We start from the raw sequence: 72,089 nt of genomic DNA, 5'->3' as shown, positions 1-72,089 counted from the left end.
GATAATTAAATCTTCTGTTTGATGTGTTGTTCGTTGGACTGCAGTCGTCCAGGAGACAAACTCATCTGAGGTTTTATGAACACTGTAAAGAAAAACTATGATAAGCATCTAAATCAGAAGGTACAGGCCAATAAAGTTTTTTTTTCTTTTAAGACTTCTTGCCTATTCAAATGCTCCATTTTGATGTAAGTGTGTGTCAGAGTCATGGCGAGTGCCAAACAGGGAGCCTGACGGACTCAGAGGGTATTATAATGCATGAGGTGTTGGAGATATAAGCCAGACAGAACATACTATAAGGCGGCTCGTTAGAGCAGACAGCCTTTTCATGCCTGAAATGACTTTTGTCTGTGACATATGATTGCATGTGCAAAGCTACAAAGCTTCTGTTCTTTGATTTAGCAGAATTACAGGATAAAGGGAAAAAAAAAAGTAGTCTCTTGAGAAAATGAAAACAAAACGAGATTAAAAAAAGATCGTTCCTAAATGCCAAACTTTTATTATGCCAATACAACACAATTATATTTGAATACTTGATAAGGCTTAACACAAAGTTTTATATTGAAGTCATGACTGAACTTAAACTTTTTCACAAGATTTTTTCATCCCAGAATAACAACTCAGTCCCAGTGAGTCTGAGTGGCTTTCACAGAGGAAAAGGGGAACCCCACAGAGATGATTCAGACTGACTGCTCCGGCCATTGGAGACACAACACACATTCCCATGATTCCACAGCACAGACACACGGCCCACAGTTTAGGACAGCCAACTGGGTCTTCATGTTCTGTAGCAAACAAGACAAATCGAGCCTGGAGCTGTAATAACAGCCCAGGACATCTCTGGTGAACGTATTGAAAAACAGAAGATGAGGGTAAACGTGGTTCAGTCCAGCATGAAGGGAGACATCTGTTGTATTGTCCTTGACCCCCCGAGGATCAGACGAGACCAAAGTGGAGGGGAAGGACAGATAGAAATCAGACACATAACAGGACCCCCATGTGAGGAGGCAGGTTAGCTGGTCAACATGAGCCCGCAGCGTCAAAAAGTTCCCTTGCTTTGACTCTGATGGAAAGATTACCAAAGACGGACACACGGGATAATTGAGAAAACTTCATTATACCTCTAAGCCAGTTCAACCAGCCAGCAGGACATTTTGGAGAGCAAGTTGCAGTTTGTCCCGCTCACTGTGGGGCCAATCGGAAATGAAAGAGAGCAGATCTGCACAGAGGATGCTATGCGCGCACAATAAAGATAACTATCCTCACTATCAGCACATGGATCGGATGAGCCAAATAGCTGCCAGACACCCGCAGCCAGTCAGCAATCATGCGCAATGGAAACTGTAATGTGCAATTTGCCTTATAAGTCGATTGGAGTGGCATTCATGGGAGAGTCAGAAGGGAAAACAGAGAGATGCTCAGAGCCGAATGAATGTAGGAGAGACCAAAACAATGAAGGAAAAAAAAAGACAATCATTTGATGCAGTGAAGAAGATGGTGATATCAAAGCCCTCATCCAGAAGTTTAACTCTTGTTGATTCATTTCAAGTTCGACTATTATCGGGACTGTCTTCACCTGCACATTGTGTTCTGATGTGTTCAACGTTTCTACATCATCATCGGTATACTGAATTTATAGTTTTAAAACCTACTCTTTAAACTACTTAACATGGAGGCCATTCAAATGTAAATGTGAAAGCTCTTAGTAATGTACACCAAAAGAGTTTTTTTGTTGTTTTAAATTAAAATGCAAATTTAATAGCTTAATAGGAGGTGGCGTTAAGATGAACAATAATATAAAGTGACAATGTTCTGCTCCACTAGACTTATAAATAGCAACCTAGGTTTGCTTTTGTTCTTTTCACTCATTGAAACCATGCATTTTACTGTTAATTTCTGAGTACCTGGCTGTGTTTGAGCATATTAAAGAGTACCAATACCTTAATAGACTCTAGTTATCCTCGGAAAGGCTTGACATTAGCTAAATGAAATACCTTGAAGAACCATAAACTCAAACAAAAGCGAAGAGAAGTCAAATGAACTTTGAACAAATTAAATAACAAGCAAAACTTTCAACCAATGCTCAAAGTAAAATACCCCAAGGGAAGTTTTCACTTGATTAGAGTCAACGAGAGAGAAAACGAGTCACACTTATTTTAACAGTGATTTGTTTTCAATTAAACATATAGAGTCTGATTGACCAAGATTCTTTATATAGCATGTTAAACTGTATGAATTTGCATGTGCTTTAGGGTTGCTCAAATATAAATAACATGAGTGCAAAAAGAAGCATTCAAATGAGTTGTCTACAAAACAATATAGCTTCTGTGTTCATTTGCTGGTCATCATAGAGAGACCGAATGAAGTTAGGGATTTTGGTCTGAACTTTACGAAAATTATTGAATAAATCAAATAATGACAGCCTAGAAATCTGAATTTGGCAAGAAAAAATGCAACATGAGGGATGTCTTAGTTCAAGGTAAAACACAGAAAATACCTGAGAGAAAAAATCTGCAAGATGTTTTATAAAAGCTGAAGAAGTAACTCCCCTCATAGGAACCGTAGCATATCTTCTGGAAGCTGAGTCGGTTTGCACCACCTTTTGAAAACACATTCATAAACAATGCATTCGCCCATCTTTATATGTGTAATCCTTCAGATCCATGAAGTACACAGTGTAAAGGTTACTCACCCAAAGTGTTCAGTTCACCTCAGTCCTGAAGCACTCCGTCCTTAAATAGCACTTGGTAGGAAAAGGAAGATGAAGGTCTCTCCTCCCTCGTAGCCACTGTTGTAATTTGTGTGTCCTCCACTTCACTCTCCTTGGAGCTGATGATTTCCATCAAGGTGTTAGCTCTCCGTTAGCACTGTAGCTCATCAAGTCCAGTCTATTGGCCCACACATGGTCAAGTGGCTAGTTGAGGTGGGGGCATGCAGTGGCTTCTACAGTATCAGGGCAAATCACATCAAACATCAATATAACTCATATCCATCCATCCATCCATCCATCCATCCATCCATCCATCCATCCATCCATACATACATACATACATACATACATACATACATACATACAACCAAATTGTGGCTTTTATTTTAACACTGTAACTCTTGCTGGTCCAGGTATTTGGACCAGTGGCCATTCAATAGAAAGCTTATTTCACAAACCTGTACTCCATGCAGTGTGACATGTTGGTGTTCACAGTTTTTCAATGTTTTTACAGAACTTAAAAGTTTCTTAATTATTATTTTAATGACTCACATGTACGTGACTCTGTGACTTTGTCGCCTGTGGCTGTGCCTGTGCTGCAATATTTTCAGCAAGAGCTTGCACAAGAACGTCTTTATGTCCCTGCATACTTTTGATGTTGTGATAAACTTTCAAGGAAATTATGTAAGTCTGAGCAACTGGAACAAAATACCACTTAACTTAAACAACCTTTGATGTTACATTTAGCCTCATCATTACATTTTCATATAATGTCTATATAGTGAAATACATTACCAGTGAGTTATTTTACACATTAATTATAGTGAACAAAGTAGCACAGGGGGTTTCATGACTTAAAAAAAGAAAGCTCCCATGTATTATGGGAATATCCTGGAATTTTTGATTTCTAGAGAAAGGTGGCTATACCCTTTTAGGTCTAATTGGAAGGGCACTACCATTTGATCCTGTGGTACATCTACTAAATAATCAATCTCATCATTCCCTCAATGAGAAGTTGGGGGTCAGAATTATGAAAAATACAATTGTAAAGGCATTTGTTATGGCAGATTAAAATTTTTCATTGTTCTAAAATTAAAAACAAATGATTACAAAGATTGTACAGTGTCTGTCATTTTTTTTTAAACTAATTTCACGACAATGTTTGTGAATATTTTCTAAATGTATTGGATATTGAATGTAATAAAAAATGAGGGTATGATTCCAGTAACTTTGGACTCTGGCTGTATTTATATCTCTGCTTACTGTGCTTCAAATGTTTTCAAAACCAGAGTAGTAGTAGTAGTAGTAGTAGTAGTAACAACAACAGTATTTGGTACTCAGATCACTAGGATTTGATAAGTGTGGGTTCTGTGAGGTATTCGCCATAATGCTTTCAAAATATGTAGGTGGCCCAGACTGTCGAGGATGTTGTATGCATGTATGTGTGTTTGTATGTATAATGAAGGGAAGGGCTTGTACACTATAAAAAAAAAAGTATCTGCTTTGACCACGTCCCTGATGGTTGAGGTTTCTGTGTTTTATGTTTTGGAGCTGTGAAACTTCAGAAACAAACATGTATGACGATTTCTAGCATGTTTTACGCATTTTGATATGAAACATGTGAGACTAGTTGTAACTAAAGCTATCATCTGGAACATTAAATTAACAAAGTCTGTTTAATTCGGGATGTAGCTTGTTCATAACACGTCTTTTTTAGGTGAGGGGTGTTTTTTTTGTGCCCAAACTTTTCCCGACAACAAACAACTTTCGGGTGACGTGTTTTTTTGCAGTGCATCCGCTTTACGCACACGTGCTCTGAAATTTGATTCGAGTTTAAAAGGACCCACGAGCAGCAACAAGTCACAGAGCAGCGTGTTTCTCCTCGAGAGAATCAGGTAGAGCCATATACGGACCGGAGAGGCACACCACAGCCCCTCTGGCACTGGATCTGCAAGGGCGCACAGAGGGGCAGTGCCATGCACACTCTTGACAGTGTGCAGTTCCTGAGTGCGGAGAACCGGTCTCTTGATTTCAGTCTCACTAATGACTCAATGATGGGGACTCCTGGAAACAGTAGCTGCAACCCGAACGGGTCCGACCCTTTTGCGCGCAACGATGATGTGGCCCAAATCGAGATCATGGTCCTGAGCATCACCTTCGTGGTCGCTGTGATCGGGAATGTCAGCGTCCTGTTGGCCATGTACAACACCAAGAAGAAGATGTCGCGGATGCACCTTTTCATCAAACACCTCAGCCTGGCTGACCTGGTGGTGGCTTTCTTCCAGGTGCTGCCGCAGCTCTGCTGGGACGTCACTTTCCGCTTCTACGGTCCGGACTTTCTTTGCAGAATAGTGAAGCACCTCCAGGTGATGGGGATGTTTGCGTCCACCTACATGATGGTGATGATGACTCTGGACCGTTACATCGCCATCTGCCACCCGCTGAAAACGCTCCAACAGCCCACCCAGCGTTCGTACATCATGATCGTCTCCACGTGGACGTGCAGCCTGGTGCTCAGCACTCCGCAGTATTTCATCTTCTCTCTGAGCGAGATCAAGAACGGCTCAAAGGTCTACGACTGCTGGGCGCACTTCATCGAGCCGTGGGGCACCAAGGCGTACATCACCTGGATAACTGTGGGCATCTTTCTCGTGCCCGTGATCATTCTCATGATGTGCTACGGCTTCATCTGCCATAGCATATGGAAGAATATCAAGTACAAGAAACGGAAAATGACGGTCGGTGCAGCGAACAAGAATGGCTTGATCGGAAAGAATTCAGTCAGCAGCGTAACAAATATATCAAGAGCCAAACTGAGGACGGTCAAAATGACTTTTGTCATCGTTTTGGCGTACATCGTTTGCTGGGCACCGTTCTTCGTTGTGCAGATGTGGTCTGTGTGGGATGAAAACTCCCATTATGCTGGTAAGTGCTGAAAAAAATTACTTTAATCTTTATTGAATTTCATACTCTGAGACGCTCAAAAAGCTCGGTCGAACAAATAAACAAATGTAATTAATGGCTCGGCACAGTGTGTCCAATTGCGCACAGACTTTACGCACGAACTCAGACAGTTTGCAGAACCACCAAATTTGCATAATTACAATCATTGAATAAAAGTGATGAAAATAACGAATAAAACTCACAAAAGATGATACTTTTACCTATTCCAAGTAATCCAAAGCCATTTCATTGCGATTTCGTTGTGGAGTTTATCTATATGAGGACTTTACATTAAAAAAAAATTCTTTTTTAAATATTGTTTATCAAAAATGTATCTTCCTCTTTAGTGAAAGACAACCACTTTGCTAATAAGAGCAGGGCAAGGGCAATGTCAACATACCAAGCAAACATAACCTCACCACCATCAGGGAAATCATATGAAACAATTTAAAAAAGAAAGTTGTTTTCCAGACTTCCCTTCCTGAATGCATTCATTTACATATTTTCTCCTGTTCAAGGATTAAAAACTCCACATTTGAAGACCATAAGGTATTAAGTTAGACAGGCATTTGAGCAGCCCAGCCTGTGCCAGATGTTGAGCAGATTAATCACCCTTTTCCTCTTTCCTCCCTCTGTTCTCCAGATTCTGAGAACACAGCAGTGACTCTGTCTGCGCTCCTTGCCAGTCTCAACAGCTGCTGTAACCCATGGATATACATGATCTTCAGTGGACACCTCCTCCAGGATTTTGTGCACTGCTTCTCATGCTGGCACAAGATGAACACTGACTTCAGGAAGGAGGACTCAGACAGCAGCATCCGCAGGACAACGCTGCTGACCAAGATGCCCAACCGGAGCCCAACGGGCAGCACTGGAAACTGGAGAGAATTGGACTCGCCCAAAACCTCCATTCAGGCAGAGTGAAGCCACATCTGGCAAAGACATTAAAATGCAAAGCCAGCTCATCTTACCTTTGGCTGACAAGAACTAAACTGTCTCCCAAATATAACAATAATAGAGAAAATCACGTTTTTTGCTAATAAAATACAAAGCTAATTAAAAAAAAACAAAAACAATATGGGCACATATGTGGATTTCTGGAGGGTTGCATAAGCATTAAGACATTGATGCGTAAGCATCAAAACATTGAGAAAGTTATTCATGAAGATTTAAATATGTGACAACCCCCAAGCAGCCCAGCTTCAGTAAAGTTCTTTTTTTTTGTATACTCACAGCATTATTTCTTTGCTTTTATGAAAGAGCACTTTTTCCAGGAAAAAACTTTTTAATCGTGGTTTTGTCTCCCTGCAGAGCAGCTGAGTGTTTACAAAGATAAATCTCAGGTAGCCACCAGAAATTGTCGGTGGTAGGTAGTGAAAACAAGTCCCCTCTACAACATGTCTTAAAGTAACCAGAGCCAGCACCTCATCCTTTCTGTTCCACTCTCCATTTTGTTGTTTGTCTTACAGTCAAATGTTTGTGGCTTATGTTGCATTTCAATTCCATGTTTTCCTTTGACTTAACACACACACACGCCGAGTCAAATAATTGGGCCCTTGCATGCATCCACATTTATTCTAATTTGTTCAAGGACTTTGTTGCATGGTGTGACAGGCGGTCTTTGGTGTAATGGCTTTAATTTCTGCTCAGCGATGGTGAATGCAATCTCCTCCAATATAATGAGACATGTACACACAGATGGCCAGTCGTGAATGGGTGTGGGGTGGGGGTGGGGTTGGTTGTGGGGGGGGGGGCTTTGATGAAGTGAGACTGACCAGCGTTGGATGAGGATATCTACCTTCCCACAGACTGTTCCTGTGGCTTGTATGAAGAGTTCGGGGGGAGAAACGCGTGCATACCACACAAGGTACGTCACCACTCTTCCTGATTTTCCCGACATCCTGCACCATCGGGGGCTTCGTGTTTTGGCTTCATTTCGGCCCCAAACAAAGCTATTTCCTGCACATTAACCGTGATGGGAAGCACTATAATGGTTGTAAGACACCATACTAACACGTGCTTTGTATCTAAACTGTATATAAATACTGTACATTTTGTGTAAATACATGTGTGTACTGTGCACCTATGCATGTACCAATGCAGAGTATATATGTATTTGTATATACAATGCACTCAAATATCTGTAAATACGAGTAATATATGTAAATCTTGTCAAGTTTTATTTGTCTGTAATGGCTTGTGCACATCTAAAAATCCAAATTTATGTTGAAATACACTTCTTAATGTCATGAGAACCTGTCTTGTTTGGTCTCTTGTTTTCACAATCTCAACACGAAGGATGTCATTTCTTAAAGTTCATGTAGGCTTGTTGCTGCACTACAACAGTGTGTGTGTGTGTGTGTGTGTGTGTGTATGTGTGCGTGCGTGTGTGCTTATGAGGACGTGTTGTTTTTGTTGAAAGTTGAGCAATTTTTGGACTTACATGTTCAGCCAATTTAACCACTCAAAACCTGCCAAACGTGGAAATTACACAACTGTGTGACCTTTGTTTGAAAATAGTGTGAGGAGGATATTCTGTTGGTGGGAGGTTTCTTGTCAACCACTCGCCTTTTCCCGCAAGCCTTAAAGTTAATGGCAGGATAGCTTAATGGTCTCTCACAACAAAGACGTGCCAATATTGCTTTTACCTTAGTAAGCTATAATTCTTCACAATAAAGGGAACATTCAGCAGAATTAGCAAACCAAATAATTGACTGCTGGCCGGTGTTTGGTAGAGCAAGTTTTTGGAAAATCTGTGGATTTGTTCAGTTCCCAAAACAAAGAACATTTGAAAAGATGTGCTTGCTATGGCGGTCTCAAATTCAGAGAAACTGCAATAAAGCTCAATATGACATTCAGGTATTTGGTCGATCCAGGTGAGACATGATTCTTTCAGAGGAAAACATATTTCAATTTAAATGTTTTTTTTATTTGTTTCATTTTTGTGTTCAACCCACAATTGTGACCCCTTCTACACATCCAGAACACATAAAAGTATAAACTGCAGTCCATCTAAAATCTTATTTTAACTCATAAATGAAATAACTCTCTACAGTTACTTAAACCACTCATCCTCCAACTTTTGCTTTTCCACTGCTGCTCAACATGAAATCAACAAGAATTAATTATTGTATATAAACTACATCACCTACCCTTTGGAAAGTCAGGATGTGCGTTAAGAGATACAAGTGGCTTCTCAAAATGCAGACATGCCAATAACTCATTGCTCTTAAAAAGCTGTGAATACGTTGAAAGTTTTTCCAACATTGGCAACTTAAAATATTGACTGAGTATAACTTACTGGTCCAGGTTTTAAAGATCTGTGGATCTGTTTAGTTTCCCATAACCCAGAGGACATTATTATTATTTTCCATTTATGTTTTTCTGTAATGATGAAGCTGATAATTCACAACTCACAGCTTCATCTCACTTCACGTGTCTCCCCACTATTCCATCAGGAAATTAAAAAGTTTGGCAATTCTTTGATTCGACTTTTAGCTTGGAGTGCATGTTATTCGACTAAAAAATGAAAAGTTCAAAAGACCTGACAAGAGAACCTCCACAGATAATAAATTAACATGTTATATCTCATTTACTTAATGAGACATTAAGTAAATGAACATTCAGGCAACAACAGATAAGAAATCAATATCTCTCCACTTTTAAAAGGTAACATATCATCTAAAATAATGTTTATAGCGATCTAGCCACAATATTCCTAATATTCCACAGAAGCGATGCCTGTCCTGGGGTTAGTTTGTTGCTCTAGAGGAAACTTAGTGTTTCTATCTGCATGTACATATCACAGGTAAGGTTTTTCTTATCATCTGAACTAAACTGCAGACGCACACATCTGAGTCAAATCAAACAGCCTAAATCTGACGTCTTGACAGCAGATTATCACATATTTATATAACTTGCATTTCAGCTTTCCATTGGAAATCCAGTGTTTACCTTCAATTACTTTTATTTGACTATTTAAAATGGATGATAATAAACTTGTTTATGGGTTTCTGTTGAAAATCACGTTGTACCTGATGCAGCAATGTGGGCGACATCATCTACATAAATAACAGTGACCTCATTGTATTATTATCTTATTTCAACATCTCTAATACCCTGAAAAGTGATTGCCTTATTGGCTGCTTGTCATAAGTATATTATCTGTAAAGGCCAATATAGCTGTTAATATCGACTGTTTGTTTGAGCAGAGCCACAGGCACTAATTTATATATGTGGAAATATGGGTCAAGACCTGCTGCACAGCGAGTCGATGGGCACGTACACGACGAAGAGGAGACTGAAACGAGCCTCTCTTTTTAACACGTTATGGGAAGCGAATTACTGTAGCACACAGCATCAGTGCCCATCATACCTACAGCGTCAGTGGTGTAGGTATGATGGGCATGTTCAGCACTTTAAGTCTTGCATGCACTCTTGGTCTCATGAGATAAGCCTGTCAAGAAGTAGCGTGCCTCTGTTAAGCTGGGCATGTTATTATGATCTGATCATGGTCATCAGTCACAGTCTGGAGTCTAGACTGCTGAACAAATACTTCAAGAGGGTAATGATTGAGGAAGTTTGAAGACTCCAGCTGGCCTAGCCAGAAAGCAGGAAGATCTCATTTTGAGGATTATGAAAGTAGATGCATCACCGTAACCATCTTTCTTTTTTTGGGGGGGTTTGTTTGCCTGTTTAGTGTTGGATTTGGAGAGACACGTATCGTTCATTCAGTACATGTCTGTCCATGTGAAGGAGAAAAAGAAAAGGCACAAACACTCCATGACAAACTATCATTCATCACATAGATCATTAGATTCCTCTGCTCCTGGAGAACTTGAAAGAAATCCATCACAAAATCAATTTCACCATATTAGGCTTGTCATTCATACGGTACATAGTGAACTACTTCTGAAGATAATTGGATCTGACAGAGGCCTGTGAGAAGCAACAGCAACAACGGATCCCATATCCTTTGTGTGTTTTGTCGATACCTCGGGCAAAGCAGCGGTGGTGATGTCAGCGAGGGGCTTGAGCGAAAGCCGATTCAGCTGCGAAGTGTTGCGGCGCATGAATATGAAAGGTACTTGTTCACTGGATCACGTCAAAAGAATCGTTTCACATGTACTTCCCTCATACATCTCGCAGGCATGAAACGGGATTTCCAGCGTCAGTTTGCAGTTTCTTAGCGAACCCCGGAGCTTCTCATTCGACAAGACAAAACAAAGAAAGAAAACAAGAAAAAAATGAACTTTTTTTTTTAAAAATTAGAAGAAGGAATGCTTAATGGTGTGTTCACGGATGTATTCTTTAGCCAAGAAAAACACAACGGCCGTCTATTGTGTGGGACTAATTCCAAGAAGATACATACTTCCTTTCTGAGGAGGTAAACAACTTCCAGTGTGTGTGTTTCTCCGGGGTCGTGTTTTTTTTCTTAATATCTGGACAATCGCGTGCACAGCTGGCTTCCCTCCACCTGACACCCTGGCCTTTTCTCGGCCCTGTGCAGAAACTGTTATTGTCAGATAAATGTAAACATAACAGGCTGGAGAGAGAAGTCAAACATGTACTGTATGTACGAAGTTGCTATTCTGATAGGAATGTACATTTTTAAGAAACTGGTGGTGTGCTCATTATTATTTTTTGCTGAATTAGACCAGCGTGGGTCGCGGTGAGACAGGGAATTTATTTGAATTCATGCTCCTCTGTCAGCGCTCTGATCAGATGAAAAACATGAAATGAGGCTCACTCAACCTTGCCATGTATCTGTGTCCATTTGTTTCAGGCTCCTTCCTCCTGCCCCATTGTTTCACTTCTGTCGTCCTTGAATGTAACACACATTTCTATTTACTATTGTGTTGTTTAATCACCCCCAGGGGTCACTTCGTGCACACAAACAGCCAGTGAAAAAAAAACAACAAAAAAAAAACTGCAAACACACAAAATGTAGAGTAGGAGTAAACATGTGCAGCACCGCTGGCTGAATAAAGCTAAACTGTGGACAGAAGAGGAATCACTAATAAATAAAATATATCAGCTTAAAGAGTGTCACATTATCAGATTTGCCTGAACAAGAGCTCCATACTGTTTCTATGAACTGTTTTCAGTCTCAACTGTCAGTATATTTCTTGGATCAGCCCACTTTCTATAAGTTATCGTTTCCCAGTAGTGAAGGGCTTAATTCCTGCTATTTGTTTTTTCATGGAAGTCCTTGAAAGACGGAGCAGCGAAAGCTGGAATCCGAATCCAAATGATAAGCATAAAATGAGATTAGCGTAAGGGTAGCTTCTTGTTGTGCTAATAAATAATGAAATTAAATGAAAACAGTGGTGGCCCGGAGTTCAGAGTACAAGCTTGTAAGTATGCCGGTTCAAATCCCCATGCTGACAGGTCACCGCCGGGGCCCTCTGATGAAAACCCCTAGATCACTCAGGAAGGTCATCTGGAGTAAAGAAATTAGGATAAATCAAACATGATCTGCTCTGGAATGCGCCGAAAAACAGATGGAATAAAAACAGATGCCACATAGTGAAACAACAAAAATATGTTTTAGGTTACGTTCACATAATTTATGGAAGATGAATAATTGACTCTGAATTGAAACAACATGCTCAGATATTTCGCCACAACAAATAAAGCATTTCCTCTGTAGTACAACTACTGCTACAATGCAGAAATTCTTGAAGTAAGATCACAGAAGTGAGAATTATTACATAAATGTGATGTTAAGAAATTGCATATGAGTGAATACAGCTTGATAAAACATCTGCAATCAAAGCAAACTGCCTCAGACAAACAAGAACGCATGTAAAATCACAGAGGGCTAACAAATAGAGATATAAAGCTGAATTCCTATTGGCAACAAAAATGAGGCGGGAACAGATTGTAGCTGAGTACGAATAAAATCGCATTGAAAAAAAGTAATAATTTAAGAATAATAACAAAAAATGCTAATTAATTCCAGATGACGTGAGTTTCTGAAATTTATCACTTATACCCCTGCAAATGACTCATCCCCGTATCGTTACCATGCATGATATGTGCTAACCCTGCTTGTTTACAGCCCCAGGGTGCAGCTAATGTTTCTACTGCACCAGGTAAGGTCGGGTCGTGCCGGCTGTCAGAAGATGTCGTAGTCAACAAAGTGCGACAGCCCCGGCACAGAAGTTGTCCTCAAGGCAGACGCTGAAGGGTTGTTAGTTGTGTCAAAAACAATCATGTAATGTGTTTCTCAGTGCCGGCTTAACTGGTACATAATCGTGTGCCGTTTTTTTCATTTGTTGCATGAAAACTGTTTCCCAAGATATCCGTTGGTGATAAACTTAAGGAAATGATTACTCAAGGCTTTGATTAAACATAACAATGGGGCACAGCATGTAGGTGACAACGTCTACTGTTTTATTTCCCCCGAATGAATTCAGAGTTTGATCTTTTTCTGCAAACATCCGTGACAAAACCGGTTACGGACAGAAAAAAAAAAGAAAAAAGAATGAAAAAGTCGGATGTCCACACCTGCAAAACAAACAGGTCCAGAGGGTGTGAATGTATCAATTGTCAGTTTGAGAGAGTGTCAGGAATGATTGCACACCTCCTGTGGGGGACTTCACCAGGGGCACACTGACTTCTTGAGGGACTATGACCTTTCCTCTATGAACTAAACCTCCCATGCTATTTATGATGTGTCACTGGAACTATGAAAACCAAAAACATGGCACGTATTCAGGTTCTGAGAATCCCGGAGAATTCTTGGAGATGTTTGGTTTTCAGTGTTTTTAAAGGAATTTCGTAAGCTTGTATTTCAGTTGACTGTCCTGGTGCACAGCTGTATTGTGTTCACAAACTGAATATTATTGATTTTAATCTCACCACACAATGCAAAAGTGTTGCAGTGTTCACATGATAACATTTGATTAAATTTATTAAATAAGAGTTCATTTGTTAAAGATGGATTTCCTACAACGGAGGAGTGACTCAGAACATTAGGACGAGTGCTGTCCAACACAAGGGTTAAGTGGTTTTGTACTGCTGATTGTTGAAGAGATTATATTGAATATAATAAACAATGTTGTATAACCTCTGAAAAACTTCTCTCAGGCTTACGGATATTTGATGATACTGATGATTTATAGAGGTTTTTTTTTTTTGTTTGTTTGTTTTGAAACTGAATTTTGTTTCTATGCAGAGTTGACATATACTTTGAATATATTAACATTGTAAGAAAACTTGGATTGAAGTCTGAGGGTATCAATAAAGTAACTCACTAAACCGTTGCAGGTACACTCATATTCACACATGTGGGTAATATAAAAACACAAATCAACATCACACTCAGCCAGACAGAGAACACAGGCACACGGGCACAGGGAGAAAAGGCCCCCAAGGGAGTGCTAACCAAAATACCAGCAGGTGGACCACTATGCAATCTGTACCACAAAATATGGCGGCAGGTAAAGAGCTGAAAAATCTCATTACTGGGCAGAGTTTTACTCCACATATAAACTGTCCTTAAGATCAACGTCTCCCATCTGAGAAGTAAGTTATTCATTTTCTTTCTCTGTATGCTTTAAGCCAACTGTTTGTAGATTTTGCGTGTTAACCTCGCACACACAACCTCACAGCTTTCAGCATCTTTTGCACACGATGTCTCAGTCCCATTTCCCAAAGAGCAGGAAAGGTCACATCCTTTGTACTGGTTAATCAAACGGGCGCTCTGATGCAGCACAGCGGGACACGATATAAGGATGGCCTACAGATGACAGACTTGCTGTGAGAATGTACAAACCGTGTGGGAATCAAAGGCGGTGAGATGAGAAGATGCTGGACATGGTATGGAACCTTTCCTCCAGCCGCCGTTCGGCATGGAAAAAAACACCAGCATGTGCAGGGAAAGAAAACATGCATTCGAAATTCCTGCGTCTTCATGCAAAATACACAGCAATGTGTTTAAGTTGTGATAATAAAATCGCGGTGGAGAATTCTTTTCACGCAAAAATGAGCTTTACGATTGGAGATACAAGTGAGTGACACAGAAGCAGCCACCTGGACACAGGAGACACGAGAGCTCCGTCTTTATGGCCGAGTTGTTGCCTGGAAACCAATGATGGGTTAAATTATCTGCGTTGGCAAAGATTAATGAAGTGTCAGCGTCATAAATTACGCCGCTCATGCACGCAGGTCAGAAGAATCATGACCCCGTCTAAGTTTGACAGACTTGTTTGTGAGCTTCTATGTCGCCGCTGAAGACAGATGAGGTTCTGCTGTTCAACATTCCCGTTATCTCCCGATGCCTTCAAAGAAATCTCGTCAGGATTCCTCAGGTTTAGAGAGAGCACTGCACATTTTATTTTTTTTCAGAAATTTAAAACAGACTCCAAGAGTGGCTGAGTCTTACAAAAAGTTTCCATGTACTGGAGCAAACCGGGACGGCTGAATAATTTGAATCTGATTTCACCACAAGGAAATAGTGATTTGAAATTCCTTTATTTTGGAAAAGCAACATATTGGCTCACTTTTAGGACCTCTGGGAGAAATATTTGAGACAAATCCTTTTGCCATGGCCTATTTGTTTGCTTTTTCTGAGCTCTTTCAACCATATCACATAGTTTAGGCACTTTCATTGTTTCTGAAAACCATTATCGTCAATGTCAAGGATGAACTGTTAAGATTAAGTACAGTCGTGTATACAGTCCACATTGAATTGCATTGTGGGAATCCTTGAATGGAAACTTATTCTGAAAGCATGAATGTGCTCTTGTACGTATTTCCTTCCTCCCCCAAACATTTCCAGAGGTTTTGTGTGGGTGTGGGTATGTGGTTTTGTGTTTGTTGTGATATTGCTTCTAGGCTAATTTCATGACATGGTACTGCCACCACCTGTCGATCAATTTTTTTTTTACAAGAATTTACCAATATGTTCATCATCATTTTGCTCCATAGAAGGATGTGCAATGTAAAAATCCCTCCATAGTCCCCATACATAAATGTAATGTTTCAGGAAGGTCGTGATTTTTAATGTTGTTGGTCTTGGGGCTGCACTTCATTCACCTCTAGTCAGGTGGGATCGGATCGGATCAAACCTTCTGCAACCCGGAGTGAAATCTTATGATGACACCACGGTAATAGAACTTGGGGTAATTTAGCCTGTTAAAAGATGGATCCACCAGAAAGGAAATAAATAAATTAAGAGAACAGATGGAATCGCCAGTAATTAAAATCACGAGTTTTGAACATTTCTATGAGAAACAGGAGATTGTCAAATACCATGAGCAAGAGATTAAAATCCTCTGAAACACACTAATAGAACTTTACATCTATCATTACGTGCTTTTAGTGGTCTCACTTCCATATTTGCACAAACTGTGTGCTTCTCCGAAGTATGGACAGGCCCTCATAAAACCCCACATTCACAATTACAAACGTCAGGGGGAAAAGTGTTGCTTACAACAACGTGTGAAAGGCAGTAACAGACAGGCTCTCTCTGAGGAGCAGCTAAGGACCCCCCACATCATCCTCTGACAGCACAGATGAGAAAGGAATACAGGCCCGTCCACAACCATTAATCACTCATAATCACAGTTAAACAGGCGGAGACTCCGCTGCTGGTGGTTTGTGGGCTGATGTGATATTCCCACAACGCCTCACACAGAAAATTCACAACATATAGGTTTGGTATTTCCTCCAGAAAATCACAACAAGGCAACACAATACACGTGCTGAGTTTCTGCCACCCCCCCCCCCCCCCCCCCCCAAAAAAAAAACAAAAAAAGGTCAGAGGAGAAAAAAATTTCAGGAAATATTTCCAGCACGTTGGCAGCATCTGCTGGCTGGAGTTTAATAGTACATGTATAGAAAGCAAAACATAGGAATCAAAACATTGAAATGAATAAATAAATAAATAAATAAATAAATAAATAAATAAATAAATAAATAAATAAATAATGTATGTGTGGCTTTTTATTACTATAAATTTTTCTTAGATTGCTAAAACTGAATAGAAAATCTGAAGAAAAAAAAAGTAGAACACAGGTAGAATTCAGGATGGAGATCTCAAACTCATCAATAATTGAGTGATCAAAATAATATACAATTGAGGTGGAAAAAAATAACAAAAAACATTTTAAAAATAAGAGAGAAGGGGGCTGTATCCACCAATTAAATTAGTTAGGGACATTTCTCACCAAAATTTGCTCCTGTTTTGTAATCAGCATTGTTATATATTGAACTATGAGGCATTTGATATATATTTTGTATACATAGAGAGGAACCAGGAAAGGTTATGCAATTTATTAGTAAGCACATTTTAAAAGCAAATTGCTTATGATAATAACAAGTATATTGATAAGTCACATTTATCTCTATTTACAAGTTTAAACATTTGTTCATGGAAATCTAGATTCAAGAAGAAGTGATAAGAAGTTGAATTAAGAAGCTCTTTTATGCTCAGAGGGCTGCATGCATTTAATTCCTGTTAAAATACAAGCATCTTGTCATTAACTATTTATTCACATCATGAACGTAGTTTTCACTTAAAGGAGACATATCATGCTTTTAAATCCTTCCTTTTTACATATAAATCATACAGTTGTGGTCTATACAACGCGAAACTGCAATGCTTGGGTCTGAATTCCTCATTATTATAGCTCCACAGGCCCCTTTTCAACCCCTTTTCTGATGCGCTTCTGAGAGCAACTCGTTTTGGGGCGGTCTCTTCAAATGCAAATGAGACACTTCATACCCCGCCTCCTCTCCAGGTTGCAGAGGTGACACTCGGTTCAACGTCACCCTGTTCGGCCATCTTTGTAGTTTGATAGAACAGATACAATTATCTAGCGGCGCAGAAACTTTATATTCACACATTATTTACAAAATGTCAACAACGGAAGATTTGTCCATCCAGCCATACATGTTGGAGCCAGAGTCGGACCCGGCGGAGCGAGATGAAAATGACGATGATGCACCTGAAGAACAACGTCTTCATATGGATGTAACGCAATGGTGTGTTACTATATTTACACTAACTTCTCCATCCATGCCCACTACTACAATACTGCCTGTATTACAACGACTATTTAACACAGAAGTTACATTCTAATCTAAAACGAGCACACAGCGCTAACATATGAAGACGGTGCAACTGCTAATGCTAACAAAACAATGACAGGGACGTCTTATCATCACACTTTTTAGCGTTATATACAGCTTACCGAAGTGCTCTGTTCGTCGTCTCCATAGATAGAAGGAACTGACCGCTCAATCAGACCAAGTCTTTCGGCAAATCCTTCTTTATACTGGCGGAGGTTGCTGAAGCAGTCGTCCTTAAAGTGATTCGCGCACACAAAAATGACCTTACCCACAGATGTGGGTACATTTCTGTGAAAAATAAAACTCAACCAGGCACTTGGAAAAGGTTCTGATGCTGGGAGACGGTGTAACGAAGCTTGTGGGTTACTACATCCAACAACCGAACATTTCCACTTATCCTCTCGTAACTTCGGTTGGACTACAAAATCGCAGCGAGAAACAAAAATGGCGGATTGCTCGAAACGTCGATGTCCTAATTTGGCAGTTCCGCTGAGAATACTGTGACGTCATTGTTCAAAAAACGTAATAGAGAATAGAAAAATCGAAACCGATCGCAAAATATGACCAAAACAGAATATAAAGATATCAACGGAGCACCTGAAGAGACTACTTTGAACTTTTCTGTACTTCTAAACACTCTAAATATACAACAACATGCATTTAAGGGCTAAAAAAGTGGATTTAGCATGATATGTCCCCTTTAAATGTTAAAAGCTAAAACCTTGAGCTTTTCCTGTCGAGTCGGAGTGCCAAAACATATGGCTCCTGGGCCAAAAGTGGCCCAACAAAGAGCACAATTTGGTCGGGAGAATGACACTGCAAAGTATTTTTTTTTTTGTATTTTTTGAAGTATTGTTTTACTGAGATTAGCAGAGGTAACACAATAATAATCACATTAGGTTGTCATTCTTCCTTACTCATGGACTTCCAAGTAAACCTGGACATGCACGTCTCAATCGGACAGTGCCACAGTGCAAAGCATGATGGGATTGATCAAATGAGAATTAAACGGTCTTCTTGGTGCATGTAAACACGTGTAACAATCAAACCACTTTTTCAATGTTCATGTAAACAGGAAAACATAATCTCTCAATAGGAAAGAATTTAATCTGATGGGCAAAGAAGTGATCATGTAAACACAGCTAATGAGACCCAGAAGTGAACAGGCAGCGGCAGCAAACGCGCGCTACCCACAGACAATGTTCATATTCATGAAAAAAAGCATGTTGGAAGCGAATGCCAGAATTATTATTCTGAAGAAATTGTACACACAACAAAATCAAGTCAATCGAATTAGAGTTTGTAAGTAGTGCATTGAATTTGAACATTTTCAGAATGTACTCTAACTTCTTTTGAATGGCACAAGGGAAATGTTTGGATATATTCATATATTCACTCATTTTCAGGTCAGAACAAGTAATAGAATCAATATTTCTCTCTAAGCTCACATTTCACAATCCTATACAGTACACAATTAATGACAGTCAGATAGTAAAATATGTTGTGTTCACTGTTGCAGGTGTGTATAGTTTTACACAATCAACAGACATTTCAGTCTCAACTGAGAAGTTTCCATTCAAGGAAGAGGCCTAAAACGGTCACCAGGAAGAAGCTGTACAGTTGTGTGACAGCTAGTTGTGTCACAGTAACATAGCTGCATTAATCCTATCACAAGTACCCCAAATAGTAAAATCAGTATCCATAAGTATTCAGTAATTACGGTGGACAACATTATAGCTTTATTTATTATATTATTACTCACCTATTGCACAATATTAGTCCTATTAATATGGGTTATAAGCACCCTATAGTATCACAATCCAGGAAATAGCAAATGCTGTGCAATACTTGTGCAAGATAATCGCTGTGTTTCTTCAGTCGTTTATCTGAGTGAAGAAACAAAACCTGCGTGCAGCGCATACATTAAGGCTGTTCTCATCTGTCCACACGACACAAGTTCACCACTTTGAGATTATCCTCTTCTACAAGAGTGTGTGGGTGCCATCTGTGTCTCTCTGTGAGTCAGTCGTCAGTTGTTCTGTGAGCTGATTACACACACACACACACACACACACACACACACACACACACACACACACACACACACACACACACACACACACACACACACACACACACACACACACACACACACACACACACACACACACACACACACACACACACACACACACACACACACACACACACACACACACACACACACACACACACAGGCTGGTATGACAAGAATCCTTCAAGCCATCTTGACCCTGTCATCAGTGATATAATCCTGCAAAGAATAATACTGGAACAGATCGCTGTGCTTGCAGTGGGAAGCAAAACACTTAGCATTCAGAAGATTCATAGTCTTGAATTTAATTAAACCACTTATTGCCCAACTCTGTGACATTATAGAATGTAGAAAATTGTAATAAAAATAAAAAAAAGAAGCTGCACTGAATTATTAGAAAGTTACTTTATGTTTGCACCTCTTCAGGGGTTCAACATGATTAGGATTTATTAAAAAGAGAGAGGGAGGGAGAGAATATAGGTAACATTCTAAACCTGATCTCTATACACTTCCTTTATACACTCATAGCTGTAAATATGAGTTTTAACAAATAGAACTTACATTGTCTGAGTTTCATCTCCATCAAGGACACTGGCAGTCAGTTTGCTGAACAATCTGCTCAACCAAAAGTGCTCTCTGTGTAAACCCAAGCGACTCATCCAACTGACAATCAAATCCAAGGCCTTCTCCAGGAAAAAATTTCTCATTTAGTTGCAAGTTATTGAATTCTATCAGTGATGCTAAAGGTTAGGGAGACTATTCAGCTCATGGTTATCAATCACCTCGGATGGTGTTTCTTGGGTTTAAGGTGCCTTTCTCTAATCTGCATTCCCTGTAACGATTTCCTGATCTTTGCTTTCTGCACCGTCAGAAAATGTTGAAACAGTTACCAACAGCCGAGCACACTTCCAAACCATGAAAGTAAAACAAAGCGGAGCCCTCTCCAAAGATATGTCACCATGCTGTTGTCGAGTGAAACCAACGGCTAAAAAGATGGAATGCTGTAAAAGGGCAAAACTGTTTTTTAAAGAAAAACATGTTTTTGGAGGGATTCAAATGTTCCTAATGGGTGCCAGCAGATCAACCATCCATCCATCCATTTTGTTCGACTGTGGAAAGACTTACATGCTCACAGTACGGAAGTTAAAACTTCAAGGCCAAAGGCCCATGATCGTACATCTTTTTGCTGTGAGGTGAGAGTGCTAACCACCAAACCATCATGCTGTCCTATTCCATCCGGGTAAGATGTAACACATTCGTCATCATTTGACAGCATCAAGATGTTTTACAAGCATCAAGGATAAAACGCATTAATGGCAACATGTGATTCATCCGTCCATCTTCTTGCTTTGTCCAACTCAGGGTTGCAGAGAGCTTGAGCTCAGTTTATAACGTTTTTAAATATATGTCGACAGTCTGTCAGAGGCAAAAACATCTCATCTGAAAGTTACAAATAGAAACCCAAGTATGTACGGGGAGAAAATATAATCTAAATACATAAAGGCCCCCAAGTTGATATAGGAGGGCAAACCACTACACCACTGTGAAGCCTGCTGATGGCTGTTCTGCTCAGGGGTGGGAAAACGGAGTCACTTGACCGGCCTCTCCAGGCCATGGCAAACAGAAATCAAAGGGCAGAATATGCAAGGTAACATCTGCTGCAGCTGGATGACTCTCTGGTCTGCGGCAGGACTGAGGGAAAGAGTGTGGGGAACTCATCCCCTGGAAAAAAAACCCTAAGTTCTCCCAACTGTATGAAAAACTTTGCTTTGGCTCTCATGGGACACAATCTTTCCTTTCAGTAATTTTCTGGCTTCACCCTGTGTTTACGCTGCCATGAGGTGTATCACCTTACTAGAAAAAAGAAGAATTGTGCTGTGAAAGATAACTTTGTTCAGCACTGATTTCTCAAGGGAATTGAATTTATTTAGCAGAGAAACGACAAAAGGTCTGTTCAGCATTAATTCATATTTCGTTGAAACGCACGTAGCAAATCTAAAGTGTATCGCAGCTTACATCGTCATTCACAGATCAGCTTGTAAGTAATTAGGTCAGTAGAACTCTTTGCTGGTAAACTCATGAATTATTGATCGGGTATAGTCTGCCAAATTTGCAACTCTCCTTTCATCAGAGTTCATTTATTTCCACTGGAGACTTTCTGTATAATGAGTGAGCTCACAGCCTTAATGGATGCATGAGCTTCTAAACATTACAGATAATGTAACTGGGTGTGGTTGAATATATATTATGAATCGCAAGCCTTTCATGTCATTTTTATTTCATTTCATTTATTTATTTCCACAATTTCACACATACAATCAGGGATTATGACTTGCGCTGGAATATATGAATAATGTGAAACACCCAAAAAAGCTCTCTCAAAATCTTTTCACGAGCCTTTCTCCTGCTTCAGTTTACTGAATTGTTTGAAGAAAATTAAAATGTATTGGAATACAGTTGGTGACTCTAATGATGAGCCAATGAACTGTCCAGAATACACTCTGCCTTTAGAACAAGCGGTATAGTTAATGAATACAGAATGTTTGGAATCCATGCTGTCAGGGTGGCAAGGAGCATGTCGATTTCTTTAAAGCAGTATTTCCCTTTCCCTTTCTTACTTTGACGATCTGTTCTAGTCATATAATATTAGTACATATTGTGTTCACATTACAAATGTCACCTTTTTTGTCCTCTCATATCCCTGCTTTATTCAGACTCGTTGTGGGGCTTGAGACTGGACACACCATCTACAGATCACCCATTCAACATAGGGTTAACACAAAGAGACAGACACATTTACACGTGTGAAGCCATATTTTAACCTACCGTATTTTCACGACCAAAAGGCGCACCGTACTAAAAGGCGCAGTCTCAGTTATGTGTGCCATTACTGCATTTAACACACACATAAGGCGCACCTGCTCATAGGGCGCGGGTTCCATGCCCACACTTCCCCCTTTAACGTTCTCATGGTGTCCGCATTACAACAACACACACACACACAAGCATACAAGTGTGCGTATTTAAAAATAGAGCGGGAGCAAAACTGAGTTTGGTTGTGCTTTATTTAAGTATTGATTACAAAGTACTAACATTTTTTTTACCTGTAATCGTCATCAATCAAACCCATCGAACTCCTCATCCTCTGTTTCTGAATTGAACAGCTGCGCTAAATCTCCATCAAACATACCAGGTTCATTTTCTTCACTGTCAGAGTCACTTTCCGTGCCGTGCGGCTCCTTGGAAATGATGCCGACTTTTGCGAAAGCTCGAACAACAGTGCCAGCAGACACGCTAGCCCAAGCATCTACAATCCATTTGCAAATTGTGGCGTAACTCGCCCGGCGCTGCCTTCCACTCTTAGTGAAACTGTGGTCTCCATCGGTCATCCATCGCTCCCACGCCGCTCGCAGCCTTACTTTGAACGGCCGGTTCACACCGATGTCCAGCGGAAATGTTAAATTTTCATTTCTTCTGCTAGCGTTACTGCTTTTAGTCGAATGGTGACCGTCGAAACGCTTCTCCCACTCGTTCTTTGTGCGATGATCCACTGCTCGAGTCTTTCCTCCAACTCGGGCCACCTCGCCTTATGTCCGCGGAAACTCAGCTGCGTCTTCTTCACCTGTCGGAGCTCGTTTTCCAGCTTCCTCCACTTGCGAACCATCGATTCATTAATCTTAAATTCTCTCGCGGCTGCTCTATTTCCATGTTCCTCCGCGTAGCTGATGGCCTTCAGTTTAAACTGTGCTTCATATGCGTGTCTCTTCGCCATTTTCAGGGTTGTTAAAACAACGATGTTCTGCATAACGCACATACCCGTTCATTTATATACAATCCACGCCCACACTTCCCCCTTTAACGTTCTCATGGTGTTCACTACTACGTCCGCTTTACAACAACAACACACACATAGGGCGCACTGCACCATAGGGCGCGCCGCACATTTTGAAGAAAATCTAAGACTTTTATGTGCGCCTTATAGTCGTGAAAATACGGTAATATGCATGCTTTTTGGTTGTGGGAAAGAAATTTGAGTACCCATACAAAACGTGAGAGAACCTTTGAAATGCTACACCGTCACGGCAATAAATCCTGTCTGGTCCGACCTGAGGCTCAAAAGGAATGTAAGGTCTGATAATTACAGATTCTCTATAAAACTCAAGACCTGTAGAAAGATCGATGGGATTAATTCTAAATGAAAGAGCACAAAAAGATTTTTCAGCTTTATCACAATGTCTGACTGTCAGTTTTGACTGATATTACAAAAGTGTGACTCTGAAATCTGCCCTCAGGTTTGTTGATAAAGGCAAAGTTTGTCCAAAGAGCAACCTTTTATTTCCCAAGTGAACCTTTGAACAAAGTAGATTATGAATGACCAGATGAGTCAGTGCAAGTGTATGACAGTCTTTTTGTTGGCCCTGACGTTATTCCAAGATATGACCCTTAACTCCACCTTTCCATGCTGATGCTTCTGCGGCTGCAGCATGAATGAAAAGAGGCCCCTAAGCCTGATTTGTGGGTTGGCTGCTCTTCAGACCCTGTTATTGTAGAACGGATCATTTCACAAGGATACGTCTCCTAACTTGAGTTCTAACTGGGTTTAAGTTCATGATGTCTAGACACACATCTTGGTGGGTTGGCTTAATCACAATCACATTTCCACTGAGACGTGAAACAATAAGAATACCAAGGCAACATAAAGCATGTGATACACACAGAAGGGCAATGTTTGTTGCGTGTGCTATGATTTCCACTCACTAATGGTGAATAGAAGTAATTTTTTTAGTCTATTTCACAGAACTGTGTCATTTTATAACTACTGTAACCTAAGTCTACCGCAATCAATATAATTACTGGAAATCACATCTGAATACTACCTCGAGTATTTACCCTGATTTCCTCATGTTTTTCCTTCAGTCTCCTTTTGTTTAATCACTTTGACTGTAATGTGCCTTTGTGCTCTATTTCTCTTTAATGGAAACTGGATGTTGACTATTTTATCAGAGGACTCAGGTCACCTTTCATGTGTTATTCTTATTTTTGATTTGTCTCTGTTACATTCTTGGCTCCACAGTCATCTTTTTTCTGAGGTGCCAGTCGAGAGAGCATGCCAAAGTCAGCTGACTGCACTCACAATCGCTTCCTGTGTGTGTGTGTGTGTGTGTGTGTGTGTGTGTGTGTGTGTGTGTGTGTGTGTGTTTGTATTACAGTTTTTCAGGCCAAAATGCACTGAGCACACTACACTTTGATCAAACCTACCAAATGGGGCCCAAAATGTGGTTTACATGTATTTGAAGGTTAAGATGTGGTCTTTAAGCAAGGTTAAGGAAAGGTTTAGGGTTGAGCATTTATTTATAACGGTTAACGTTAGGATGAGGAGCAAAGGAATGCACTATGAAAGCCAACCCTCCCACCCCCCTCCAGCTATGAATGAATGAATGAATTTTATTTCAAACATGTATATATAAAAATATGTACTTATTTGTGCTTACAAAAGAAAGAAAAAGTTTTTAAAAAAAATGTAAAAAATAAACATAAAGCCAATACATAACTAAACAGCTCTATCCCAACTGAAAAATACTTAATATACTTTATATAATTCAAATATTTCAATACTTCACTCCATACATTTCCATAATTTAGATAAGTGACAGATATGAAGAAAATAAAAATAGATGTAGTGTTCAGTGCCATATCCTGCATTTTGGGTTTTATTCTGCAGTCAGGGGCCTTTTTGTGCCGAGTTTGCATGTTCTCTCTGCGTGTGCGCGGATCTGGTCTGGGTATATCTAATTGCCGGCTGACACAAAGCTGGTGTTTCAGAATCGGCCATAAGTGTGAATGTTTGCAGAACTGTCTGCCTCTATTGTCCTGTGATGGACCGGCGGCCTGTCCAGGGTTGTCCATATTCAGCTGGGACGGGGTCCAGCGCCTCTTGACCAATACATTTAAAAAAAAGTGTGATAGATGATGAATGGATGGTTCCAGATTTAAATTCAATCACTCGACCCCCTCAGTATTCAAGCTATTTATATACAGCATGTGGTGTAAATGTCACAAGACTTTTAGAGCCATTTAATACCTCAAGAGGGGACAAACCCACGACTATCAAAGCATTGGAATTTCCAATAGATCTGAAATGAATAATTCCAGTTTGGTTCAGTATATTCCCAAGAGTTGAAGATTTAGATCAGGACCAGTCTCTCTTGGACTGAGTAATGAAATAATTTTCCACCCATGAGGTTTGACAGTATTTGTAAGTACATATTTAACTGTGCCTGTCTCCTTGCACGTAACTGCCTAATCGGTTGCGTTTGATGTTCAGTGAGAGCTCCGTGAGAGCATGAGGCCTCCGTGCCTCTCTGGATCCAGACTGTCGTGTTTATCCATCCTGCTGTGCTTTTACTTTGCGGGGAACTGGATTTATCCCTGCTGACGATGTCGGCCCGTCCGTCATTAGGGCAAACGCCAACAGACAAATAATCCTGTACCCTCAGGTTCACAAGGATGGGAGTTTACAGTCACCAAGTAACCTCATAAGTCTGACAACTATGTGTTTGGATTGTGGGAGGAAGCCAGAGCAACTGAAGAGAGCCCCTTTCACACTAAAACAATGGGGAAAGGTCATCAGGGGAGATTTATTGAGGGGAGCTCTTAATGCGACGTGAGAGTGCTAACCACTACACGTCTATTACGACACATTTAAAGTCTAAACAAAAAGAAAAGAATACAGTGATTGTTGTGGAATGATTTCTGTGAACCTGGAAGGGTCCCACAATCTTTTATTACAGTCTGCAACTGGTTCAGACTTACTAATTCATCAACCAAAAGCACAAATATTACAGGAGGAAAAAAGAAAAGAAGAATACTGCAATATATTCCAGTTGGTTCATGGGGTTCAAAATAAGATGTTTTTATTTAAATATTTTGCATGACTTGAATTTTATTTCCTTGAGGTAGCTTGTTATTCATCACATTGGTGCCAAACAGTCTAGTGTATTGATTTGCACTGTTGCCTCATCGTGAAAAAAGTAGGCCAGGTCTGGGCCAGGCCTTTTGGAGTTTGCATGTTCTCTCTGTGTGATTTGGTAAAGATAATGTGGTCCACAGTGTGTGGTTGTCTATCGCTCTGTATTTGCTCTGTGATGGACTGTCTATGGCCAGGTTATCTAATCTAATCTAATCAAACTTTACTTATATAGCACTTTTTATACATTGATTGTGGCACAAAGTGCTTCACATACTTTAAAAAGAGAAATAAAACACACACACACACACACACACACACACACACACACACACACACACACACACACACACACACACACACACACACACACACACACACACACACACACACCACCAGGTTATATCCTGCCTTCACCCGTTGTTAGCTTGGATTGGCCCTGAACTGTATAAAGTGGTATATAGGACGGATTAATGGATGGATATATTATATTTACAATGAATTCAGTTCTACAAATGTGCCTTTTTATTAAATGATTACTAAGTTACACTTCACTGATTTTGCCTGATATCTCCTGCTGCTGAGCAGAAATGGGTAACTCAGGGCCCCTGTGAGGCAAATTCACAAGTAGTGGTCTCACAAAATATCAGTTAATCACTTCCTTACATCAGGGTGTCAAAAATTTTACTTCAAGCACATACAGCACAATTTTATCTTCAGTGGGCCAGACCAGTAAAATAGTGCCATAATAACCTTTACAATATTTCTTTGTCGTGGCACAGAGTATACAGGATGAGAATGTAAATATTTTCACAAAAACGAAATAAATACTACCCAAAATGACTACAACGTCAACATAAAACCTAATTTACTGAAACATTCTGCTGCAAAATACAGTGAAATTACTGAAAATCCTCTCCTATAGTTGCTGCATTATGCATATTTTTACAAACTCACCCTGGCAGCATGGTTTTGAGACTGGTTTGATAGCAACAAAGTATATCTTTCAAGGCAGCATCACTATCTCAGCTCAGGATGCAGCGTTCTGTTGTTTTCACGACTATTAAGACATTTATTATTATTTTTTTTTTAAACAGTTTTCTTTGACATTTTTATCATTTGCTTGGTGATTTTGGCCAGATGGTAGCATCTTGCAGGCTGACATTGGCCCATGGGCCTTATGTTTGACACCCCTGACTTATATGCTATTATATGTTATATGTTGAGATGCATACATGTTGAGTCAATGAGATGAATTGAAAGCGTTTAAGTTTGCCCTTTTTGTCATCCTTGCCATGCAAGGCGCTCAATGTATCCATTGGAAGAAGATTTAGGCTTCAGTGTCTTGCTCAAGGACACGTCGACATGTGGACAGATAGGGAATCAAACCTGCAACCTGACTTTGTCTCTTTTGCACTGCAATGAAATGTAAACAGAGATGTATTGTGATCACTGGATATTGTGAGGCTCTGCTCTCGGGGGTCATCTCCTCCTGTCACCCAGCTCCGGGTTTGGTTGCACCTTGTTGCCTTGGAGGTAATCGTCGCGTCGGGATTACGCACCTTTGACCTCCAGCACTGTCAACAGTAATCTGCTCGCTAGTTGACCAAATCCACCAGCAGCAGCACCCGGTTAGTCACATGACCGGCGTGCAGCGCTCCCTGCCTGCGTCTCCTCTGTGTTTGGCTTGTATTTCCGCGTTCACCCACGGAGCTGGACGAGCGTCCGCGGCCGCTCTTCTACTGTTGACGCTGCGGAGCCGCGTCGCCGTGCGGGGGGAAACGATCGCATCGCCCGGACCCACGCCGCCGCAGCACCATGCTCACGCGGGTGAAATCGGCCGTGGCCAATTTCATGGGGGGCATGATGGCTGGCGGCTCCAACGGAGACCATCCCGGCGGCTCGGACCTGCCGCTGAAATACCCGTACTGCAGACCCGAGTTCCTGGGACTGTCCCCGGACGAGATCGAGTGCTCGGCGGATCACATTGCGAGACCGATCCTCATCCTGAAGGAGACCCGGAGGCTGCCGTGGTCCACCGGCTACGCAGAGTGAGTAGCCCGCGCGCGTCCATCTTTTTCCTGCAGCATCCTTCCAGGAGAGACGCGTCCTTCCTGGACCACCGAGACCAGCTCACCGGGGCGTAAACACAAACACCTGCCTGCTTTTGTCTCCTTGCTCCGGCCTCCTTCGCGGAGATCACCGCCTCACAGTATCAACGCCGAGGAGATCAGCTCATAAAAATCCATGTTTATCCTCCGTCGAGGGAAAGGAGCAGAAGTGAGATTTAAGGTGCTTGTATTCGCACAGGGACGAGTGCACCTTCAGACAGGCTGGACAATGTTTACCACTCCACCTGTGTGAGTTCATCTGGCAGTCTCATTTTTATTTAGATCAAATTAGTTTTGATTGTTGCACACCATGAGTCTCAGTAGGATCCGGTGTAACCTACATAGGTGGAATTAACATATCATTGTTTTGCTTTTGTGCGTGTGGAGAGTAAACAGGATGTTGTTGATGTCCTGGTTTGTAGCTCCACAGTGGTTTTAGGTTTGGTACTTTATTAGGAGAGTTTGCATGGTCTCAAAGGTTTTCTTCCAGGTTCTCCAGTTTCCTCCCACAGTCCAGAAACATGTATAGAAGATAATTGATTACCCTAAATTGCCTCTAGGTGGGAATGTGAGTGTGTGTGTGTGTGGTTGCTTGTCTCTGGTGTGTTTGTCCTAGATGGACTGGAGCCCATAGTTAGCTGCGATTGGCTTCAGCATCCTGCGACCCTGAACAGGATAAAACAGTATAGAGGATTAATGGATGGTCTCTCTAAATCGCCCGTTGGTGTGAATGTGACCGTCTGTGTCTCTGTGATGGACTGAGACATGGCCAGGCTGTACTCTGCATTCTTAACTGGGACCGGCTCCACTGCACTGCCATCTCAAATAAGATAAAGCGGTATAAAGGATTTCAAAGCATGTAACATGAGAACCATTGTAAAATACATATGTAATGGCCCTCATTCAGTATTGAGCTTGAGTCAACCAATAAAAGTAACATAATTAAGGAACTGCTATTAAAATTGATTTATTTGTGAAAGAAGGATGTTGTCATCCTGTTGTTACTTCATAACCTATTAACAACCAAACTGTAGATCATTCATTGTATGAATAGTATTATATTTTATGGTTGGTCATATTTTAGGGTTGGAAATTGAGCCATCTTTTCACAGAGCTGAAACCACATTTCCCTACATTAGCATATTGTGAATGGCTTCTGGTATTAAAGGCCATAAAAACAGCTTGTTCTCAATGCACCACCGTGGCAGAACTGTTCTCTGGTGAGGTTGTAGACAGCCGTTGTGTGATTGGTCAGAAATGCGAAGTGGGTTTGGTGAATGGAAACGTCAATAAAAGACATTTCTGTTGCTGCAGTATGTATCTGGCCTGAGTATCTTGATTACACACCAATTGTTTGTTTTTATTCTATTCTCTGTTACAAAATGATGAGGAAACATCATGCATGATGGTGGTTAACACTCCTGAGTCATGGGTTCCGTTGTGGGCAGGGCTTCTCTGTGTAGAGTTTACATGTTCTTCCTCTCACAGTCCAGAAGTCCGATTGTTTGAAGATGTGTGTTTGTGTGGCTATACTGAATCGGATAAAGCAGTAGGGATGATGGATGGATGAATATCGTGGGAGGGAAAAAAGGCTTCCTGCTGATGTTCAGACTTTACCTGCTGCGGCGCCTCCCCGTGAAGCTTCCTGGCAAACCCCCCCTGAGAGGAGACCCTCCCAACACTTTGAAACTCTCTGGCGTGAAAAAACATTCCAACTCCCTGCAGCTGCGCAGGTGGGTTGTGTTTTAAAAGAACACGTTACAGAAAGCAGTTGGAGCAGCTGGTGGACTCACGACGGCCAAATCGTTGTGGTTGGTTAAAACAGTTTGTGAGAAGAAGAAAAAAAACATTGGCTGAACTTGAGAAAAAGCAGATTTGGTGAAATATTTTCTTTTGTTACACTAATTAATAGACGATGAAAGCAAATGCTTTCCGGATTTGCATGCTGCTGTGTTTGTCTTCAGGGCGAATCGATGCGGCGCTCGAACTATTCACATCAGTTCATTATGTGTTTCCATGTTTACTTCCGATGGGTTGCAACTCACAAACTATCAGACTAAAGTGATATCTTTCTACCTGAGATCATTTCTTCTGATGTTGTCCCACATACAGTTTCTAGGTCTGGTGGTTAGTGAGGTCTGTCGCTTCACTGCAGAGGTCACACTTCAGTCCTATAGACGATCCTCGAGCTGCACCGAGTGTGACAGGCAGGTTTAGTTTCCTGAACTCACAAGTTCACACAGGCGACTTGTGGTTACCCTTTTGAACATAAAGTCTGATGTCAAAAGTCTGTTACGATCGAGTTATTGCCTAATCGATGGCGTTGGATGGTGTTCATCCATCCTGCGGTGAAACCAGTTTGGATGTTCAAATCACACTTTGCATTAGGCTCAATTGAGCAGGAACAAAGAGAAGAGTAGAGTTTTCACTTTCACAGCGATTTAGAAAGTTTAGAAAGCACTCCCTTATATAATTAGTTAATCTAATTACTTCTATATGGATTTAGCTGTAGAATTCTAAGCTCTCGTGTGAAATTACAAGCACAATTGACCTTGAAAATTTAGGTTAAAAAAATCAAAACTGATATATTATGTTGGTTTACGTTTTATTATATAGTTGATATACATGCAAAAAAATCAAGTGTAAATCCTCTGACTTAATGTACGCAGATCATTCTATATGGTCCCTCCTTCCTCTCAATTGAAGAAATCCTGTGAATCTATAGGACTCGTGCACATCCTCCTTCATCCTTCCTCCTGCTAATCTGCCGTGAAAATTTTTTTAATCTCAAAGTAAAAGAATAGATAATAAAGAGATTCTATTTTTAGAACATTCATGTATGCACTGAATTTTAGTGACAGCGAATAACCCCACTTGTTATTGTGTCGTCGTCTATATTCATCAAAATCCCTCAGTTTAACTGGTTTTACCGAGTAAAAATCTGCAAATTTAAAATGGGACAAATAAATTCTACAGGGTCTCTTTAGTTCATAAATGGATGTGATACTTCTGTTATGTCTGTATGTGTGTGTGTTCGCTCAGCATCAGCCAGGACTGAGCTGTAGGGGGGATTTGTCAACAGCTGGCTGACCAGCAGGATTTTCTTCGTTGTTGTGAAATATCACGGCCTGAGGAGAAAACCTGAGCCCACATCGGAGATAACGACCATCACACTCACAATTACCAATTTTACACCACCGACTAAAACATTTTCTTGTTTCTCAGACAGTGAGGACCAATATCATTCTGATCATCATCATTTTTACATCAACCAAATAGCTTAAAGGTCAAATCTGATACTGTGTGCATTAGTGCTGCACGTTGCGTCGTAAACATGCGGAGAATGCATATTGCAAAAAGACTGAACTTTCTGTGCATTATACATTCATGCTCTGCTATTTCAAAATGACACGATTTTAAATCTGAAAGAAGAGTCAAATAAATCACACTTGATTCCATAATATCTACTGATTGACAGTCAAGGTAAGGGAAAGAGCACCGTTATTTGGAAGAAGAAATCTCAGTGCATGAAGAGATTAGTGTCATCTACTTATGTTTTTTGTATCAATTGCGACAACCTTATCACACATTACATCCTTAACCTAATGTCATGTATCCTTCACCATCTTCTCATGTTGCTCTCAGATTGTATATAGAGGAGTTATTTGGTTGTCGATCCATTCTGGCTGTTTAATTAACAATCTGAATGAAATGACAGATTTGAAGAGCATGACAAAATGTTTTGTAAAAAAAAACCCAGAGTCGACTCATGCAGGATGAGTTCCACAGCTCAGCTTTTCTCACTCCGCTCACAGACTTGTCCATGAGAAGGCCTCGCACGGCCTCTCCGGGGTTATCTCGGGTTATTCCGCTGCTCCCAGTGGAGACGTGATGAGCCGTCCCTCATGCACCATATCTGAGTGAGTGTGCTGTCTGGTCCAATGAGCGTGATCATTTGAATGGATCAGTGGGTATTGCTCACTCCAACTTGTGTCACCCACTTTTCTCCAGCTCGCTTGCACGTCTCCGTTTTTTGCTACATTTACTGCACCTTCTTCTCAGTCAGCGTGTTTTATCACTGTCTTCACTTTGTGGGGGCTTGAGGTTTTTATTAATTTGACTGAGAATCTAGGGCAGTGGTTCATTTGGAAGGCTTCTGTTTTTTTGGTCCACGAGCATTGGGCTTTACTATTTGGCGAGTCAGAGATTGTCGAGGCGGACCACAGGCTTTATTAGAATCTATTTGTGTTGACTTTAAAAGAGCAATGGTTTTAAAGGGTCATAAATCACCAAGAAACATTGCTGAGATATGTAACAATAAGAAGTATGGAATATCCTGCTCTTTTGTCATTGTAATGTACACGCTGCATGCAGAGAACAGAGATGATCTGCTATAGTTTGTGTTTCCTTTTAGATATTCTTTTGCTTAAATACATGCTCTGCAGGAAACATTTGAAGGTTATCAATATGAGACATTTTTAATTAATAGAAACATCATTCCAAAATAACAATTTGATAAAATCAAACATTATTTTGGTCTCACGGTGCTCCGTACTTACCTGAATAAACTGGGTCAGAATTGGAGAACGGTATCATGCGTCTATGTTGCACATGTGTACTTATAATATCTTAATTCCATAGTGTGCCATCGTGGTAAGATGAGGCTTACTGATATGCTAATTGGATGTGGAAGTGGGTTAATTTTCTCTGCAGTTAAGTGGAAATGTGCATTTATCAGATAAAGGGATGTGCAGTGACTCACAAGACTTGGCGGATGGATATCTGCAACAAAAGATACAATTCAATTATCCTCAACAGAGGCTGGTGTCGAGTGGCACCATCAAACAGCATAAAGCTCTATCAAAGGTGGAGAGAAACGGGTTTTTGTCTGACGCCTTGTGATTCTGAGACTCGAAGTCTCGACTCGAAGGTGGATGTGTAAAAAAACTGCAGACAGACCAATAGTGCCTGTCACAGCAAAGTCAGTTCTTGTTTACAGAAGCTTGCAGAAGTTCATTAAGGTTTGTTAGAGGCGCCTCATCAATGGCAAAGATCCAGTGTCGCCTTGCCTTTGATACTCGTCCCTTTTTCTCTCTATTTGGCCTCTCCGACCTTTGGCTTGTTGTCCGGGGAGACCAGTCTGGTAAACTTGTGTTGAGGGAACACGGAGAGGGTCGTGACAAAGCGTTCCCGCCCACTTCACCCTCTTTCTCACTGACCTGGTGCTGTTACCACTGCAACCTCAGTGGCCGCTCGATCAATATCCAATCAATGTGTGTGTCTGCAAGCTAAATGCTTGTGCAAAGCGTGTGTTTCGTCTGCAGGTCAGGAGGCGTTCGTACATGAAGGCGTACCGGTAAAATAAAGGTTTGACAACGTGAGGCAGGATGTGAAAGAAATTAAAGGGTGCAAGTTTGGGGGAGAAATACCACACTGTATGTTTACATTGGAGGGTTATAAACACGGTAGGTCTTTCCCTCATTGTGAAGAATTTCATGCTCGACTGGAGACACATGAGCACTACTTCAAACTTACAAAAGCCTCCCAGTGCTCAGTCACATGACGCGGCACATGTTCTTGCGTCGTTTCTGCTAAATCAACACAGCACATTGCTCTGAGGCTGGTAATCCCGTTTCAGGTCACACCACTTCTCCTTCCACAAAATTAGATTAACTACTGATCAGAAATGTGTTGCACATCCATAATCATCAGACTGGTGTGATCATCATCTTTTATGACGACTCTTAATTTTCTGTGGAAGAAACTGCAAGAGAAGGCAAGCATGCAAGTGTGAGAGGCAGAGATGAAGCAGTGCTGCGGGGATATACAGTAGAGCAAATACAAGTGTGCTCACAGAAACAAGTGGGAGTGGGGGGGGGGGTTGTTTGAAAATGTATTCCTCCAGGCTGGGGGTAATTATAAGATTTACGAAACTTTTATGTACAAAACATGAATACTGAATCAAAGGGAAGATAAAAGTTCATAATCCACTAAGGACAATACCGTCTTTCAATAGCTGTACTGAAGAGCTATAATTATCTGTGTTCGGTGCCTCCAGGTGATTTTTTATTTTTTTTTTGGTCTAGATCTTGGCTTCACTCAAAGGTGCTTTCAGTTGTTGCAACAGGGTGCCAATAAAGAACGATCCAGAGCGGATTAGTATTTTTAAAAATGTGGGCTGGAGTTTACTGTGTTTGTCCAGTTTAGCAGCAATCAAACTCAAACAGTAGATTTATTTTGAGTATCGCAACTAAATGGTCCATGAAACAGTTAAAACCAGAACCGATTCTTACAGCGTTTGTTAAAACAATGGTGGGAATGTCATATCTTGCTGTATCCAGGTTATCACAACTTTTCAAGCCAGCTTAAACAGCATGTACTCGTTCAGTACAGTTGTTTGTTGGCAAGCTCATTAGAAAACACAGAAACAGGTTTGATTTACAGGAACATTGTAACTTTATGCGTCCTGCCATAATGTAGCAGAGCTGAGTGCACGAGTCATTGAAACGGTCAAAGAACTTCTGTAAAAACAACGTTAAACCACTACTTGTGCAATAATGTCACAATGAACAAGGCCAACTTGAAAATGAAACTCGGCGAAGCTGCCCTGATTTTACCTTTGGCACAAAGAACTAAAGACGGGAGGTCTTTGATTATTTCCTCACTGAACACAGCTCAGACTTGTGAGCTCCGAGGCAGCAGGGAAGCAGCATTGGTTTTGGCACTAATTGTGTCACAGTGAAAAAAGAGTATAACAATCTAAATAACAGCAACTCCAATTTTTTTTATCAGTTGTTGTAGTGCAAAGAATTACGACTACTTTAATATATCTCATAAGATATAATGAATTATATTTTTACAAAACATGAATATCTTGAAATTACAAAGATTATAAAAGCATGGAATTTTTATTTCGTAGTGGAGATTTCTGCAAAAATAACTTGAAACTTGAAATTAAAATCTTGCATGTAAGTTCAATGTCATCCATTGTAATCTCCAGTGAAGAGACCAGAAACAGTCGTTGTAAAGAAAAAAATTATTTAATGCTGATTTTGGTGAACAAACAAACACAGCTTTGTAACCCCCCCCCCCCCCCAAAGGAATTTCTCGGGTCCCTCCAATAGGAGCCAAGATCCCGTGTTGGGACCCACTAACCAGGATTATTCTGCGAGTATTAACTACTTCTCTTTCACAACTTCCCGTATCATGTCAGCTGTAAGATTCCACACTGGAAGTTCCTCCTGATGCATTTCAACCAGTTTCAGATGCAGTTTCAAATGTTCCACCGAGGAAATACAGCAGACTACGTCTCTGACTAGATAATCGAGGTCGCTCTACTGTCTCAGACGTGAGGAGTTGATATGACGTAACTGAATGTGACAGTCCTGCTCTCGGACATGGCTCAGGCCGCAGGGCGTTCATGGCTGTTCCTCACACATCAGAGATGAAACGCTTGAAACCCCGACTGTTGGTAATGTTGTGATGTTCCAGGGTCAAGTGAAGGTCCCTCACACAGAGCTTTGGTCTCAGACACGCACAAATGAGGTTTGTGGTATTAAAGAAACGTTTTTCAAGCTTTTTTTTTTTTTCTTTCAAACTATTAACTAGGCACAGAACCTAGTCAAATAGTGGTATTGGATATTTGCAAGGACTAACAAGCTCAAAAGACTAAACATTTGATTAACCTTCTGAAAGATAAAAATAAATGACCTGACCTGTTCTGCAAGGTTCAAGTTAGACTAATGTTTACCCTCAAGGCAGAATCTTTTCCTTTTTTTTTTAACCTTCAATTATAACACAGCAGAAACATTAACAAACTAAGAAAAGCCGGACGATGTGACGTATTTCCTTCAGTGTCACCTATCCTCGCTCTGAAGTCACCTTAACGACCATCTCAATCAGATTTAAAGTTTTTATTCAGCCTGACATGCTGCTGGAAAACCTGCATCTGACAATTAAACTGAACACAGCCTAAATAGACTTCAAGCCATGCACACATTTTCTATACTGCTTAATCCAACTCGGGGTCATAGGGAGCTGGAGCCGATTCCCACTGGCAGTGGGTGAAGGCAGCATATACAGTACCCTGCAGCAAGATGCACACGTTATACACACCGAATAGAATAGAATAGAGTAGAATAGAATACTTGATTAATCCCAGAGGGAAATTCTTTAAAGCACAGAATAGAACACACAGAATAAATAGAAGAAAAAAAATCAAATAAGACTGGATAAAAATTGAATCAGTAATTTAGAATTTTAGTAAGCACAAGGCTTAACGGTGACTAATGTAACTACAGAAAGGATGAAAGTAAGAAAGACACAGCAAACACTATTTACAAGGAGGAGTTATAGAGTCTTATTGCCACAGGAATGAACAGTCTCCAGTGGAATGAGGTGACCAGGTGCTGCAGGTGACCAGGACATCATGGAGAGTAAGAAACATTGTTCTGGATGGACTTCCGTTGGGACCAGATCCTCCTCTCTGAGACCATTTGTGCAAGAGTCCATCTCCACCCCCACCACATCGCAAGCCTTTCTAATGAGTTTGTTGAGCCTGCTGTCAACCAACCCTCGGCCTGCTGTCCCAGCATGCAACAGCATGGAGGACAGCGCTCGCCACCACAGACTCACAGAACACCTTCAGCAGTGCGGCAGATGTTGCAGGACCTCAGCTTCCTCGAAACCTAGAGACGGCCTCTTCTTGTAAAAGGGCTCCAGTTTCTAACAATGTTATCCACAGTTGCTCTGTATTCAGTCTCATCGCCCCTGCTGATGCATCTAACTACTGCAGAGCCACCGTAAGACTCCTGGAGACGACAGGTGTCGGTGTAGCAGCTGAAGACGGTGGTGAAGACTCTACTGCACGGTCTTCAGCTGCTACACTATCGAGGGTGGAGAGAGAGGGAGAGAGAACAGTCCCCTGACGGGCCCCGGTGTAGCTGACTACTATTCCTATATCGTGGTCATAAATATCAAGAGCCTAAAGTCTTTCACTAAGATGCTTTTCTTGTTGTGACGTTCAGTCAGAAGTCACCAAGTTAACCTCCTTTAGTCTGTGCAGCTGCTTTCAGGAGTAGAAAAGTCTATTACTCGAGTAACTTGGCTACTGTGGTGTTTACATCTGCTTGTCTGCGTGCTTGAAAGAGAAGGTAGCACGAGGCGTGTGCAGTGTTGGTAACAAATGGAGAGTTTGTACTGCCGTTTTTGTACTTTCTCAAACCACAAAGCAATTTTTCTGTCAAAAATGCCAAAACATTAAAGTGAAGGGGAAAGCCTAAAACCTCGGCTCGCACCTGGAGAAAAGCATTAAGTCTTCCCCGAAACGAGGAAGATGTGTCAGGAGCATGATGAGGACTCCGCTATCAGTTTTGACAAGGTGGTTTTAATCCACGGGAATGTTTTTCTCGCAAATTAATTTTTTTCCTGATTTGGCTCTGGTACGGTGGCCCTCAGACATGTGGACTATACTCAGACTATATTCTGAAGCCAGTGCTGGCTTCACGGCGAGCTCCCATCACCTTACTTTACCTCGCCTCACATGGCCTCATGTTACCCAGCCGTCGGAAAGACAATCTTCAGTTTCTGTCTTGCGGTGCATCGGACGTCATCAGCCAGTGACCGCAGCAGAAACTGGACGTGTTTTTTTTTTTTTGCTTCTTCACACCTGGACTGGAAATTCTAAATCTGTCAAATGTTTGGCTGCTCTGCATTCTGAAGGAGCCGCCGTCTCACTCCTGCTGCAGATTTAGACTTAAACATGTTCAATTGCAGCCAATACATTTCTGTAGCATTCACGTTTTTGCCAGTTTTAACTGTCATGTAAAGTAACAGTGTAGGTCTTGAGATCTTTTTTTTTTTTTTTAAATCCCCAAATTTGAATGTGTTAATAATATTTAAGGAGAAGACAACAATATCAATCTGTTTGTGTAAATAGTCACTGTTTTTGTTATTTGGGCATAGGATAAAATTTAGTTTTTATTGATTCTGTCAGTTTGAAAATAAAGAAAATAAAAAAAATTAAAAATCTATAACTACACACACACATATGTATATATAAATATATATAACTAAATTGTCATTTGGGAGCTTTTCAGTTTCGATGTGCTATTATCAAATTTGATTGACCTCAGGATCTTTTCGTATTTATCACTTTCACTTCTTCTCCAAAATAGACCTCAGAGCGATGAGTGTTTTGTCGAAGAAACTCAAGAAAACATATAAACTATATAAATGTTTAAAAACAGAAACTACATAAATGTGTGATTGAAGATCTGCAGGCATACGGTCTGCTCTGAATCGCTAAGCAACACTGACTAAATGAGCAATGATTCACTCTTCAGCCAAATAATTATAATTATTAGAATTATCTCTGACTGCAGATCACTGACTAACCTGGACTTTGGGAGAAAAGAAATGGAAAAACTGCAAAAAAAACCCCAACAATTTAAATAGTGAAAAAAACCTGGTAAAGCAGTGTAAGATTTATTACGATATCCATGGTTGTAAATCCTAGTCTTTAAACGTTTTAAATACAACAGATACAGTTCTAAATAGTATGATGAGTTGTATTAGCCTCATTTTAAAGGACAAATTGATTTAAACTGCTCTTTTGGTCATGAAGGTTGCAGGCACAAGGAGCATTTTGAGTCGTAGATTCAGAATAATGTTTGGGAAGCTGTGTCACCAAATTGTGTGTCTTTTGTTTTTTTTTTCCAACTGTTTTGCTGTGAAACTATGAGGAGTGTGTTATTATAAGTTCTTAGTACAGGGAATTTTAGCCGGCAATTAGAGTCAATTCTGGAGGTCAGAAGTCTCCCCGTCAGTTTCCTCTCAGGTTTTATGAGCCGCTGTGTTTTCTCAGGTGAAGATGGGGGATATCTGCTCGGCTTGTTCACGAACCCAGGAGACTATTTATGTCGGCTCCTCCCTCACAAAGTAATCAGTACACCCTCTTTTATCAGCAAGTAGCCATGAAACGTCTTATTTACAAGGTACACAATTGGCTGCAAGTAGATTGTAGGCAGAAGCTTGTATTGAAAACCTTTTCAGAAGCTTTTTTAATAAATCTTCATCCTCACTATTTATTTTGCCTTCCCTGGTCTAATTTTATAATCTACTGATAATGTTGTTTTATTACGGAGTTTGTGGACCTCACGTCTCCTGCACTGGGGCTAAATGGAGATTGCCTGGAGTCTTGTTCGGCAACATGTGCTTGTCTCCGTCCACAGCAGTGCACCATCTGCCAGGTGTTATATAATGCAGTACTTACCTCTCCCTCTCATCCTGACGTGCCCGCGGCTCGGATCGAAATGTTTATCTAAGGTTTGTGTGGTCTGCCGTGGCTTTTTCACGTTGTCTCGCTTTAATTAGAATTTAAAGAAAAAAAACCTGCTTTTCAGGATTACCTTTTGGAGCTAAATAAATAACACTCAAATGAGTGATGGCACAGCTTCGGTTCCTTGCATTTGCAGCCATGTTAGGAACAAAAATCATTATTAACGATTCATGAAAGGTTTGGTTTGTGGCATTTAAAGCATAATCACTTAGTGGCCGAGTCGAATCAAACACGCAAATAGTTTCGTTTGAGATGAAAAGATGCACTTGAAGTGACGTGAGTGAAGTTGACAGGTAATGTCTTTTGAAGTAGTTCGTCCTTCACATCCCTCTGAGGCTTTCTTGAATCCATCCGTCCATCTCCCATCTGTACATGCTTCATCCAGAGTCGGCTCACAGGAGCCTGGAGCAGAGGCAGCGTACACTGGCAGGGCAACGGTTCATCATCGGGGCAGGAGACAGAGAGGAGGTCACCCACTGCTCCAATTCAGTCTCCAGACTCAAAACTCATATATATATATATATATATATATATATATATATATATATATATATATATATTCTACATTTTACTGAAAAAGAAGTGTATTATGCTACTTCTTTATTGGTGTGACTGTGAATTAGTTGGTTGCAGTTCAGTCACAGTGTTGCAAGTTCGATCTCCCATCTGTCTTGAAGTTGAAGTATCCCTGAACAAGACATCCAATCCCAAGTTGTTCCCAAAGGATGGACTGAGCGCCTAAAGAGGCGGCTGTCATCACTGTGTGATTTGTGAGTGTGTGTGTGAAGGTGATTAACAATGTCGCTTGCTTCAGGGACTAAAGAAACAGGGAAAACCTGCTGTGTAAGTGGCATCCATGCACATTTGTTCAGCTTATTCATACAATCTGAGGTATTCTCTTTCTTTACAATGTGACTATAAATGATAGACTATAGGAAGAAACTCCACACATGCACATGGAAAACATGCAATCTCTGCATAGGAAGTTCCCCCAAACGTTCTTGTTGTGTCCCACATTTAACCACTACACCACTGTGATTCTGAGTACTGTGTATATTTAGGTTTTACTTGTTCCTTTTGTCATTTATGTCACACTTCCTCTCTGATAAACCAAAAGAAAAGTGTCTGCTCATCATGTGAAAGTACCTCTGACTTCCCCTTGTTTCTGCCTCTGCTTTCCGGTTTTTGTTTTAGGGTAATCAACGCGGGAAAGAGCACGTTAAACGAGGACCAGGCCTGCTGTGAGGTTCTGGTGGTCAAGAGGCGTCCCTCAGGATGCTCCACCCCCAACCGAACGCCCACCACCCGCAGGCGGTCTTCCCTGCCTAACGGCGAGACCCTGGGCGCCCGGGAGAATCTGGTGAGTCTCGCGTGAGGGAAACCGTGCTCATGTTTTAACTCTTTACTGACTCTGTAGATACAGTACATTTCATGATGACGTGAAAGAAAGTCTTCACTAAAAATAAGTTGATGAAACTATCCCTCTTTTTAGAGGGACAAACTGAAGTTGATTTGAGAAGAGCGGTTTTCATAACAAACTAAACTCCCACTTTTCAGCCTGACATCAGTGATCCAGTCCAGGTACTGATCAGATTGAGTTCATTCCTCATATTGTCCCCGGGGCCTGGTAGATGGGACCCGCTGTCCTCTCGTCCTCTTGTTCTGTCCCCTCAGCAGTTTACCGGAGCGGAAAGCCTCTGCGTCCTTTACGCTTCACCATGGCCTTCGACAGCTCCTCTCACTCAAACTTTAAAATCCACCTTGTTTCCTTATGCAAGAACGTTTGAGGCTGATTCTTTGCTAAATAAAACTGTGCATGATCTCAGTATTAATGATACCTTTATTTTAATTACATTGAGAACCATGAAAATGCAATGTGACAGATGAAGTGAAATGTCAAATATGAAATGTAAAGATCTGCTTTCATTTTCATTCAGTTGTCAACAGCGGTGATTCGACCCTCTTAACAATTAAATCTCCTGACATGGTGGTTCATCCTGTCATTAAATATTCCACTTTGGAATTTCTGTAATTGTTTCACTGTTCTCTTAAAGCACCTTCAGTAATGTAATCCTGCTGCGACCATTTCCTCCCAGGCCAGCAGTACTTTGCCGAGGCCCTCCCAGAGCCTACAGCAAGCTCATGCAAGTATCTCATGACTCACTCCTGCAGCGATGGAACACCAATCGGAGTAGTCCAGAGCTCTTTGCTTGCTTCATACAATCTGCCTGTAGAATCTGCTTTCACTATATTTAGAAAATCGGCGCTTTAGTGTGTGCAGAACTATAGAACTGAAGCACAACAGTTTTCATGGCCTGCTTGCAGCGTCGACGTGAACTCGGTGTCTGGATTTGTGATCTTTGAGGCTTTGTCTCAGAGCATTGAGGTAAATTTGAACGTGTCGGGCGTAAAGCAGATTTTAGATCGCCGCTTTCAGGAGGCTGTAAGATCACAGAGTTACAGCTTTTTGTGAAGACGGCAAAGCAAAAGGTTTGAAATGAGTGATCCGGATCACAGGACAGTCTGTTTAAACATTATGCCAGAGGTGGGACTTTGTAGATCCCTACAAAGGACGGCGTACGCTGTGAGAAAATGTGCTGCGTCACACCGGATCCATTAAAACCTGCATTGATGCTGGAGCACACAATCACATCACAGCAGAGGAGGTTCATACAGTGGTGGATGTCTGACATCCTCGGAGGGATTTATGTTCAGATCAGATCACAGAACCAGCCGCTGCAGAAGTGTTTCCACTCGCCATGTCGCGCATTAGATCCAATAAGTCCAGAAAGGAGCTTTCACACAATTGCCGGTGTCAAACCCTGACTTCTGCATGACTCATTTCTCACAATTTAGCTTTGGAGAGCGCTGAAGTCGATCCATTGTGTTATCAACCCATTAAAGCAACCTGTAATGTAATAATTAGCAATGATTTGATAAAGCCAACATGTAATAATGTGCTGATATTGTAAAAACATATTTAAACCAATAATTTAACAACTTATTGCATTATTGAAGTAGCGTTTAAAAATATATAGCAAATTGTGAAAAATACAACCAATAATGTAACAATGCGACTGCATTTCTTTGAAATAAAATATATATTTTATTTTTTGCAGCTTTTGTGCAGTCTGCTTATAGTTTAATGGACGGCATAGTCTTTATGAAGATATATACTTTTGCACTGTCGTTAAATCATGGTAGTAAATAAAAGTTATTGTTGGCGACTTCTTATATTTTTGGCTTTATTACCTTTTAAATGTTCATTAACATCATGTTATTGGCAGGTATTATTGGTTGCTCCAACCCTTCGTGAGCCTTTATGAGCTCTTCTGAGGAAAATCACATTTTTTGTAACACACTACGGCAGTTCCATGCAGTGATCAGAATGAGACAACAGGATTGCAAATTCTTTTTTGAAGACCTCCAGTGAATATTTTAGCCTGTTTAGAAAGCTTTTCTTTTTTTTTTAACTTGAAGTTTTGAAATACATTTTGTTCAGTTTAAGGCTTTCCAATAGGTTTTTATTCCAAATTCTTCCCATTTCACTGAGGAGAAATATAATATATTATAGAAAAACGATAAAGGAAACTAACAATAGCCCTGGTGATGGATGTGACTGGGGTTTTTTGTTTTTTTTATGTCAAAATTGTTTAATAGCTCTAATTTAAAAATCTGATCTCTTATTAATTCATGAAGTACACTGTCATTTGCTCACCCAGACAACAAAAAGTTTGAAGACAGCAAAGTGACAAATGTTTTAATTATTCACTCACTTATTCAGTTTACTTCCTAGAAAATAAGCAATTGTGAACCTCATTAATTACTTGAATGGATCCCTGTGAGTGACAAGTCTTACAAAGTCTCTCTCCTGCTGAAGATGAAGTGAAAACACAACCGACTAACGTGCATCCGTGACGGATGACCGTGTCCTGTTTTTGCAGGATGGCTCTGAGGAACTAACCTTCCACTACTGGGCGTTGTTCGACGGCCACGCCGGCTCTGGTGCGGCCGTGGTCGCCGCCCGTCTCCTCCATCACCACGTGGCGCTGCACCTGCAGGAGGTGATGGAGATCCTGTGTTCCCCGAGTCTGCAGCCGCCCACATGCCTCGGGGAGGAACCCATCAATCACCACCTCACCGTGACATCCCAGCGGGCCCTCACCAGGGCCGCGTCGCTCCGGGGCGCCGCTGGCGCTCCGGGATCCCCCAGCACACCACCCACCCGCTTCTTCACTGAGAAGAAGGTTTCGCACGAGAGCCTGGTGATCGGGGCCATCGAGAACGCCTTCAAAGACATGGTGAGAGTCATGTGCTTCATATAAAGATGAAGGTTATAAGGCCAAATCAAAACAACATCAGTGGGTCGGATTCAAACAACGAGACATAATTTATCTTCACTATCGAGCTACACCTTTCAACACTTCATTAACATTACAAATACCTGCATCTGAACCAGTCCAGGGGCCTCATACAAACTGCCTTGTAACTCCTGGGAGTCAGATCAGTGAAATGTCAGCTGAACAACTTGTGTGTACTGAGGGATAACAAAAAAAGTTTTTATTTTTATATTAACGAGTACAAATTCAATATTATGCCAAATTTAACGAAATGCAGTGGAATGTCACAAAAGCCAAGTCCTGTTTTGGCCCCATTTTGCAAGTGTTCATGTATGTTTTGGCATAATTAACTTGTGGCTTTGAAGCGGCTGCATCACTGATTTAGTCATGACCGATAACTTTAACTTTTATACTCTAAACATTTTCTCACTGTGCATTCACCTCACAAATATTGTTTATTGCTGCAAAAGTTCTAATTCGTCTGGATCTCTGGGGTTGCCCGATTCTGGTTCTTGCCACCCAAACTTGGTGCTCACACTTTCACTTTTATGTGTCCATGAAATCTTTTACTATTAAAGACTACATAAAAAAGTATTTTCCTGCTGTGTTGGCTGGATGCGGCATAACTGGAGAAGCAAAGAGGTTTTTTTGTTTCAAACACCCAGCCCACATATATCCCCAAAAATGAGACTACAATCCTGTAATTTACTTTGTAATTTCTTAAACTCAAGTATTTCAAGCATTTTAAATATTTTTTTTAATAATACATATCATAAAAATCAAATCCACAAATATGTCAAATATACAGTATCCAAAAATATAATAGTGCTTCAAACATTTCAGTTGATATGTTTCGAGTGTCGGGCTGAATAAAACAAATAACGTTAAATCTTAGTTTTTTTCAGATGCAGTTGTACATGACATACCAGATCCTAATCCCAAATCAGCTGTTGTTACAAACTCAAGAAAGTATAAAATACTGTTTATTTGCACTGCAACAATATTCTTAAGTGAATGTCCACAAACTGCAGTCGATGCGTTCTCTTACCGTCCATTAGAATCCGTTAACACTGATTTATTGAATCATTGTACTTTGTCGGAATGTTTTCAAAGGTAATCCTATACACATGTCACAGCTTTCTGACTTCTCGGGCATCTGTAAGAACTAAACCACTCCAAACCAGCTCCAGCATGTAGGCAGATGTACTTCTTGGGCTGGTTTAAATAAGGACACACTTATATGACCTCACAGTTTAAAGACATGCGAGTGTAAAAGCTGAGGTGTGACGGTGAAGGGTGGAGGAAGGTGAAATCAGCTCTGTTAGCTGTGGTGGGTGGAAGCACACACACGTAACCATCATGAATGGAGGGACAGAGGTTCCCTCGGGGGTTTATTGGCCTGAATTACACTGCAAACATGTAGTATCGGACTGAACCCGACTCAAAGGGAACTTACAAGTACTGTTCTGATAAGTTTGTTCCCTTTTTTTAATACCTGGCTGTAGTTCAGCTCATGTGGAAGGATTTCAGTACTATAATGATTCACTGTAAAGTGATGCAACTTCCTGATGGTTCTTTAGCTAACTGGTATATAAAAGAGCCGCAAATAATATTGCCGCAGTGCGGCAGCTGCTTATGAAGCCACATATGAAGACAGACCTGTTTGTGTTTTGGAAATCATGTTGATGGTCTGATGAATCCAGAAAGAAACCTCGATGTTCACCCCAGCTGGGCAAAGGTTCCTATGGTAAACTGGAAACTGTGTCACAACACTGCTAAACACACACGTGTGGCGTCAGTTTGATCAGCAGGTCTCTGAACAGTCTCTGTCCTCGAGTGTTTGTCTTCGCTGGCGATCCAACCGTTTTAAAGTTTACGCTCACAGGTAAACTTTTTCGCCCTCTGTAGTGAAAGTGCTTTTACTCAGAGTCGTTTGTTCATAGGTATAGTGCAGAGCAGCAGGAAGGGAGACAGGGGGTCCTCAAAGTTTGGAAGGAAGTTTTTATAGCTGCACTCTTCGGTTTTTTGAATTTTCATGGTGATCGAACGTCAAACATCACTCTGCTGGTAAAAGGCACCCCTGAATCTCCAATCTCCACTGTTCTTACTTTCTTACTGTATTTGTTTCCATTGGATGACTTCCGACATTTGAACACAGCTATCTGTGTTGTCTCCTTCTTTTAACCTCCATGTTGACCGAGTTTCAGTGAAAGGATCAGCTGACAATAGGTTTTCCACACTGAAGCAGAAGAATCTGAAACATTTAAAGGTCACGATGAATCAATTATGGCTCCGGGCCCAGACTTCCTTGCTATAGTACAATAATGCCATTATCAGTGAAGCACACAGCCGAGATGACCTATTGTTTAATCATTATTTTCTTCGGTCGAATGGTGTCACTACTTAAAATAAGATTTTTTTTTTCCCACAAACACTAACATGTGTCTGATAGAAATGTAAAAACTGTCTGACTCATCAGTAAAGTCTCATCACATCGTTTTTCAGAAGCTGATATTTGCATTAGTTGGATCTTGATGATAAAAGAAATCCCAGATCTATTCCACCTGGTAATTCTGCATTGTGACCACTTGGTGGCGATGTTTAGTCAATAACTGTTACACACTGTACAGTGAGAAGAAAAAAAACTGCTGTGGCACCCACTGATGTGTTGCTCTGTGTAGGTGTGATCACTGCTTTTTCCTGCATAGATCCACTGAAAATGTGAATTTTTGGTGACTAACTGATCGATTTAGTATAAAAGAATTATGGGTATTGTTTCAAAGTTGCTCAGAATAATAGATGAACCACTTGAATACTGTGTTTTGATGTCATAGTGACGTTTTTATAAAATCTTAGATCCAGAATTATGATCCTGAGTTTTGGATTATTGGCAACGTGATGGAGGTTATTCATAAATAGTACTTGTAATTTAACTAGTTGTAACTTATAACTAGATAGAATCACTAGTTCCTTCTTAAAACGCAGTTAATGCACAAACCAGGTATTTTTTTTTTGTTTGTTTTTTTGCAAAACTCACCTGTGAATTACAAGTTAACAATAAAGGCTGCACAATATATCATAAATTCATCCTTAATGCTCACTATCTATATAGCAAATGGTTTGCTGAACTGGGATTAATTATATTCAACACACTGCATTCATACTGTGCGATTACCTCATTTAATGAATGTAATCCTTTGACGGCCCTAATTATTTTATACAGGGTGACCACAGGCCAAAGGTCATCTATCCATCTTCTATACTTCTTAATCCTGTTTAGGATCGCAGAGCGATGGAGGGAATCATAGCTTTCTGTGGGCGAGGGCAGGATACACCTCCGGAGACACACAACCACACACCGAGGGACAATTTGGGGGGGGGGGGGGGTCACTAATTAACCTCAAATGCATGTTTTCGAAATGTGTGAGGAAGCCGGACTACCTGGACGAAATCCATGTGCACACAGGAAGAACAAGAAACCTCCACACAGAAAGACATAAAGGCATTTGAACCCAGATCTTCTCACTGTGAGGTGAGAGCGCCAACCTCTGCACCCCAGAGAGGCCCCGGGTAAAAGAAGTGTAAAAATGCCCAAAAAGCGTAAAGTCAACAGAATTATTCTGCAAAATGGAGAAGTTGGTGTAAATTAGAGAATGAGACAAATCTCAAAGCACATTAAGCACATCAAAAACATTAACGTGATTTATTGAAGTGTCTGCGTTTATCACAAATCATATCATTATTGCAATACTCAACAACGCTGTCGTCACTCCCTAGAAAATAGCCCTGCGACACGTTGTAGTAACTGCTGCTTGTGTGGAAATTTGTGAAAATAATGAAAAATTACAATTCTGCTTTAAACTCCTCACATATGGACAGAAACACTGGTGTGTTTTCACCCCTTTGCTTTGGAAAAGCACTTAATTTCCTGCTACTTGCTGCACTGTGTCACCCGATGGCTTTATTTTGAGGATCAGTCAAAATGTGTCAACATACTTGATCACTGATTTCAAAAATCATGTGAAAAAGAAACATTGCGGTAACATTTACTAACCTTTGTTGCATATAACACGTTACATTGCAGGTCTGTATTACTGAATGAGACGCATCAACAGGATTCTCATCTCATTTGCACACATCTTTCATCAATAAATCATGAAATGTGTGATGGCGGTCAGTTTTACGCCAAACCCATAGATTTTTAAGATATTCACATGAGAGTTGTTAATTCACTACTTTTGTTATTTTAAAAAGTCTTGGTGGTTAAAAATCAACCTTTAAAATAGCCTTCAAAAAATTACTAGATTTCAAAATGTCCTACTTTCAAGTGCCTGTTTTTCTAATACACAAGGTTACAGCAGTCAAATCTTTTTATGAACATTATTTTTGTCTCTTTGTGTTAATAAATTAATAAAGTCAGGTCGTTCCAACCAAAAAGTGCTCATCCACACATGCTCCTGAAAGCGGGACGCACTTTTCAACACCTGTTGAGAGAAACAGATCTGTTAACTAATGACAAGAGCAGCTCGTACCGACGCGTAGGCAGCAGCACACAGCTCTTCTGAAGTTCAGCACGTGTGGATTTAAGGCCACAGGTGCATTAAAGCCCATATTGACGCGACTGACAGTCAGACATATTTAATGTTGCTGTCAGGAGGATTGCGTTAGTTCAGGATTGAATTTGTGTTTGAGGCGGCTTCTCATCTCCATGTTGATCAATGATTCAGCAGGTCATCATCGTCATACAGTAGGAGTCTTCTCTTTCTCTTTTAACGAACGTGTGAATAATTCATGCAACAAGAAACCAACAAACACCCCAGTGAATTAGATACAAAAGAAAAGCTTAATACACCATCTTTGTCTTTCATTTCTGTGCTGCAGTGCACTAGTCGCTAGTCGAGGCGAGGGAGCCTAACCCACGTCCAACGCTTCAGCAGAGAAAGAGACTAGAAATTGGCCAAACTGTGAGAATCGGCAGTGTGCAGGCTGGGAGGAGTGACAGAGTTTCATCCGCTCCACTGGTACTTTCCAATATGTTTGAGAGAGAGAGTTTGGCGGATCCTGCAAGAGTGTGTTCATTACCGAGACATGCAAGAAAGAATCACTTCGTTTTAAGCAGCTGCCAGAGCGACGCACATCCACCACCCAGAAACATGGTGGTGGTGGTGGTGGTGGTGGTGGTGGGGGGGTGGGGGGGGGGGGGGGGGGCAAACCCCATTCACATGGGTTTATTGAAGGATTGTAACAATCAAATAATGGATTATCTGCCAAGAGTGTGAACATCTTGGTCATTTTCAATGGAATAAAGCCAATAATGTAAGAATATAGTATAAGACTTTGGTCCAACCTTTATTGAGTGTTGCAGAGTATGTCTCCTCGGTGAATGACTATGACGACCATCCCTTCTACTGTAACTGTTTTTCATGAGCAAACTGCATAAAAATCTAATAAATCCAGTCCTATTTATTTAATATTACATCATTGGCTACAATTATTATATTTACTACTTCAATCATGTAGTAACTTATTACATTATTGCATTTTATTACATAAAAAAAAAAGTATTACAGTAATGGCTCAAATATCTTATTACTTTATTAGCCATTATTACATTATTGGTTTTTACAAGTGTTCTTCATTCCGTAAACGGGAGTTTTTCTAAAGTAACACATGTGATAACGATAGTAATGCACAAAAAGCAGTAATCTTCAGTAGTGGTGTCACAGCCGTGTGTTGCGTAACAATATGCTCAACATCCCTTATTGACTACAGTGTTTCTTACAGCTTTTTGCAATATCAAGACTTGCAGGTCATGATTTCTGTCTTACTACGGACTCTAATTACAGCAAACACTTATTCCAACAGCTGCTGTTCATTAGATGTTATTCCCAGAAATCATTTATGAAGAATCAAATATCAAATATCCCAGATTTCGATATTTTCTCTCGAAGCAAAGTACTGTCTGCCTGCCGCTGCCACATAACCACCCAAGAAGTCGTTTGGAGCACAATCTCACCCCCTAAAGCCTCCGGTGTTGTTTTTTAATGAAACTCACTCTCGAAGAAAATTCAAAGTGTCAGGGAGTCTTGGGAAGGTCTGGCACCCCTCTGAATCGCCATCTCCGAGTTCACAGAGGATCTGGACCAGCCCTTTAATTCTGGTCGTACTCGCGGCGTCCCTGTGGAAAAGAGAGGGACTGCCAACCCTCCGATAAACACTCAGAGAGGTGTAAATACCGAAAGGCAGCGTGTCGCTTGGAGACAGCGGCTTATCAGCTGAGCTGCGTGTTGATCCAGGACAGAAATGAGAGACGATGAGCTCACTGGCCTCATGTGACCCTCGGGAGTGTGAAACATTTACTTGTACGACCTGCCGGCTTCAGTCTGTGGGTGTGAGAGAGAGCCGGCGAACAGTTGTTGAGGCTGTAACTTGACCTCTAATCACTGCATGTGCACCTCAGGACTCAATCTCGTGTGAATCTGTGGAAGTGTTTTGAAAGTTTTTCTTCTTTTTTTGTCTTTTTATAAGTACCATAAACAGTCAGAATAGAACTTTAAACCTCAAACTGAAGTAGACTTATTGAGATTTTTGTTTTTACTAAAACTTTTGAAAATGAGAAGTGCTTTTGAACAGATTTTGACAAGAAACGTATTTCCCAAAAGGTTTATATTAAGGCAGTGACCGGGGAGTTTCGTAGTAATCCTTTGTACTTTTTGTGGCTGCTTGTGAGATTCAGGCTTTGCTCATTTCGTAACATTCATCAACTGGTCTGAAAAAAGCGGGTGTATATTTGTCAGTCAGACCCGATTAGTGAAGTATAGCTCATAACCTCTTTTCTCAGGTTTAGGCTCATTGAATTGTTTGAAAAAAAAAAAGTTTAATTAGGTGGGTTTTTTTACAGTTTCTAATAAAATAAGTATGGGTATTTTTATATTTCTCATTTTATTTTGCACTGAGTTGAAATCAAGACAGAATAAGCCATCAGTTGCTTATTTGGTGGTCGTTCACAAATTTTGACAATATTGGAATGTGTTTGAGTGTCTTTGTGTTTCTCAATGACTCTTTTTGAAGCTCATTATCAGAGTTGAGACGGCCATGTTTCTGCAAGAATAAGCCCACAGGTATTTCACACTTTTAAAACACCTGATATAAGACCTCTTTGGGTAATTAGTCAAAAAAAAAAAAAAAAAAAGATTAATTTGGTTAATTACCTGTTCCGTTACCTTGGTATTCCATCTTTTCCAACATTTCCTGCCCCTTTGCTGTTTCTTGATGTATTGGCTGCTTTTAGGCTGCGCGGCTTCAGGCTCTTTGTAAGGAACACTGTAAACAGCGCGGGGAGAGGGCGCTCTGAAACAGCCATGTCAAACATATGACCAAACCGGCCCACGACGGATGCGCGTCTCACAGTTTAAGTAGGACTTAACACAACGCTGAGACCTGAGCTGAAAGATCAGTGAAAGGTAGCTGTCTCATCGTGAAGTAGTATTAGTATCAAAGCCTTAAATTAGACCGAAGAGAAACACTGAGGAAGATAGGATATTGAGGCACAAAGTCACAAGTTAAATTCATAGAAACATTGATAAAACACAAGCTATGCAGATCAGGGACACAGTATTATGACATTTATGCCATTAGTTTAAGAAGGTGTGGAATTATTTCTCCTCAAAAATATCAACCAGTTCAGGTTTAGGGAAAAGATATTTAGTTAATTATAGATATTATCATGATGTACTCGTACTCCTGAGCCCTATAGCAAAAACATTATAGTTTCTCTGTATGCTGTCCCTCACTTTCTTCTCCACTCTGAGTTGATTTGAGTGGAACATAATTATTTCCGCTTGTATTGTCCTTGTTCAAATGGCAGATGACATTTTTGGGGGTTTTATTCACAGGGTGATTGCTCCATTAGAGTCAATTATATATATTTTTTGTTCTAATTACTGGTTGGGGTGACACGATGCATAACCGACGGGAAATTGGATTGTTCTTGTTTTCCTTGAGTCCTTGCCCGACTTTCCTGGGAACGAATAAAGATGTGAAGACGTGCACAAACCGCTCTGGCACTTTGCATGGCAGTGATGGCTGTTCCTTGGAATTGGGCGTGTATGTTTGAGCATCGTACATCTCCCCCTGCTTCTTCTTCTGCTCTCTGCGTATTTTCAGTCTCGGCTCATCTGTTTGGGTTTTCCTGGGTGAAGCGCAGAGGAGAAAGGTGTGGATGTTTATGCAGACATTTTCATTATTGAAGGCTTCCCTGCAGCAAGGGGGATCGATAAATATGTATGGCTCCCTATATATTTATAATTCATCCAAGGTGAAGGACACATTAGTTACACCCTCCTCGACCCTCCAGGGTGCGGCACCCCCCCCCCCCCCCCCCCCCCCCCCCCCGAAACACTGGTGTCTGTCAGATGCACCCACATCAGTGCACACGCCACAATCGACAGTCTCCATTAGAGATCCCTCCACTCACTGTGGCATCCAGAGCCGTGCCCATACTGCCAGAGCTGTTCCTCGATGGGGGCTGTGAGCAGCAGAGCAGGGGGGTGGGGGGGCGCCGGGGCCGGGCTGGGGAAGTACATCACTCATGGGAAAACATGCAGAAGATGGACTCAAATGTGTTTGCTAACATTTACGCTCAATCTGTTGATCGTGATGAAGGGATGTGAATGAGTCGCCTGAGGGGCTCTCACACACACACACACACACACACACACACACACACACACACACACACACACACACACACACACACACACACACACACACACACACACACACATACACACACATATACACACACACACACGGGAAGTGTTTTTGCTTCTGTTTTTTGTGCTTAAAAGCCCCCGAGGAGCCATTACCAGCAGACCATGCAACAACAGCCAGCGAGAGCGTGAAGGGGTTAAATGTAGTCTGAGCAGCTCGACTCAAATTTATGTTACCGCTTTGATTAATTCAGTGACAGGTTAATTATTCATCTAATTAATGGACTGATAGTGTGGCTTTCTTCAAATCATTTTTGGTTTAATTAGCACCAAATTAATCTGGCCTAATTAACTGGTGTAATAACCAGCACTCCCTCAAAAACTTTCTTCTCTCTCCTTTTGGTTTGCAGTCTGTTTTATTGCTGCTTGACTCCTGATGGATGAATTCATTATGGCGCTATAATTAATAAAAACATCATGGCAAGTTTTAACCATTAAGACAATATTTTACTCAGCAGCAGGTTCTTAGAGAGGCTTGGTGGAGAAAGATGTGTGTCTTTCCAGTACCAAGGTTGGCGGTTGGATCCCCCTTCTCACCCTGGTTATGTGTCACAATGTCCTTTGTCAAGACACTAAACTCCAAGATGTCTCTAGAGGTATGCCAGGACTACACATGGTGGCTGTCACCGTTGATACATGTGTGAATGGATGAACGTGACAGAACTGTGGCACCTCTGGCTGGCCATGCAAAACAAATACAAAGAACCTGTCGGAGCTTAGTTTGTAGTCTATTTCAGAGTCTGTTTCTCCTTCCAGAGGATATCAGGGACAGGGGCTCATGTCCATGGTGGGTGAGGTTCTTTATGATTGAGCTGTAAATGTCTCTGGAGCGGGGGGGGGGGGGGGGCAACGCGACCGCAAAATCCACAATGCAACCGCAAAAAGCCACAAGGCAAAGGCCAAAATGAAAATGTGCAGTGGTCAGAAGAACAGGCTTTGTTTCCAGGGTCAGTATTTTCTGACGGTCTATTTTAATTAATGGAGAGTTTAATGAAACCGAAGTTTAAAAAACGTAGCGTAACGTAACGTATAATGTTATGTATGTGCTCTGCCGTCCATCGTTTGGTTTTCTCCAGAAAATATCATCCCCCGGAAACAAAACCCGTTCTTCTGACCGCTGCACACTGCTGTTGTAGCCGTTGCATTTGCGTTGTGACTTTTTGTTGTCGTGTTGTAGATTTTGCGGTTGCGTTGTGGCGTTGGCCCTTCTCGGTAGCAGTCTGTGTGCCTGCTGCCGTCTCCTTCCTGTTCACACAGGAAGCCCCCACAGTGCCTCAGTAGGTGAGAAGTCTCTCCAGAGCTGATCAATAGAAATTAACCAGCAGGGGAAGAGGGACGCCAGCTTGCCGCAGGTGGGAGATCAGTGTTTGAAGACAGTAAAATTTGTAGCAATGACAGCCTCAGATCACTGATGTTCTTGGTAAGTAATATTTTCCGTGACCCAGGCTGCACAATGTACTGCAAATTTATTTGTTATTGTGATTTCAACATGCACAATATAGATATTGCAACAGACTGACTGAGCAGCAATAAATGATATGTCGTAATGTAAAAAATAAATCAATATCAATTCACAAAAAATGTTGAGAAATGCAAAAATTATTACTTGAGAGGCCTAATTATTACATATCTGGGAGCCATGACAAATCAGAAGCCCAAAAATGTAGGAAAATTAACAAAAATGTCCAAGTCAAACAAACCGCTTTGCTTCTGAAACACAAACTGCAGTGAAACGTGATCAATCCATTCTTTTATACCCCAGTGTTTGTATTGATGGTAAATCATGTCGTTATCCCAGTTCTTCACTACATATCTTATACTACATACTTAATCACTTCCATTATCAAATATTTAGCCCTACGGCCCCTTATAGCCCCTTTATGTGAGCAGAAATGTTTCTAGAGTTTGTTTTAAGTGTTACTGCATCTTAGTACTGAAAAACATCATGCATAAGAGCTTCAAAGTACAATAGGTAAAGATAACATAAAAATAAATTCTGTCTTTATTGAAAGGCAAAGGAAGACATGAAGGTCTTCATCCTGGTTAAATGAACAGAGTTGTAGTTTTTTACTGAGTTTATTCCAAATATTTAGTGCTTGAAAACTAAAAGCCGCCTCTGCATGTTTGGTTCTTCACTTTCCCACTGCACAGTTTTGAAATCCGAAAGGTGTTCTTTTTTGTGTGTCTTTTATTCTCATTTGTTGTAGTCTATTTGAACTAATATTGAAGTGATGTCATGACATTTTAATGGGTTTTTTCTCCTATATAAAGGTACAATATTAATAAAGTTCTCATTATGTTCTGCTCCAACACTGCTGTCTGGGTGACTGTTAACGTGTTTTCATGAATAAAAACAACAATTGGTTTTAATAATTAATATTTCTTGTGCTAACTAACTAGTAAGGGGGCTGACAATTAATTGTGAACCGATTAATAGTTTGTTTGGAAAATGTCTTCAAATATCTGTGTTTCTTCATTCTTAGGATGTACAGATAGAAAAGGAGAAGGCGGTCTACAACATCTCAGGAGGATGCACTGCACTCGTGGTCGTCTATTTACTTGGGAAGCTCTACGTTGGGAACGCTGGGGACGGCAGGTGTGATGTACTCGCCCTCACACGCACACCGAACGAGTGTGACCTATGCCCAACACGCCTCGGACACTCGCCTCCTCGTGCCCTGCAGCCAGCAGGAATGACTGTCCATTATGATCTCTCCCTCAGGGCCATCATTATCCGGGCTGGCGAAGTCATCCCCATGTCGGCAGAGTTCACGCCGGAGTCGGAGAGACAGCGGCTGCAGTTCTTGGTAAGAGCAAACTTTTCTTATGGAGCACAGCTGTCAGATATTAGCTGAGCTGACCTCCCCTCCTGTTGAGACAAAGGCTACGCTTCGCCCCGTCTCGCTCACAAAGTCTGCTCCCTGTGTCAGCCTAATAGACTATGGAATTGTTTTTCCTATCCCTTGGGCCTGTCGATCCACTTGTCTTTGTGTTTTTCTTTTCATATCAAAGGCTTACATGCAGCCCCAGTTACTCGGGAACGAGTTTACACATCTGGAGTTCCCGAGGAGAGTGCAGAGAAAGGAGGTGGGGAAGAGGATGTTGTACCGCGACTTTACCATGTCCGGATGGTAGGTGAACTCCGTTATTAGTCATTCTCTGTCTCAAAATGTGAGGCGCAGTATGCCAGCTGAGATGATCTTGTCACGTTTTCCAATTTTAGCTCTTTCAGTATTTGTAAGTACATTTGCTCTTCTGGTGAGTCATTCATTACGGAACACGTTTTTCTAAAAGGCATTCTGGATTTACACGTTCTCTAACTGTGTATCTGCTCAGATCCTTTTAAATGCCCAATGGAATTGAACCATGTCAAAATAATTTCTGTGAATTAGCTAATTACCTGTGTGACTGGTTACATGCATTGTACCAGATTGAATTTTTTTTAAATAAATTCAAAGCTTCACAGTCAGTCAGAGGAAGGCCGGAGAGTGTCCTTGGCTTTTCTGTGTGCGTGCGCACGTGCGTGCGTGTGCATGTGCGTGTGTAAGGTACGAAGACGTTTCATAGGCAAAGAGAAGACCTTGTGCTTTATCATAGTGAGGCAGGGGAGATTAAAGAAAAGGTCAATGATATCGAAAGTGACTGAGCGGTATGAAAAGAGAAAATATATCAAAACCAAGAAACCCATGGAAATGTGAAAAGAAGAGACCCAAGAGCAAAAGCCTGACGGAGAGAACGATAATATGTACGGCCACAAGTAGACACTTTACATTATTTCTCAAGTCGAGGATGGATTATTGCATTTTGAAGCAAGGACATTAACAGTATTAATGGTAACCCAGCTATACTAGATTTAAAAAAGGTTAAGACCAACTATATGGCTAGACTGTATATAAGACCTTTTTAAATACAGACCTGTAATGCTTGTGTACTGAAGAAATTGTGACATGTGGCACTTAACTCTGAAAGATAAATAACTTATGTTTAATTTGATAGTTTTTCTTAATAGTTCTTGCTGGTAATTGGTTTAAATTTGTGTCATTTGGACTATCATGAGATTATAATATGACAGTGTGACACTAAGCCACTTTACAACCAAAAGAGAAAATATGAGACAAATATAGCTCCGCATGAAAAATCAACAACATTAAATCTACATCAGTACTGTGTAAGTACCCTTTTTGCATTTTCTCTATACACACCAAGCTTCACTGCACCTTTCTATCAGAAGTGGCAGTTTGAGACGCAGTGGCTCATCTGTGGGAACGGACCAGCCTGCACTCTCACCGTGGTTCACCATTTTTACTGCCTTTTGATTGATACTGAAAACAGCATCTACCACAAACACCTCAAAAGACTTTTGTAGTGCAGTTTTGAAGATGCTTTGGCTCAGTCATCTAGCCATCACAATCTGCCCCTTATTAAACTCAATGAAATCCTCTAAATGTCATTTCTCCTGCTTCGAACACATCAGCATTGAGGACACAATGTTCACTTCCTGCCCAATAAATCCCTCCCAGTCTCACAATAAAGACAATCATTCTTATTCATGTCGCCAGTAAGTGGTCGTAATGTTCCGGCTGACGGTTGCGTAACGTCACTGTTTTGCGCGATGGAGAATTCCTCCTTTGAAAAATTAAAGTTGGTTATTCTTTAAGTGTTTAAGAGCCCCCGCAGGGAGATAACTGAGTGGCTGTGAGGCGAGCGAGGACAAAGCGGGTGACTGACGAGAGATGAACGGTATTTTTTCTGACACCACCTCCGTGCAGTTGTGTTTTGCGGCTCAACTCAGTTCAGCAGATGTAGGTCAGACAGTGGCTGCGCTCCTCGCTGAGCCCAGAACTCGCAGCCTGTCGTTTGCCCGCTCACGGTCTCGGCAGCGCAGACGGCCTGTGATGTATTTTTAATCAGGTTCTATCCATAACCCAGTTCTGCTTCTCTTTCACCCGGACTGAGTCTGGGCCTTAAATTAGTACCCTGTCAGTGGCTTGGCTGATTGCTCTGATGTGTGTGAGTGCGACTTAACTGTGTCATACTGTATAGGTGCCCTTCAAATTCTCTATAAGCACACAGGATTGCTTTTTTTTTTTTTTGTCACTGCAGCTTTCTGTCTCTGCACGTACATGTGCAGCCTGTGTGCCCACATGCTGCGTGTGCGTGGGTGTATGCTGGCGTTCAATTCCCTCAAAGGCATCCGTGATCAAGGCTATCCTCTAATGAAAGTATACAGGCCTGCAGCCCACCTCTCTGTCTTCCTCCCTCGTTTTTCTCTCCCTCCTCCACTTTGGTCAGTAGGACCAGAGTGAGAGCTGGCTTTTTGGTTCTCTCAGACCTCGATGGCAGCCAGGATGGAGTAATGGATGTTGAGCTGTCGGGCATGTTGGAGGTCGAAGGAGGAAAAAAAGAGGAGAAGAAAGTCAATTGAAAGATGGGCTGCAAAGATGAGAAATAATGCATGACAAAGGCATGAAAGAAAAAAGGGTGGCAAAGATGTAGAGATGAAAAATGGTGCGTTGGCCACAAAGGAGGGAAGAGATAAATGACAAGGTTCTGAAGCGTCAGTGCCAGCGTCCACATGGGTGTCGCCCTCCCACTGATCCTATAGCTAATAGATGAGAGACATACTTTCTTCATTTCACAGCGATATGCTTTGAAAAATATTGTCACGTTAGATTTTCTTTGGATCGTCGTTTCATTTTCGAAAAATAGCAAATCCAGCCGATGTTCAGTTTAGCGTCTTTTCAAGGTGGCAGGTTGTCCCAGGCTTCTTATAGAGAGGTTACCGCTGCTCTTGTGAGGGTTTAAATTGTCTCAGAGGTAGAAGCAGCTTCGGTCTCGTCATGTTATCTCACTCTGACTGCAAGATGTTGGGATCAGGCCTCTGTGGAGACAATACCATCTGCGGTGGGATTTCTTGTTCTTCTTGTAGCTGAAGATAGCTCGACATGATCCGGCTGCACACATGAGAGTGACGCCATGGTGCAGAATAAAAGCGTAACTGATTCGGTGATGTAAGAAGTGTCCACAAGTCATAATGGAATAATAATACCTTCACTATCTGTTTATTTTTTTACTGAGATATAATATGACGGAATCAACCCTTTGTTCACTGAGGACATTGTAGTGTGCAATAGTACTGAGCCGAATCGCATTATATTGAGAGATAATTTTAACGTTTGGACATACATGTATGGCAGTTCTCTGCAGTGAAGTTTGTAGCAGTGGAGATGCCGACTTTTTCAAAGTCAGTATATGTACCGAGTGCAGTCAATATATGAGCAGAGTAGAGGATTCTGTATTCACCATTCAATTCCCAGCTTGTAAGCTTACTACTGGATTTTATATCTTATATCAGGATTCTCCACACATAAAGTTATATATCACTGAGATACATTCATGGCCAAAAAGGGTACATTTGTATGGCGCTGAAAAATGCGAGCCCTCTAGATCTTTGTTCTTTTCAATCACGGTTTACGGTGACTTGATGGAGATCAAATATCATACTGGCATATACTATAAAGTCCATCACCTATTATAAAAATGTGTTTACAGGCATTCCCTTTTTAACAAACAAAACCCATGTACACGGCCTGGTCTGTATGTCAGTACACAGTCTGAGGGCAGACGTCACTCGGTGCAAACTCCACTTGTTGCTGCAATAATCGTCCATGCCAGCTTACCATGGCTGAGGGCAGGAATCCCCCTGTACAGGTTGCCTGTCCATCACAGGGCAAACACCCAACAACCACACACACACACACACACACTCCACTTCACACCTCGGGGCAATTTAGAATCAGCAGTTAACCTCACATGCATGTTTTTGGACTGTGGGAGGAAAGTAAAGTACCCGGAGGAACATGCAAACTACACACAGAAAGGCATGCATGGTATTTGAACCCATAACATTCTCGCTGTGAGGCAAGAGTGCTGACCACTGCGCCAATGCTTGACATGGAAATAGACAATCTAGTTATTATTGATGAATAAATGGTATAAATCAGGGGTGTCAGACTCATTTTAGTCCGGGTGCCACATACACACCCATTTTATCTCAAGGATGCCAGTTCAGTAAAATGACAGCAGTCAATCAGCAAGGTTTTCCTATGTTTTATTGTAAAGAAGTATGACTATTATATTTATACATTTTGGCATTTTGACAATGCACCCAGTTGCAAGACACAGTGAAATATCACAAAAGCAAATCCTGTATTTGCAATGTCCTTCATACAAGTTTTTGTATATTCACCCTCAAAGTTTGACATTGATGCTGATACTTCACAAGCATTAATATGGCTGACTTTCTCTGCTGCATCACTGACCTCCACTGCTAAAACCACCAGAAACCTCAGCACTTAAAATAGCAGCCACAGCAACATTTCCAGTCAGTATTTTCTTTTGTCATCCTGTGGGCCCCAAGGTTTGTTTAACACTCCTAATATGAGATTACGTGAATCTAACGGCATATAAAGTTTTGAAGATTTTAAATTATGTCGATTAATATTTTCACTCTTCGTGATGGCTCCTCCGCTGACTGGACATTCCTGATGAGTCAGGGAGTCGCATTAAAACGTATCTGAAGATCGCAAGTGAAATTGGACTTTATTTCCTCTGTCAAGGAAAAATTGATGCCAGTTCAGTCGTACTGGATCACATTACATTGTATAAGTGTACCTGTAGCGGTGCCTGGAAAGCTTTCTGCTCTTTGAGACGATTTGCACACACGTGTGTGGACCTAATTTTTCTCACTCGACTGATTAAATGCCTGCCTTATGCTATCGCACCATGGATCTTAACGTCAGAAGTATCGCAACAGCCTGCATGTGGAGAGTTACTGGGTCACTGCGGTTTACTTGTGCAAGGTGGGACAAAAAGTTATGTTTTCTTTTATTTTAACCGTCTATTGCACCAGTTTGTCTAAGTCATCCGGTGCTGATACAGACCTGCCACAAGACTGTCGACAAATATTGTGTGTGTGTTTGTGTGTGTAGTTGTGGCACACACACATGCACAAATGCATACAACGGCGTGTGCAGCTGATGATGCAGCGCACGTCCTGCTAATATTATCCTGTCACCCCCTTTGCACCGAGCGGAGATGACATCATTCTGCCTCCCTCCCGCCCTTCCTTACAGTCACCTGCAGGGAGTTTTCCTCTCACCCTCTCCTCCTCCCCTCCTTCCACACCGACCGCCTCCCAATTAGTCACAGGCTGCAATGTACCAGGCGGCCGAGCAGCTCTGCACTGTGAGGGTGCTCTGCGTTCGGTCAGACAGAACAGCCCCCACCCCTGAGCGAGACTCCTTGTTGTTTTTGAACTGCGTGTCCCAGAGCAGGGAGCAGGTATCATAACAGGATTAATGTGTATCTTTCTCATTCTGTCACACACTCGTTATCTCAAGTCTGACAGGCTGGATTTGCAGTAAACACACGTCCCGAGAGGGAGACTGTCCCCGACAGCGGGCCCTGGGGACTTCATCCAAGACACCTTTGAAATAATGACAGAATGTTTGTGTCTTTATGTTGTGGCTTTTTTTTTCTTCTTTTTTTTTTAAAGAGACACTTCTTGAAGGTGAAATGAAAGAAGTTCAAAGGGGTATGGCAAAAGAAGTAATGTCTCTTTCAAAGAGGGAGGGTAAAGGCTTTGTCAGTGGTCACTTTACGTGTCACATCATCAAATTGTTGTTTTATTCTTTTTCTCCCTCATGAAAAACATTGTATATATATATATATATATATATATATATATATATATACGATTGGTATTATTTTGTCTCTTCTTAGAGGAGTCTGTAAATCTGTTTGTGATCTGTTTACTGCAATAGACTTTGCTGTACACAGTTTAAAAAAAAAAAAGTGCTGAGTGCAGCAGTGTTGCGCTCGCCTAAGGTGGAAACATATGGTCTCTCTGAGTAGAACCAGCAGTAATGTAAAAACAGTCCCAGTCCCTGCTAATCCACCACACAGCAGCTGAAATACATTGGGTAGGGTGTGTGTGTGTGTGTGTGTGTGTGTGTGTGTGTGTGTGTGTGTGTGTGTGTGTGTGTGTGTGTGTGTGTGTGTGTGTGTGTGTGTGTGTGTGTGTGTGTGTGTGTGTGTGTGTGTGTGTGTGTGTGTGTGTGTGTGTGTGTGTGTCAGGCCTGGGTCACATGATATTTGCAAATACCAGATTTGTATTAAGCAGCTTTTCAAGCTTGATGTCTGTTTTCCCAAATCTTCCAACAAATTCCTCCTAAATTCACTTCAACCAATTTTACTTCCTCCAGTCCAAAGGCTAAAATGACAAATAATTTGCTCTTCTAAATGTTATTTGACCCAGGTCAACACTCAATCTTGAGCCAGATTTTTATTCGATGCACCTGGTGTGAGTCGTGAATGGAAATTTTTGTTCTGGCAGCTTCTCTGGAAATTGGCTCAAATTTGTGGCGTTTCTCGTACAGTAAAGTTGCACAGCTGTTCCTCTGAAATGCAGCAGTTCACCGAGGAAGAGCTGCGTACTCACTCCTCGCATGACTGCCGGATTTCACAGTTGTAAAGGTAAAAAGTGTATCCCCTCACCTACGTTTGAATGCAATCACTTTTTTTCGTCTCCTTCCTCGTGCTGCAGCTTTGTCTGCTCCCACTGCGTGCGCGCCGTAAATTATTCATTAGTCGGGGAAGTTTAAACATTGCTCTCAAAACAGCAGAATGTCAACGTGGATACTCTTGCATCATTCAGACGTTTTACATTCAGTCCTTCAGAGACACACACTTACACACACACACACACACTCACACACACACGGTTTCTTGCAGAAAAACCAACAGCAAACCAAGAGAGTCTCATCTGAAGCGTCGACTTTGTCGCTAGAGAGACTTTTATAAGATCAGTGAGAAGGTATGCTGCAGTTCTGTCTTGTTCTTTATGATGTCTGGGTGAATTTCTTTTTTTCTGCCATTCTGTCTGCGCATGTTGCCCCGGCATGCGGGGCGTGTGGGGAGCTCAGGAGAGATGCATCTTGAGGGCATATGTACGCTGCCTGCCATAAACCAAAAAAAAAAGAAAGAAAGAAACAAAGCATTAAAGTGTCTCTCTCTCCTTGGTGCAGGGCATATAAAACCATCGAGGACGATGACCTGAAGTTTCCCCTGATCTACGGCGAAGGAAAGAAGGTAAGAAATGCTTGGGAGCGGCTTGCTGACAGAGTAACTCCCACGGCCTTGTGTGCCTCGCCTGTAATCAAAGCGCACCGGGGCACCATTAGTCAGCCCCCTCCTGCCGCCGCTGTGTGCTGGAGTCTGCCAGCGCAAAACATTCCTGGCCTCTCTCTCTCTCTCTCTCTTCTTTTTTTTTTCCAACATGAATTCAGCACCAACATATAGCACATACCAATATGTCTGCTCTAATGGACTTTGAGCTTTTATGTGCCTCAGCAGGTAAAATGCAGCACTAATGCAGGGAGAGGTCAGAGGTGGGGACCCCCATGAGAGCCGTCCATTAGATGAACTGAGATGCTCTGACAGTGAAGCCTCTTAATTGGAGTATGCCACCACTAAAACACTGACTTGGAGGACAAACTTAGCATTGTTGTGACACGAAAGTAAAGGTTGTGAGGTTGGCGTGCTGTTCATGACATTTCCATTCCCCTCGGCGATACTGTACATCAGGTAGCATGCCGGCTGAATGGAAAATGTCAGAGACGAAACATGATGGACCAGAATGTGTCCTCGTTGTGGATTTCTTCCAGCAGAGAGACGGCAGTTTTATGGCTGACTGACGTCACCCGCGACGCCCTCCGTCTCTTTGCCTGCCACCATGATTGGGCTTACCCAGGCTCAGTTGCTCGTGCCCACATCGTGTCCGCTCCCTTTGAAGTGAGGCGAGAAGATGGATGGCGAGATAGAGTGTGGGGAGCTTTGTGTGAGCGAGAGGAACGCCAGCGCACTTCAAAGCCAGACGCACAGCCTACTGGGCTCCAACGCTCAACAATTAATCCCAGGATGTCCCCCCCCCCCCCCCCCCCCCCCCTTTCTCTGCTGGAGGAGCTGCGCTGCCACTTTGAAATGCTCTTCTTTCCCTCCACCAGTCTCTTTCCCTTTTTCTTCGGATCCCGACTCATTTCGGCCGCAGCCGCGGCCTCGCAGTGCCCTCATGCTCACACCCAATTTTTCTGTACAGTAAATTCAATGAACCCAGTTCCCCTGTCCTGTACCAGCATTCATTTTTAAGATTAAAAATGGAGAACTTCTCAAACATCGTGAATCCAGCTTAACAATGATAGAATTTGAGGCTTGGGAAATTATCCCAAAACTGGGGGGTGCAGAGCATGAGCTTGTTTTTTTGTTGTTGTTTGTTGCAGTTTCCTACACTGTACATCCATTCAAAGAGAGATCCCCACTGGGCGCGCCCTGTATCTGTCAGCCAAATGTCAACAGGGATTTGTCATGCAGATCATTCTTTACGGTTTCAGGGATGTATTGTATGTAAGCAAATGTCCAAAAAATAGAACATCGCTGAATTGTTAATTGTTCTGTCAGTTCATTATACACCCATAGCATTTTTTTATTGCAATAATTATGGCTTGAAAACATAGAAAAACATTGAATTTTTGGGGTGGGGGGAAATTCTAATATTTTCACACATAATTTTGGTTGCTCCTGCTTTCCAAACAAAAATTATTCTGAATAAAGCAAGAAAGCTCAAAATATGTGCAATAACTGGAAGTTTCGGTGTTTGAAGACCCTAATCATTTAAAAAAAAGACCTTTTTGATTGTAGCCTATTTTTTTAGAGAGGTACTCACAAAGACCTGTGAACACAGTGGAGCTGCCAAGTTACACTAAAGTCATCACCTCCTTTTCAAACCTTTCTTAATAAGGAGTATTTCTGTGGAAAAAGAACTTTATTAGAGCCGTTGTAATCAGCATTCTTTCATTTTGGCACAACTGGAAACTTTTCTCGACTCAACTATCGACAGAGAGGATAAATTCTTCTTAGTACGACTTCCGTTGTAATCATCTTTGATTTAACTGGAGAGCTCATTTAGCAAATGACTGTGGGAACATGGTAACATGACGGACGGATCTCTGACAGCGCATGAAATGCAAATCCTCAGGTGATTGTGAATCTGTTAGGAAACCTTCAGGTTACCCAGATGTTTCAGTTATCTGGAAAATCAAGACAAATGGTAGAATGATTTATGAAAGCGGATGCTGTAAACAACTGTCACAGTTTACTGGTTTTCTATCTGGTTGAGATCTTACCTCTTGCTGTAAGTGCTGCAGGTACAAAAAAAAGACGACTTTTCAGGGAAATTTCTTAAATGAAACTCTTTGAAACAGTCCAACTTCTTTGCTCCGGAGCTCAGAAATTAATCAAGCTCAACAGAAGTGCTTGGCATATTTTGGAATGTAGAAGTGTGGATAGATGCCATACGTTACATCCATTAGTAGTAGAAAGAACTTTAAAAAGAATGTGCTCACATTAGAAATGTTCAAGCCAATTTGTTACAGCTTTGTGGAAGTCGACATGCGGCCCACTTTGACCCCTGTGATCCTTTGCAGGCTCGTGTTTTGGCCACCATCGGGGTCACAAGAGGTCTTGGGGACCACAATCTCAAAGTGCACGACTCCAACATCTACATCAAACCTTTCCTGTCCTGCTGTCCAGAGGTAAGTTCTGTTCTAAATGTTTTCCTTCACTGTGGGACGGCGGAGGCTCAGGTAACAGAAGAAGCGGTTTTTGCATCTAAAGGTTGGCAGTTCAGTCAAACGGTCTTTGAGCAAGAGATTTTATGCTTCTAAATGACTTCCAGTGGCGCTTGAGCGCCAACGGTAAATTGGTATTTCCACTGCTTCCGCTGTCTCCAGGCCTTTTGACTTTTTCTGTTTGTCCATTATTGATTGGGGAATCTGCTCATCAAACCACAGTGTGAACCTGCCAGGTGTGGGATTCGAACTGCAGATCCCGAATCTGCATCTCTAACCTCCAAGCCGCCACTGCCCGAGAAACACTGTTAAAAAAAAAAATCGCACTTAAAATCAAACCGTGCTCAGCGCTCGACCTCCAGGAGAGAAACTGGTTCAGTGTCTCGCCATGAGGAATCTTTTCATCAGCTCTGGCTATACAAAGTCGCTCGAAGAAAAAACAGGAGGAATAGTAAATACAGTAGTAACTGAAGCTCTGGGCTACTACAGAGTGAGACACACTTTACTGAGGCACTGGACCCGATCAGAACCACTGCAACCAGAAGGAAAGGTCAGAACTTCAACAATCAAGCAAATGACATATTGACACTGACGTGACTCAAACTTAAGCCTCACCTTTGTTGTACAAGGTTGTACACATTTTTGCTTCCACTTCTTGAGACTAGTTACATGCTTGTCCCTTCGAGCTGCATGGTAGGTACACAAATACTGAACGATCAACACACAGCACTTCTTGTAGCGGGTGTGATTCTTGGACTATTGAGGGAAACGTTGTGTACTTGTGTGATGAATGAAGGGAAAAAAAAAAGTCGAACTGAATGGGCCTTGTGTTCAACATCAATCAGCTGCCGGTACAAACTCGCACGGGTAAATGAAGCGTCAAGGTGACTCTGATCACCACACAACAGTGCGTTACCAAAGCTGTAGCACACTACGGCAGATCTTTCTTTTGATTGTACCTCGTGATGACCGACCTCCTGTTAAAACGAGAGCACGACAGGTGACCGTGTAAAATGCCTTTGGCCATTAACCGTCGACTCTGTGAACTGTGTGGTCGACCTGCGCATTAACATTCCATACGGGGCTTCGCTCTCAAATGTCTCCTCCTTTTCCGCACGCCGCCGCAGTAGTCACGAATCCCCATGAATCCGCCTGATCTTTAATTCATTGCCCTCAAAGTTCAGTCCGAGTTCAGTCTGTGTTCTGATGTAACTGCGAGAGATAGTTGTCACTATTGTTTCATATCTGTTGTACCTGCACGTGTTGAATGTTGGGGAGAAACACTGTACGAAGACTTTGCTAGAGTGGGAGTGGTAGGTTAGCTCTGACTTTTCTCAGGTTGTAGAAAGAAAAAAACCTCCAGAAAAAAGGCTGACCTTGGCTCATAAAGATACGGCTGCAGAGTCAAAAGCTGGAAAACCTCAGGTTGCCTCTCGTCCAGAGAGCCAATTGTTGCTGTTGAAATCGCTATTCCTCTGCTAAAAGGAGCGGCCATCTCTTTCATGGATTCATAGGCTCGCTCATTTTCTCGGAAGTTTACCACAACATGGAGGCTCCTGATCCACGCCGAGGTCATTCCGATTCTTTTGCGACTTCGCCGCCGCTGCGCACCGTGCCGTTCACACTGTAACCTCTGCAGTAAGTCGGTGCGTCTGCTGTGAATAGGAAAACTCCCCCACAGCAGCAACGGAATTACATGAAGCAACCAAACAAAAGCAGCCCAAGGCCACTGGGTATTCTTTTTGCTTGCTATTCCAGAGGATGCTTTTGTTCAACCACAGTTATTTTAAAAGACTGCCTCACAAGAGTTGCCACAGTAACATGAAAATGTCTTCGCTCAAGAACATCTTTGAAGGATGGAGGCAATCAGCGGCTTTCAGTGGAGTGCATACGGGAAGGTGTGTAGAGAAAACGAGGGTTTAACGGTCAGTTCACCTGAATAAAGATTCACATCTCTGTTTATCTCACTTCGTCCCAGTGATGTCTGACCTCTCAGGTTTGGATAAACTTGGCGTTTTTGTCATTGTGAAGCTACGGTCCTCTCAAATGCCAACGTTTCGCCAAGAAGAATCTCAAACAAAAGAATATTCAGCAGATGAAATAGTGTTTACTAAAAACCATAAGTTGAGAGAGTTTAACCACATCGTGTGTGTGTGTGTGTGTCTCGATAAGAACATGTTAGTCCTTCGCTTTGAAAAAGCTTACTATCACATGTACAGCATTAAAATGTTATTGCCATCCACCAATTCCTGTAAATGAATGCAAATGGCCTTGGGGATCCCCCTGACTTTATATCAAGAGCTGTAAGCAGATATTTAAGAAAAAAAAAAATATATATATATATATATAACACTTGGAAAGGCACTGCGAAATTTATTTATGTAGCACCATTCAGACACAAGGCAATTCAGAGTGCTTTGCAAATAAATAAAATAAATATATTCAAACTAAGTGATTAAGAATTGGTTGATAATGTCCTTTAGTCCCAGCTTTACTTTGTTACTGCTATTTAACACACAACGGGATTGGGATGAACTCCCCCATCCTTTGTCCATGAATCCACTCTAGTTGCCATATGAATATTGTGAAAGTAGAAACGCACACAGACTTTATTCAGGAACTGACGCACTCATCCATCTACTCATCCATCCATCCTTTATAAAAGTTTGTGTAAAACAGGGTTGCAGGCTGATGGTTATCCTGTTTCTCCCTCTTTTGACACCGTGAGTAAAATGAACCAAGATGCCCGGGAATTTTCCGGTTTCTCACACAAAGTAAGCTCAGCTTCACTTTATCATTAAACGCATTGTACCTCTTCTTCTGCAGGTCAAAGTCTACCCGTTGGCCCAGTGCGAGCACGGAACCGATGACGTCCTGGTGCTGGGAACTGACGGCCTGTGGGACGTTCTGTCCAATCAGGAAGTAGCTGAAGCGGTCACTTGTTTCCTGACGAACTGCGACCCCGACGATCAGCACAGGCACGTTCGCCGCTTCACATCACACACAGCTGCAGCCAGTCCGGCCTGAACTCCCCCTCACCCCTGTCTGGTTCCCTGATTCTCTCATTGTACTCATGCAAATTTCCAAACATTTAGATCAGTTATTTCTCTGATGTCAACAAAAAGCTGGCTTCTCAGCCCATCATTGGGCCGTACTGACGCTTTTCCTTTGAACTCCACAAGTGGAGATGTCTTGTTTTTGCAGCTACACGCAGATGTTCTCCAATGTGATGTGATGTGCAGATGTTCAGTGCCTGATCTGAGCGTTTGTCAAGTCAGCACGCATTAACCGCTTATCTCTGTTGTTACGTCAGGTACACAATGGCAGCTCAAGACCTGATAATGAGAGCACGCGGCGTGCTGAAAGACCGAGGCTGGAGGATTCCCAACGACAGATTAGGGTCTGGAGACGACATCTCTGTTTTCATCATTCCCCTGCTTTATGGCAACAAGCAGAACTAGCCAGGCTACGACACTGTGGCCGCCACAGAAACTTAACCCCACTTCGACACCTCGACTTCACCCCTGCAGCTTCCTTCCTCCCTTGTTCTCTCTCTTTCTAACAAAAAAAAAAAAGTGCTTTAGTGTGGATTTCCTCCTTCCCTGAGGGATCCAAGATGTTTCTGGTCAGAGATGGAATTTCTGTCCAGGTTTTCCTGTTCATCATCAATCAGGGCAATCTCTATTTTGTCTTTTTTTTCTTTTTCTTTTTTTAAAGGAACTGGATAATGAAGAGAGCCAAACTACTGGTGTTTTTTTTTTTTTTTTTCCACAAGTATTCAGGAAGCCATCGTGAACTTTGCTGTGGAGCAAAGGTTTGAGAGTTTGAACGCTGGTGTTTGATTCGGTGATGTGAATCTCAGGATTCCTGCTAATCGCTAATGCACAATATTTATACGTTCAAAAAAATGTAAATACTCTCAGAATCAAAACATTTTATTTGGGAATTTGACTGAACATCTGCAGAGGGGAAGAGAGGAGGAACCTGAAACCTGATGTCAATCGTACCTCCCCCCGTTGCATGTCGGCTTTCAATCTATCTACTGTGGGGCGACTATAGCAGCAAAACAACTCTGTGTTTCAATTTGTGTTTGAGTAATGACATTTGATGTGTCTGTAATGGAATTTAATAATGCATACTTAAGATTAGTGCATAGACAGAGTTATCTGTACATCTCCAAGCTTTTTTGTGTGTGTGTGTGTGTGTGTATCTGGATTAGTGCTTGTCTGTCCACAATCTGGACTCGCAGGTTAACCTGTGTAGAGCCAGATCCTACCCAGGTCCTGTACTGTTTCATTTCAAACCAGTGAGCACAACTACAGGGCTACAGAAGTGTTATGAAGGCTGTACGGTTGAGATAAAGTGCAGACCAAAGAAAGAGAACATGAATCCTTACAAGAGTGAGCCTGCAAGTCTATTTGAGAGCATTATATTACACATGCACAAATCTGATTAGACACAAATTTGGATGTTTCTGATTCCATACAAATTATATACAGATTTGTTTATGCACAAACCTGCGTACGCACGAAAAAGTCATCACAGACACAGAAATCTCATTACGCACGCAAATATTGAAACACACACACACTCAGAACTTTCAACATGCACACGCAAGTCATCTCGCCACTATAGCAGCCCTGTAACGTTCAGTTCTCGGACATGAAGCGTATACCCTTGAAGAATACACAAACAGGACGATTAACCTTCAGGATTGGGGTCAGCTGAAGCCCCTCGCAGTGCCTGATCGCACCACTCTGTCCGCCCAGCTTCGGTGTTACACCAGATATGGAAACTAAGAACAAAGAAGTCTGTGTGTTGCACGTATTCCTCATCAGTCTCATCACCGTCTCCCTTTTATTCTTTTAATGATATGCTGTCAATGACTTCCTTGATTAGGCGTTTGCATGCTACATCAGGTGCGTCATCACCTGCTACCTGTGCCATTACTAAGTCACGTCGTCGGACTTTTATATTAAACCTTCAAACCTTTTCTTAGATATTAAGACAATGAATACAGGTGCCTCTAACAATGTGAATTGCTTGACATAGACTCATCATCATGAAAAGTTTGGTAGACAACACTAACCTTATGTGCTATCTGATTCAGTATCTTCCTCTTTTTTTTTTTTCATGTTAAATAACTGTACTTGTGCAGCAATACTTCGTGTTTAGAATAATTGCTGCACAAACGACTGGATCCACTAAAACATGGTACAGAGTAACTTAATTTATTGTAAAATATGTAAATATCATTTTCATTTCTCTCCATTCTTTTACTGTAAGCAATGTACATCTTACTCAAACCAAATCCTGTAATTTGTACTGTTTTAGAACCCTAGCAATGTTGTAAAAACTTGTTTTTTGAACTTTTCTGCCCTATTAAAAAATAAAAGTTTCTGACTTTGTTCGTACCTTCTTTCACTTTATTTTTTCAAAATATATTGTACATCCGCTGCACTGTTTTAATAATGACCTACCACTGTGTAAAGAAAAGGAAACGTTGACGATGAAGGAATTTGTCATTTGGATACACAAAACAAACAAACAAAATGTTCCGTTAAAAAACAAATACACAGAAATGATCATGAAAACTGATGATGATTTTATTCTTTTGTTCTGGACTCTGAGAGCAGGAAATAGAAGCACTCTTAGAGGCGGCCATGTTGCTTATTTGTTTTTGTCAGGTGAACGTTGTAAAATGGAAAATGGGACTTTTCCGAGCTGGTATCCCAGATCCTGTTACTCAGGTTGGGACTTTGAGATTCTGATTGGGCCTTAATAAAAACGCCTGGTGGAAATAAACAGACTCACAAGGAACATCCATTTTTAGTTGTGGGGGGAAAAAAACAAAAAACTCTGTCATCACTTAGTTAAACTGCTGCTTTGCCACAGTAATTCTCTGCATATTTCAATATCAAAAAGACGTGTAGAAACTCTTGGCTCTACTTTTCAATGAACCAACTCTTTCCGGTTAAACCCACCTCACGCTCTGATGACCTGAGTCGACCCGGAGCAAACCATGGAGGGAAAAGTATTAGTTCACCAAGTAGCCTGACGTATAATGAGAG

At 41.4% G+C, this 72,089-nt stretch overlaps 2 protein-coding genes across 3 annotated transcripts; both read left to right on the top strand.

Annotated features, from left to right (window-relative positions):
• Window positions 1-4,575: 4,575 nt before the first annotated feature.
• On the top strand, window positions 4,576-7,903 carry avpr1aa (arginine vasopressin receptor 1Aa). Its single transcript, XM_080476040.1, has 2 exons — window positions 4,576-5,632; window positions 6,294-7,903. Exons 1-2 carry the CDS (start codon window positions 4,684-4,686, stop codon window positions 6,572-6,574), a joined length of 1,230 nt encoding a protein of 409 aa, XP_080332166.1. The 5' UTR covers window positions 4,576-4,683; the 3' UTR covers window positions 6,575-7,903.
• Window positions 7,904-28,185: 20,282 nt separating this feature from the next.
• Window positions 28,186-71,431, top strand: ppm1h (protein phosphatase, Mg2+/Mn2+ dependent, 1H). 2 transcript variants are annotated; one of them, XM_080474338.1, is made up of 11 exons: window positions 28,403-28,823; window positions 41,416-41,581; window positions 42,318-42,365; window positions 44,166-44,522; window positions 55,816-55,928; window positions 56,055-56,139; window positions 56,345-56,463; window positions 63,421-63,484; window positions 65,875-65,982; window positions 68,845-68,996; window positions 69,332-71,431. In XM_080474338.1, exons 1-11 carry the CDS (start codon window positions 28,591-28,593, stop codon window positions 69,477-69,479), a joined length of 1,593 nt encoding a protein of 530 aa, XP_080330464.1. In that variant the 5' UTR covers window positions 28,403-28,590; the 3' UTR covers window positions 69,480-71,431. The 2 variants fall into 2 exon arrangements, with proteins under 2 accessions (XP_080330465.1, XP_080330464.1); XM_080474339.1 differs by lacking the exon at window positions 42,318-42,365 and having other exon boundaries at window positions 28,186-28,823.
• The last annotated feature ends 658 nt before the right edge of the window (window positions 71,432-72,089 follow it).

This window comes from Lipophrys pholis (genome assembly GCF_963383615.2).
Source record: "Lipophrys pholis genome assembly, chromosome: 11".
NCBI lineage: Eukaryota > Metazoa > Chordata > Actinopteri > Blenniiformes > Blenniidae > Lipophrys > Lipophrys pholis.
Note: the sequence above shows the minus strand (reverse complement) of the source record. Positions and strands in the feature narration are given on the sequence as shown.

Excerpts from the sequence above, each read along its gene's own strand:
- avpr1aa (XM_080476040.1), top strand. The coding sequence starts at position 4,684 with ATGCACACTCTTGACAGTGTGCAGTTCCTGAGTGCGGAGAACCGGTCT. Across the intron at positions 5,633-6,293 it reads TGAAAACTCCCATTATGCTG|ATTCTGAGAACACAGCAGTG; the intron begins GTAAGTGCTGAA and ends TCTGTTCTCCAG.
- ppm1h (XM_080474338.1), top strand. The coding sequence starts at position 28,591 with ATGCTCACGCGGGTGAAATCGGCCGTGGCCAATTTCATGGGGGGCATG. Across the intron at positions 56,140-56,344 it reads GACAGCGGCTGCAGTTCTTG|GCTTACATGCAGCCCCAGTT; the intron begins GTAAGAGCAAAC and ends TTCATATCAAAG. Across the intron at positions 65,983-68,844 it reads TCCTGTCCTGCTGTCCAGAG|GTCAAAGTCTACCCGTTGGC; the intron begins GTAAGTTCTGTT and ends CTTCTTCTGCAG.